We start from the raw sequence: 72,089 nt of genomic DNA, 5'->3' as shown, positions 1-72,089 counted from the left end.
GGACTAGTAGACAGATAAAGAACTGGCTTGATGGCCACACCCAAAGAGTGGCTGTCAAGGGTCCATGTCCCAGTGGAGGCCAATGACAAGTGGAGTCCCACAGGGACCAGTCCTGAGACCAGTCTTGTGTAACATCTTTGTTGGTGACATGGACAGTGGCATTGAGTGCACCTGCAGCAAATTTGCTGACAGAAACACAACAGCCCTCCCAGAAACCTGAGTCCCCAGGAGGGGCTCCCAACCACCCTTACACCTTCTCTCACCCCTCTCAACCTTACTCCAGTCCCAAGGAAGAATGGAGGTTCAGCCAGGGGGTTAGGAAGCAAAGGGGATTAATCAGAGAGATGGCAGAGAGGCTAGAGAGAAGTGCAGCTCAGGCAACATCCCAAGAAGTAGTAGTGCCTGATCTATGTTTGGATTCTTGTTCTTCTACCTCTCAGCAAGCCTATGAGTGAAGTAGACATCATCACTGTTTGTCTTGCACAGCCTGTCATCTAGATCTTCTCACCAAAACATTCTAGCTAGCTTCAAACTAGCACATTCACATCTGGGAAAAGTATGTTAAAATTCCTGTATCAGAATAACAGATTTTTACTAAGATAATGCTCCCCAAAAACATAGCTCTTTTTTTTTATTAGCTAGCAATGTATTCTACTAAATAGATATTTCATTCCTACAAAAATAAGACTAATTTTTTCCATTAAGAAACACAGAAAATATCTATTTTGACATGTCTTTTGCCATTTAAAATTATCTTTTCCTTATGGGATTCAAGCTACTGGCCCTCAGAGCATGCCAGGGGCAAGCGAATGCTAATGCAAGCAGAAGCCAAGTCTGAAAAGACTTCACAAATACCAAAACTCTCTTGAATTTTTAAACTTGTGAAAGCATGAGCCTATAAGTGCAAACATGTATTTTACATTAAACCCTCTGAAATTAAGAAAAAACATCAAAATAATATTTTCTTTTAAGAAAAAAAAAGTCTATCATAAGGAATCATAAAAATCATGGATTTCTCATACTGAGTGAGAACTGCACATGTTCAGGGCTCATACACATGATCTGTAATCCTCAAACTCAGACCCCATAGCAGATCCCAATTTGCCTTTGTGCCAGTTTGAGCCTAGTTAGAATGTTTTGGTGAGAAGAACTAGATTAAAGGCTGTGAAAAGGAAACAAGGGGGATGTCTACTTCACTCATAGGCTTGCTGAGATGCATGAGAACATAAATACAGATAACAGAGTTGCTCTCTGGGCTTTTAGGACTGCACTTTTCTCTCTAACCTAACCTGCCATCTGTGACACTAATCCACCTGCTTCCTAATCCCCCTGACCAACCCTCCATACTACCTTAAACATAAGGCAAGATCTTGAGTAAGGTAGAGGGGTGGAAGGGTGGTTGGGAGCCCCTCCTGGGGACTGTGGTTTCTGGGAGGGCTGTTGTGTTTCTGTATTACTTTAACTTGTATATATCTGTCTATAACTGTATATATTGTAACTACCTGCTTTTATATTGTGCTAAGCTGTAAATATAAAGCTTCATTCCATTTCCAGAGCAACTGAGTCTAGTCTGGGTGATTTTTCAAAGGGGGGGGCAGGTAACATCCAAACCATCACAGCCTTCCATAGAGAGCTCTTCCAAATTTGTAAAACAAATCACAGCCTCTTATTTCCCAAGACTTTCAGTCACCCACAACAGCTTGGAGAACAGAGTCAAGCCAAAGGGTAAGAAGAGTCCATAACATAATGTGAAAAGTAATAGAGCAGCAAGCAAGGTAAGAAAATATTTACAGACAGGATAAACAGCATGAATTGCAAACATTTCCCATACACCAATGCTTACACCCCAGTAATTCTGGGCCCCTCAATTCAAGAAAGATGTTGAGGTGCTGGAACATGTCCAGAGAAGGGCAACGAAGCTGGTGAGGGGCCTGGAGCACAAATCCTATGAGGAGAGGCTGAGGGAGCTGGGCCTGTTTAGCCTGGAGAAGAGGAGGCTCAGGGGTGATCTTATTACTGTCTACAACTACCTGAAGGGGCATTGTAGCCAGGTGGGGGGTGGCCTCTTCTGCCAGACAACCAGCAACAGAACAAGGGGACACAGTCTCAAGTTGTGCCAGGGTAGGTATAGGTTGGATATTAGGAAGAAGTTCTTCCCAGAGAGAGTGATTGGCATTGGAATGGGCTGCTCAGGGAGGTGGTGGAGGCAACATCCCTGGGGGTCTTCAAGCAAAGCCTGGATGAGGCACTTAGTGCCATGGTCTAGTTGACTGGCTAGGGCTGGGTGCTAGGTTGGACTGGATGATCTTGGAGGTCTCTTCCAACCTGGTTGATTCTATGATTCCTGCTAACTGGTTGTGTGCATAATCCTCTATAAATGCTCCTATTCACTGTCTATTTGGCACAGAATTATTTTAACTTTCTCTCAGTTTACACCCCGTTTACAGCCTAGTTTCTGCTCCACTGTACATACTGCAAAAGATTTTTCCTCTCCTCTGAGCTGCAGGAAAGAGAGACTGAAGCTGCTGTGCATGAGCTCTGGATACATTTCAGTTTAGGATATTTCTTTGACAGTAAAAGACAAGATGAGAGCACAGACAATCCACAGTACCCCGATGGATTAACATCAGATGACTTTGCACAGTGGCTGTGACAAGCAATAATTTGAATCCAAACCATGTAGAAGGCCTAATTCTGTTCAGGCATAAATTGGAGCAAGTCCACTGAAGCAAATCCAATTTACCGCAGAGGTAGTACAGGATGCACAGACTGCAGCTCTGGGTGCCGCTGGTCCCAGCAAAGGACTCTGTGAAGGTATGGCACTACATATGGACACACAGGCTCTGTTTGCTGTAGAAAACCTGGAGCCATGTGAGAAAAAAAATCACCAACCTCTTGATCACAGGAATGGCACCATCCATTGTGACAAATCCCAATCTCAACTCACTCATCCACAGCAGCAACTTCTCTCTGCAAGGACTGCGAGTTACAGCTGTAACCAAAAATTGCCCTGACACCTCTCAGAGCTCCTGTTTTACAATCACTTCTCCAGCACAGCAAAAACCTACAGCACTTCTCCAGCTCCTCCATGCTGCTGCAGATGGACGTCCTCCTGCAGCATGTGTCATGCCATGTCAGCCCTTTACCACAACAGCCCTCACTTCTCCATACCCCTCCTCTTCCCTAGCTTTCCCTTTCCTAAGCCAGCTGCATAGCCAAGACTGATGGCAAATATTACTGTTCCTTTTTGCTCCAGTGTGGTGGAGAGTCCCGAGGGTCACAAAATGGGCTTGAGCATGTCCTGTCTTGTCTGGACTTGGTTACCTGCCTGTCTGCATTGCAGCCAGAGGCAGGGAAAAAGGACAAAAGAAACCCAGACAACCCAGTCTGGTTTAGTCTGGTCACATAGTACCATAGTATCATCAGGGTTGGAAGAGACCTCACAGATCATCAAGTCCACATAAGAGGGGTTCCATAAGACCCATGCCCCAGTTGCGTGCAAGGTGTATACGCCCCCCATTTTTGGAGGAGAACAGCCTGTGGGTTCTTCCTTTTTTGGGTCTATTTGGGTGATTGGGTGATAGTGTGGCCAAAGAGACCATTTGCCTCGGCCACTGTCCTATAAAAGGGGGCAAACAGGTGACTAAGTCACTTGTGCACTTGTTCGTTCCTCGCTCGCCACCTCAGCCTGCTGTGCCAGCAGCCAAGCCACACTGCAGCCCACATGGAACTCACCACAGGACTTCTACTGAACATTTTCCTGCATACATTTTAGAACACAGGCATTAAGACTGAGGACTAGTGAGTACTCAGAACTCTTTATTCGAGTTGCTAAAGAGTTTGGTTAGCCTCACAAGAGGTGAGCTAAGCTGCAGGACTCTCTCTCTGTCAAAGACATTTCTAAAACCTTCTCAAAATTCCATTGTTTAGAGACATTCTGCAGAATAGTTCTGCTAACTGCATCCAAGAACTTGTGTGGGTAGTTGTAAATAAGTTTGGGGGGGAATTATCTTTGTATATATTAATAAATTACTTAATAACTTCTGAATCTGCCTCATTGCGTTTCACCCCAAACTCAGATTTCAATAGCCCCTTCATAACATCCAGGTTGCAGCCTCCTGAGAGGCAGAGGTATAGCCTGGATGCATCAGCATCTCCATAAGCAAGACTGAGAGGGGTCCTGTGCCCACAACCCAGAAGCCTGATCAGACAAGGTAGGACAGTTTGTATGTGGATCACAATCCCTAACAGCACTGCCTCTGTCCTGACTTTCTTTAGCATCCTTGCTCGTTCCCCCTGGACTTCAGTGGTTGAAGAGATGTGCATTAACTTAGCAAATGCAACAGGATACATTTACATTTTGGCAAAGACTTGAGAGGGGTTGCATCGTCACCTATGTCTGCTGTGGCTACACAAAAGTAATTGCATGTATAATTTGCATATGCAAATGATTCCCCGGATTTCATTAATCCTGTTCCTAAAAACGCTGCCAAGGAAGTGGGAGGTTTGTTTAGGGATAGATTCTAGAGAACAAATTAATTGTTATTGAATAGAGCAATTCTTACCTATCTATTCAACAGTCTTTCCCCCAGCCACTGGTGCACCATTATCAGATGAAGTAACAAGTAATCAAGCTATCAGATTATTGTATTTTTGTATGAACCAACAAATGCTTAATGGGTTTTATTTTAGAAGCAGAACTATTCCTATCACAGGAGATTAAAGCTGCAAAAAAAAATATCTATATCACTCAGTCTCAGCAATAAGGGGTAGGAATTAATGGATAGATGACCCAGTTACAAGAATGTGAGGGTTTTAAAAAATTCAATGTGATGTATTTTTAAACCTCAAGCTGTTAAGTCTTTCAATATACTTCAACAAAGAATCCTTCTGTTATGCAAAAATGTTGTACATCCTGGCACAGGAACGTGAATTTGATTTTAATTGAAAGAAATCTTGACACCCTCTCACCTAGAAATCAGGCTTGTATCTCATAATGAAGCTAGCACTCAAATTCTTGATGGGCAATATGCTCTGCTGCCCACTTGAGTTTTAGTCCAGGAATAAGCAAAGGCTCTCTGATTATGTCCAAACAGGTGAACTGCTTTTAGCCATCACAGCCAGTTCAGTCTCTGGGCCACGCTGTTGAGCAGCTGGGGCTGTCACCAAAAGGAAGAGCTGAACAGGACTAAAGGGGGTCAGCATTCACCTCCACCAAGGCAGAGCACTCAGGTCACCTCAGTGACAGCATCTTACAAAGAAGTCTTGGGGAAAAGAACAGCATCTGTCTCCAAGCCCTCATTCAGTCTACAACTCTATATGCAACATCTCTAGTTTCTGTATTGTGCATCTAAGCAGCTCTATACCCCTTTTTAAGAGCTGAATAGAGCACAAATTTCATCTTTAGTTTATTCTGAGAACAAAAGTGCCCAAATCACATATCCTCTGATTTTCTTATTCCACAAGTTCTTCTGCTTGTTCACCCAATTATTCCTCCCATCTCTATCCAGTTCCTACTACTCAGTTTCAACACCAATCACTTACTCTCTTCATTTCATCACCAGCTCCAACACTCTTACATAAAACTGTAACTCTTCAGAGCAAGATGACTGTGGTGGCTTGGATGTTAGCTGCCCCCACACACTTTGGAAATCACCCAGGCTAGATTCAGCCAGCTCTGGAAATTGAATGAAGCTTATATTTACAGCTAGCACAATATATAAGCAGATATTTACAGTATAGACAGCTATAGACAGAAATAGACAAGGTAAAGGGAAATACAGAAACACAACAGCCCTCCCAGAAACCTGAGTCCCCAGGAGGGGCTCTCAACCACCCCTTCACCTTCCCCGTGCCCCTCTCAACCTTACCCCAGTCCCAAGGAAGAATGGAGGTTTGGCCAGGGGGTTAGGAAGCAAAGTGGATTAGTAAAACAAACAGAGGGTGAGGTGAGAGAGAGATGCATCTCGAAGCTCCCCAGCAGAAGTAGAGTGCCTTATCTGTGTTTTGATTCTTACTTTCATACATCTCAGCAAGCCTATGAGTGAGGTAGACATCAGCCTTGTTTTCCTTTCACAGCCTGTAATCTAGTTGTTCTCACCAAAACACTCTAGCTAGGCTCAAACTAGCGCAATGATTGAAAATAGAGGCATTTAACTGAAGTTTGGATCTCAGAATATCAAAGGAATGGGCTCCCTAAATGAAGTCTGGAGCATGTCACCTTCATAACTTTTTCATGCTATGTCTCATTCCAGGATGAGAAATTTTTGGGGAAGCTTGAAAGTAGGCTGAGAAAAAGAAAACTGAAGGAACCATTGAAAAAAACCCTTGAAGTTTGTCTTTTGCCATCAACAGTGAGTCAGTAGCTTGTAAATACTGTCCTACTACATCTCTTTGGTTATTATTCAATCAAGCCCTTCTAAAATATTTAAGTAATTGTAGCCTATCTGTATTAAAACAACAGATGGAATTCCCAACCTTCAATTTTATGTCAGGATTCTGCAGCAATTTATTAACAGCTTGAACTCTTGTCTCTTGAGGGTTTAACCTGACGGTTGAACCCAATTACATTACAGTCCTTTGTTCATCAAGGGACATATGTAATATGATATTAAATATGAAACAACTCATGCCTGAATAATGTAGCCTTTGTGATACAAATTAATGGAGTGTGGAAGCCTAAATTTCAAGCACACAAATCGCTCTTAGTTCTGATCCTGCACCACAAAAATTCAGGACTAATCCTACTGCTGTCACCTGACTTATTAATATAAAATTAGCATAAATTAGAGCTGAATCACAGTGTCCTGGGTTAACACAGACTGCTCTCAAAAGCTCCCCTCTCTACATGCAGGCAGAAGGGAGAGTAACAGAGGAAAAAACCCTGGGTTGAGATAGAGAGGGTTTAATGAGAGGATGCAAAGCACAGTCTGTAGAAAAGCACAGTGAAATGCAGAAGCAGCAGCAGAAGCCCTGACCCACAGCCCACCTGGAGGAAAAGCTCAACACCCCAACCCAGAAACTGAAAGCAGCAACTAGAATAGGAAGCCTCTCGTGTTATAAATCTGAACTTCAAGCTACATAATGCCTTGTTCCAGGCAGCATTTCAGTTCTGAAGGTGGAGTGATGACAGCATGATATTGACTATCAGCAGCAGAATCAGCCCAACAGATGACACATGGTTGTATGATCCTCAAACTATTCTGAAGTCCTAGTCAAACAGTTTACAAAGTAAGTTATGACTCCCCCAAATAAGTACACATTTAAGCCAGTAAATGCCTTCTCTGTCCCCTATCACTCATATCAACATAACCTAGGGGAACTCCTCCACACACACAGAAACCAGACTATCATTTCATGCAGCTCAAAAAGAGCCTCAACGTAGCATGGACACCTCCCACACAAGGTGAGAAATCTTTACTGTGACAGTTGTATTTGCCATTGGATCTTAAAACCACTTTGTCAGGTTAACATACTCCTTTTTCCATTAGAAGCCCTCCCTTTCTACTGCTTTTTGCCCCTTTCCTTGCCTCACAATGCCAGCCTCGTTGTGCTTCTCCCACAAATTGCTTCATGAATGGCATGCCATTCCTGAACTCATCCATCTTGCCCTGGCACTCCTGCTTTGCACCTATGCTCCAGACACACTTCCACTGCCAAATCACTGGTACACAAATAAAAATCAATGAGTTAGGCCAATGAACACCTAATAGTGAAGCAACCTTATGTTCAGGAGATGTCAACTGCTAAAGAGATGTTGCTTATTTTGAGATAGTTTTCCTCAACATGAGGACAAACTTCTTTACTCTGAGGGTGGCAGAGTGCTAGAACAGGCTACCTAGAGAGATTGTGAAGTCTCCTTCTCTGGAGACCCAAAAACCACCTGGAAGCATTGCTGTGTGACGTGCCCTAGGTGATACTGCTGGTCTTGGTTCTAGTTTAAATATCCCAGAGACTCAAATATAGTCAATAACAAGAGTTATAGTCAATAACAAGAGTTATAGTCAATAACAAGAGTTATAGTCAATAACAAGAGTTATAGTCAATAACAAGAGTTATAGTCAATAACAATTTTTAGGATGCCTTTCCCTCTTCCCCCTTTTTTTCCAAAGAAAAGGAATTAGATGTAGAGAAGGGGAAAAAAAAGGTAAAGCACACACAAATAAATAGAATCACTTCGACTTGGAAGTTAAAAGAGAACATTTTAACAATAAATAGAAAGGTATTTGAGGTAAGGGAGTTACAAAAGGGATAGGGAAGGGGAAAACAAGATGCAAAATATGTAAACACAACCCTCTTGATGGCAGCAGGTTTGTCCCCTCGTGGACCAGCAGCCACATGGTAAAAGAAAGAGCAGCAGGAATAGGAAGGTGATGCTGGCAAGCAGGGAGGCAGGGCAAATGAGAACAAAAGAGGAAGTTCCTCTGTTTTTATAGGGGGCTATACAGCAAGTGGGAGTGGGCTAACCACTACACCTGGTCACCTGGTGTTCCCAGAGGACCCACCCCCAGGGAGGAGTCAGGAGGACCTGGGGTCAAGGTCAAGAGCACTCCCCCAGGGAGGGTTAACCCTTTACACTGCTTTAGCAGAGGGGTTGCACTCAAAAATTTCTAGAGGTCACTTGAAACCAGCAATGTTCTGTGATTCTATGATTTTACACTTTCATTCTAAGGCTCCAGGTCCAGCTGTAACTTCACTGTCAAACTGTTTCTTAGTAACACAGGGGAGCAAGTGCATTGGGTTTAGGTTAAGCTATAATTACAGTAGCCAAGGAGTGTATTTTGAAGCATCAGGCAGACTTAAATTAGCAAACTGTCAGTACACTCTGCACATAAAAGGAGGGACAAGGTGGGTGGAATTACATCCCCTTGAATGGAAGACCTTGAAAACCCACACCTAAAGGAGGACAGGAAGAGTCTATAGACCATGGAGGAAAAATAAGGACTTCAGAAGCATAAATAATTTAAGTGCAAGAGAGATGTTTTAGAGTTGTACTCGACAAGAACATAGAATCACAGAATCAACCAGGTTGGAAGAGACCTCCAAGATCTGTGACCCTTACAGTAAAGAAGTTCCCCCTTGTGTTGAGGTGGAACCTCTTGTGCTGCAACTTACACCCATTGCTCCTTGTCCTATCACAGGGAGCAAGTGAGCAGAGCCTGCCCCCCCTGCTCCTGACCAGTCCTCAGATGTTTATAAACATTTATTAAATTCCCTCTCAGTCTTCTCTTCTCCAGACTAAAAAGTCCCAGATCCCTCAGCCTCTCCTCATAAGGCAATGCTCCAGTCCCCTAATCATCCTCGTAGCCCTCAACTGGACTCTCTCCAGCAGATCCCTGTCTCTTTTTAACTGGGGATCCCAAAACTAAATGCAGTATTCAAGGTGACGTCTCACCAGGGCAGAGGGGAAAGAGAATCTCCCTTGATCTGCTGGACACATTCTTAACACACTCCAGGATCCCATTGGCCTTCTTGGCCACAAGGGCACATTGCTGTGCCATGGGGAACTTGTTAGCCACCAGGACCCCCAGGTCCCTCTCCACAGGGCTGCTTTCCAGCAGATCACCTCTCAGCCTGTACTGGTGCAGTTTATTATTCCTCCCCTGATGCAGGACTCTGCACTTGTCCTTGTTGAACCTCATCTGGTTCCTCTGTGCCCAGCTCTCAGTCTGCCCAGGTCTCTGGATGGCTACACAGCCTTCAGCTGTATCAGCCAAGCCTCCCAGCTTGGTGTCATCAGCAAACTTGCTGAGCAGACTCTGTCTGTCTGTCTGTCCCCTCATCAATGTCATCGATGAAGATGTTGAACAGGACTGGCCCCAACACTGATCCCTGGGGGTCTCCACCGATTACAGCTCTCCAGCTGGACCTGGCACCATTGATCACCACTCTTTGAACTCTATCTTGTAACCAGCTCCTGACCCACCTCACTGTCTGCTCTTCCATCCCACACTTCCTGAGCTTGCTCACTAAAATGTGATGGGAGGTGGCATCAAAGGCCTTGCTAAGGTCAGGGTAGACTACATCCACTGCTCTCCCTGAATTTCCTGTTAATCTACATGGAAGTATTCTAAGTATCAGGCCTAAATAAATGCTAACATAGTCCTCTAAGTTTTCCTGAAGACAAATAGAACTGAAGAGCAGCCGAATAGAACCTTTCCAGAATTCCTTCCAAAGCTGATTATCATTCATGCAGAGAGGTCCTAATTTCTTGTAACCCTTTATGAGGTACATTTGTGGTTTGTATTGTTTAGATTTTTGAAGGGTGCCATATTTTTCAAGTACCATTTTGGTATGAATTTAAAATCCAGTTGAAAAGCATGAGGAGTGACTTCATTCCAAACCTCAGTGCAGGAGGACTTGAACTGCGTTGTTCCAGGTGCCTCTATGTACTCAACAGTTCCCTTTGCCTGGAAAGAGAAGGGGTTGCTTAGAAAGATTAGTCCCTTCCAGTCAAACAACTGGCATAGAATCATAGAATCATAGAATCAAGCAGGTTGGAAGAGACTTCCAAGAGCATCCAGGCCAACCTAGCACCCAGCCCTATCCAGTCAACTAGACCATGGCACTAAGTGTCTCTTCAGTCTTTGCTTGAAGATCTCCAGGGATGGTGACTCCACCACCTCCCTGGGCAGCCCATTCCAATGCCAATCACTCTCTCTGGGAAGAACTTCCTCCTAACAGCCAGCCTAGACCTCCCCCAGCACAACTTGAGACTGTGTCCTCTTGTTCTATTGCTGGTTGCCTGGCAGAAGAGGCCACCCCCCACCTGGCTACAATGTCCCTTCAGGTAGTTGTAGGCAGTAATAAGATCACCCCTGAGCCTCCTCTTCTCCAGGCAATATGCAAGAAGAAATCAAGTAGCAAGGATATTCCATTTTTCCTGTCTTCATTCACCACCACCACTTACATATCTTACAAGATAATTAACATTTTTCCCTCTTCCACAAAGCATAAGACCAGCAGTGCACTTTTCCTCACAGAAGATATTTCACCTCTGAAAATCAGCCAGGCTTCTTTATTTTTGTCCTCACAACTCCTCGTGCAACCCAAGTCCAACTGAAACTTAGACTGCTACTTGAGTGATTATATTGTGCTACAGATCAAAGGCACAGGTAAAGATCTTTGTAGGGTACATATCAATCTGTCACATCTTAAAGTGATAATTTCATTATTGAATGAAGCATTGGGCCCCCTGCCCCCAGGTGGGGATGTGTAGGTCTCAGCCAATCCTTTTGTGAACACATCACTGTGGCACAACAGAAGCAATTGCATCAAGCCTTCAACCAAATGACTATGAAAAATAGATCTGACAAACATAATAATAGAAGCATATATTGATAAACATAAGAAAACTCAGGGCTCAGATGAAGACAGTTTGTAGGTAAAGCAAAAGCTGTGTCTGTAACCAGAGATAAACAAGGAATCAATGCACTGCTTCCCATCACCAGGTAGGTGCTCAGCCATCTCCACAAAAGTGGGGCTCCATCACGCTTGGAAAGGCAAATACCATCACTTTAAATGTCCCTTCCTCCTTCTTCTGATGGATTTACACATTGAGCATAACATCCAACATATAGTACAGAATATCCTCTTGGACATTTGAGGCCAGTTGTTCCAGCTGTGTCCCCTCTCAACTTTCTGTGCACCTCCAGCCTACTCACTGGTGGGATGGTGTGAGATGCAGAAAAAGCCTTGACGCTGTGCCTTGCTTTTGTGACAAAGCAAATATTGCTTGATGATCTGTGAGGTCTCTTCCAATCCTAATAATACTGTGATACTGTGATACTGTGACTTCTGTAAATTATTTTCTCATCTTACTGCACCAAAGCCTGTCCTCTCCAACTCCCAGGATGATGCTGGGATGATGTGTGGTGGAAGGCTTGATGGGGCAAACATGGGCTTATCCATGCCCAGACATGTCTGCCTGCCCCCCCCCCCCCCCTCCCCCCACTTCTGTGATGGGGAAGCAACCTTGGGAGGGGAGGGTGAAAGCCCTGCCTTTGCCTAATAATGTGAGGCCTGGCAGAGTGCCATTCCCATTGGCTTATTGATGTCCAATGCCCCATTACTCTTGGGCTGGATATTGATAAAAGGGATGAGCAGGTAGCACAGAGCTGCTGCTGCCTCATTTTGCATCCCAAATTTGCCTGGAGAGCTTACCAGGAACAGGCTCCAAATGCCTGCACATGGTCGCCTTGCATAACCCCCAGCGTGACACTGTGCTGAGACTGTGCACACCTCAAGACATCCTGCCTGCCCCTGAAAGTCTTCCTGCTAGGACTACAAGTCCTGAAGATACACAGATCGTCCAGAGGAGCTGGGGGCAAGGTCCACCTCCTTTCAACAGAAGCCTGGGAGATATCAAGTCTCAGTGGCCAATTGGACAGAGTTCCACCTGCTTTGGGTACTCTCTGATTTATACTTTGTGAGTGAATACTTGAAAGCCTTTTCCAGTATAATATTGGTGTTTGCCACTTTAAGAAATCAGTGTTCTAGTTTTGCCTGTGCCCTGCATGTACAAATTTCCAACCTATGCATTGTTTTGAACCTGTGAATAAGTTTTCTGGTGAGTTTTAATGTTAATAAACAGTTTTCATAGTTATTAACAATCATCACATGGACATCAAAATTAATGCAGATTATTAATTTTGTGTAATCCTTCACGTGCGTAGTGTGGTGGTTTGGGTGTTCCCCACCCCCCCACTTTGGAAATCACCCAGACTAGACTCAGCCAGCTCTGGAAATTTGAATGAAGCTTTGTATTTACAGCTTAGCACAATATACAAGCAGATAGTTACAGTATATGCAGTTATAGACAGAAACATACAAGGTAAAAGGTAATACAGAAACACAACAGCCCTCCCAGAAACCTGAGTCCCCAGGAGGGGCTCCCAACCACCCTTCCACCTTCTCCCCCCTTTCTCAACCGTATCTCAGTCCCAAGGAAGAATGGAGGTTCTGCCAGGGGGTTAGGAAGCAAAGTGGATTAATCAGAGAGATGGCAGAGAGGCTAGAGAGAAATGCAGCTCAGAGCTCCCAGACAGAAGAAGCAGCGACTCCCTTACCTATGTTTGGTTTCTTGTTCTTATACCTCTCAGCAAGCCTATGAGTAAATTAGACATCACCATATTTGTTTTCTCTTTCATAGCCTGTAATCTAATCCTTCTCACCAAAACATTCTAGCTAGCTTCAAACTAGCACACGTAGCCTCTGCTTTCCACCTCTGTGGAAAACCTGATGCTCCTTGCTCACCCACGCATATCTCATCCCACCAGGTAACAACTGCAGGTGACCTGCGACTGAGACAGGAGCAAGTGAACCAGTTAAGAACTTCCAGCTCTCAAAATGCTCGTGCCTTTCAAGACTCCAGGGAACTGATTACAGAAAGGTTCTGTTAAGCCTTTGCCCCACCTAAAATGTGAAGTCCATCTTAACTCTGCCATACCTGGCTGTGAGGCTAGAGCCTCACAAGACAGGGGAGGTCAGCAAGCTCCGGTTTTTAGTCTTCTGAGCTGCATGCACATCATTTTAATTTTTTTTTTTTAGCTGGAAATTCTTTTCCCCTGTCATAATGATGTTATTTTTGCAGTTAAAGATTCCTTTGCTCTTTTGTTGTTATGCAGTACTACTGCTATGCAAAACTATGGAGTTTGGGTTTTTCCATATACATGTCGAGAGAGCTCATGACGCATACTCCCCTGGAGCACTACCCCAAGGAAAACAAAATCTGTGTCAGGCTGGCAGCATTCACATAAAATCCATACTCTACTGGCAAATATTGATCCCTTTGAGCAAGGACTAAATGAATTTCACTGATCCAGCCAGGCAGGTGACTTATCATCCTGTGAGCAAGGAGGAAAGGGAGAAAAACTCTCTGGGGACAAGGATCCAGAACATATACTGAAGAGGTTAAAAAAGACATTTGACTAACCAGGCTAAGAGGGATGTAGTTATTTAAAGGTCTATAAAGGTCTGGCCAGACATGGATGGAATTCAAGGAAGAGGCAAATTTCAGATCCTAGACCATCACAAGTTACATACAAGAGCAATCAGGAAAGCATTAACAGCATTGCCATAGAAATAGCAAAAAGAATCTGTATAGATCACAGAGCTCTTCACACCAACAGTGGCTCCAGGTCCCCAAAGACTAAAGCAGACCTCCAAATTTTATATTTCACTTGGAGAAAATTAAAAAAGACCTGTACTTTTCTTTAGTAGACTATTCCCAGGAGCAAGCAATAAAAATCTTAATGAGTTAGTGTTTATACTAATCAGATTAGATCATATGAAGATGATTGTTTACAGTGCTCTGCCAAGTCATAACAAACAAGAACTGAAAGGAAATGGCATTCAATAGCCTGTAGTACACATGCAGGTGTTTGACTGGTGTTTGGCAGTCAAAGGGCATAGAGAACTACAAGAAAGGCCCTAATTCTCTAGTCTCTAAGCTTCAAGAATGACATTCCCCTCTAAAATATGATGCATAAGAAAAACAAACAAACAAAACAAACAGTAACGCCAATTTCATTATCAAATACCTGAAAATGATCTTATGGCAACCATTCTTAGTTGTTCACCCTTTTAAAGAGGAGAAACACTAAATGGGGGCTGGTAGCTGTGTCCTGACAATCTGGCACAAACAGCATGCCATACTTCCTCAGTTTGAGGTGCATCTCAACCCTCAGTATAGATTTGTGTCAACCATAGGCACCAGCAGCTTACACATAAGAACCAGGCTGACTCTGGTTCAGGAGAAAGATACATGTATGGCCCATTTATGCACACTAAGAATGAAACCTTCTTGGCAACTTCTCTAGTATATTCCTGCTGTTCAACTTTGCTAATCTATCTGCATTTGCTCTTGTAGGAAAGTATCACAGTAGCACAGTATCACCAAGGTTGGAAGAGACCTCATAGATCATCAAGTCCAACCCTTTACCACAGAGCTCAAGGCTAGACCATGGCACCAAGTGCCACATCCAACCTTGCCTTGAACAGCTCCAGGGACAGCGACTCTACCACCTCCCCGGGCAGCCCATTCCAGTGTCCAATGACTCTCTCAGTGAAGAACTTTCTCCTCATCTCCAGCCTAAATTTCCCCTGGCACAGCCTGAGGCTGTGTCCTCTCGTTCTGGTGCTGGCCACCTGAGAGAAGTCTTCACCATCTTGCTCATTTAGTGCCTTCATCCAAACAATTGAGAAGTTCTGTCATGTAGCAATGAGAGCCAGCTTGTACCGATCCTCTCTGATAAAATCCACATGTTAGAAAGGTCCCTTTTTACTGTAGCTTCTACCAGCACCATACACCCTTAAAATGTGCTGTCAATAAAAATTTATTTCTCAATGTCCATATGGCAGAAGGGAAGAAAGGTAATAAAACATTCAATCTAGAGGCATGATAGCATACTCCTCCTTCCTGCCTTGCAGGGATGAAAGGAGTCTGTGGACAAACATGTATATGGTCTCTGTAAGCATCAGCAAAGTGACTTCAGCAAACAGATTCTAGATTAATGAATTATGTCTCTAACACATACACCACAAACCACTCCTGATAGAATCCCCTTACATCACACATACAAGTATATTGTTCTTTATTTGCCCATGCATAGCATAAATACTGTCTTATGCTAACTGCTACTGCAGGTATCACAGTATCACAGTATCAGCAAGGTTGGAAGAGACCTCACAGATCATCGAGTCCAACCCTTTACCACAGAGCTCAAGGCTAGACCATGGCACCAAGTGCCACGTCCAATCCTGCCTAGAACAGCTCCAGGGACTACACCACCTCCCCGGGCAGCCCATTCCAGTGTCCAATGACTCTCTCAGTGAAGAACTTTCTCCTTACCTCCAGGATAAAGGGAACAAAAAGCTCAATGCTAATTTGAAATAGACTGAATTAGCTCATTTTTAGCTTAGTTGTTTGGGTTTTTTTAAATCATTATTATTTTAAATTATTAGCTTAATTCATTTTGTTCTAGGAACAACCATGAAACCTGTGGAGTGCTGTATCTTTTCCTTACTGGCCCTAATAATGCAATGGGTACAGGTCTTCTACAAATGCTCCCAAATATTTAATATCTCTTTTCATTTATGATCCTTGCCAAAGGAAAAAGAAAAGTCTTTAAATATTGTTATTATGATCCTTGTTGTTTTTTTTTTCCTGTGAGAGAATATAATCTTCACCCATCTTACAGAGGAAAGAGACCCTCTTCCCAAAATTGCCAAGTCTTTGCAACACTGAAGCCAGTCTTTGCAATGGACTCCCTCCACATGTCCTAGGACAAAGCAATGACTCACTGAGAAAAACACAGGCTGAAGCAAATCAGCCTTCTCATATTAAATACTGCCACACTCACCATTTCAATTAGCTGATGTTGATACTATAAGTTTGTGTGTTGGTGATGGCATGTGCAATACATAACAGCAAATTACTGCAATCACCAACTGTTGAATGTGTGCTTCTGATTCATTAGCTACATTGCCATCTATAAACTGCATTTTCCTATAACACTTAAGTATCACAAGTGTACATTAACTTAAATGACAAGGGAGATAAGCTTACATAAGACAAGAGAAAATAAGGAAAGGGAAAAGGCCTAGCAGTGAGTATGTATTTAATGATCTTCAAGAAAAGACTGGATGAGGCACTTGGTGCCGTGGTCTAGTTGACTGGATAGGGCTGGGTGATAGGTTGGACTGGATGATCTTGGAGGTCTCTTCCAACCTGGTTGATTCTATGATTCTATGTATTTATTTGCAGTCTCTTTGTTATGCTCTTTCCCTTTTTTTGCTTTCTGGCTATACAAATTATGGCAGTCGTTACTGTTAAGGAGAATTTGACACTGCAACAATTCCTCAGACCCCTGAGATCTTCCAAATACTGATGAGCATTTCAGACTGCTCCCCCTTTGCAGTTTCCTTAACCTCAAACCATGTTGTAGGCATTGGACACTATCTTCCAGGAACACATGTGCAGAGCTTTTACACCTGAGGTGATATTCAAGACTTGACACTCCTTTTGCTATGATTGCCTTATATGATGATAAAGCAAAGCATCATTAGCAAGCATCACATTATAGTTACCTAACTGCCTGTTTTTTCTCTGCCTAAGAGTACAGTTGTGATATGAGGAACACCAAAAGAGAAACCAGAGCCAGACAGTAGCAGACATAATCAATCTTAAACAAACCTAAGGTGCACATCAACTGTATGCTCATTGATTACTTTGTTGTTACTGTGCTCAAATGTCTCAACTGCACCACATCAACACAATTTCTTTACCAAAACTATATATACTCTGTTTAACATTATAATCTACTTTTAAAATATATCAGCACATAGAAAGTGAAAGGCTATTTTCCTCTCTGGATTTAAAAGTACTTGTAATTGCTAAGCTTATAGCTGACTATTATCCAGCATAGGCATCTGAGAATGTGAGAAGTTCACTGAAAAATGTTTAATAAAAAAAATGCTTATTCTCTTCAAAGAAAGGTTACTCCATATCAAAAAGCAGTCTATTAAAAGATGCTCAACAAGATACATTGCATATTCTCCAAATGTCTGCCACAGATGGCTGTCTGTGACTAGGATTTGGAAAAATACTGGTTTATGTTCCACAGAACACAGGAAAAAATACAGAAGGAAATTAGTGCCAGCCACTAAAAAGGAACAGGCTCTCCTAAGAAATTGCAAAGATATAGGAGGAGCTCCTATTACATAGGGTTGAAACTCTCCTAATATCCAGAGAAGAGGCCTGAATGATGTGCAACATGTCAACATGTCCTTATTTAGGGACTGCTGGCTTGGAAGGGCTGCCAAGCAAGAGGAAAACAATTGGACCATGAGAAAAGTAGGTAAGAATGTTTAGTGCTATGGCCCAGAAGTCACACATGCAGAAAGCCCATAAACAAGCCCTAACCACAGCATAACAGCGTGCAACTCATGGCTGTATAACCTGTACCATCAGCACAGAGAAATAACAGCATCCTGTGCTGCCAAATGAAAGGATTTACTAACTTTCCCAGGAACACTTACTGCTCCTACAAATGCCACTTTTCTGGGTTGCAAACAGAGATACCAGGTGGTAAAGCATGAAGAACTATTTCCATGACCACTCCTTACAGAGGCTACACAGGGGATACTCTTCTTAACAGCTGACGCTGCCAAAAGGTGCTGTAAAGGTTCTGCAACAGATCTAGAGGAGCTCAACATTTTTCAAGATTTAACTTCACATGATGGCCTGTTCAGTTCTGGGCCCCCCAGTTTAGGAGGGACATTGAGATGCTTGAGCGTGTCCAGAGAAGGGCGACGAGGCTGGGGAGAGGCCTTGAGCACAGCCCTACAAGGAGAGGCTGAGGGAGCTGGGATTGGTTAGCCTGGAGAAGAGGAGGCTCAGGGGTGACCTTATTGCTGTCTAAACTCCCTGAGGGGTGGCTGTGGCCAGGAGGAGGTTGCTCTCTTCTCTCAGGTGGCCAGCACCAGAACGAGAGGACACAGCCTCAGGCTGCGCCAGGGGAGATTTAGGCTGGAGGTGAGGAGAAAGTTCTTCACTGAGAGAGTCATTGGACACTGGAATGGGCTGCCCGGGGAGGTGGTGGAGTCACCGTCCCTGGAGCTGTTCAAGGCAGGATTGGACGTGGCACTTGGTGCCATGGTCTAGCCTTGAGCTCTGTGGTAAAGGGTTGGACTTGATGATCTGTGAGGTCTCTTCCAACCCTGATGTTACTGTGATACTGTGATACTGTGAAAAATCCCCATCACCTTGAAGGACTCAGAAGATCACAAAAGAAGGTTTACCAGCTCCAAGTCCCAGACACATGACAGCTAGCATACAACCTTTTAAGTGCCCTGAACAAAACCTCATCGTGTGCAGCTGCACAAAGCTGATGAAGATACAGCCACATGGCAGTAAATTTCAGCAACACCTTTTCACTGAAATAAAGAGGTCAGATTTTTGTTGTCATGCTCCACCCAGACTTCACTGACTGAGCCTGATTTAAAATTCTTGTCACTGAAGTGCCATGTGATTTTTATGAAGAGCCAGCTAAAGCCTGTAATATAACACTCTGCCTTCACATGTTCAGGGCCTCCTGTTTGTAACAAGCAAATTCAGCGCTGCTCCGTCTGAGCCTGCTCTGTATCTCAAGAACATAGGTACCAGTTATGCTCTGAAAATAAGCATTTTTCTCACACCTACAGCTATTTCTAGCCAAACAGACCAGTTCACACCTTACCTGTCAATTATTTTTTTTTTTACTCTCTCAAAAAGTAGAGGTTTGGAATAAATGGGGGGGAGGAGGAAGGCTCCTCCTTTCTATAAAATGTGCTTTTTTTTCTCGTTGAAAAAATGAGAAATTGTGAAAATACTACTGAAGTTGAATCTCACAAGGGTTATGGAACTGGGACCAACATTTGCAAAAATAAGTGTAGTTTTATTGCATTCAGTTAACTGAAATATGTAACTCACCCACCTGTGAAATAGGCTACTCAACTGGGGAAGCCAACATACCTTCAGTTGTTGACATTTTAGTATATGAAGATTATCTTAAATCATTATTTATTATTTGTTGTTAGGCTGTGTGATCCACCAGGTCAGTCTATAAGGACAAAATAAGTGATTACCATTCAACACCCCATCTGCACTCCCTGTACCAAATGCCTGCTCAATCTTCTCTTCATCACCCACATTCAGCTGCAATGCCTATTATACAACCAACCAGTTTGGAAGAGACCTACAAGATCATCCTATCCAACCTATCACCCAGCCCTGTCCAACCCTGAATGTCTTTTTTTTTTTTTTTCATTTTGTTTTCCCCAGAAAAATTCCCATCATGTGGTATATAAGCTACAGATTTTAAGTTAGCTGAGAGCCCATGTTTCTGTGGCTGTTAAGAACCAGATGTGTATGCTGAAGTTAGGCACGGGTTTTCCAGAGGACTCCTGTGGAGCTGCAGCATTGATAAGCCAGGTCACTTCTGCCAGTGCATCAGGGCTTGCATCAGTGAGGTCAGTGGGTACTTAAAGACAAAATCAATGATAGCACAAGGGAACCTGCACAGCCATTCATAAATGAAGATGTAAATGTCAAGTGAGCTAATACGATATCATTGGTTTAGCTCCTGATTTCCTTGATTATTTTTCTGGAGGTCAGTGATAAGGAAATAATTTTATGGAATGTGACCTCTGGTGCAAGGAGTATTTATATCAATTATGAACTAGACTGATGATGCATACATCAAACAAATAAAGACAGTCCTAGGAAAGAAAATAAGCTTCCAGACTGGGCACAATTTATGCACACATGTTTGGATCCCACCAAAGACCACACAGAACATTTACATGAATTTCTGTATAGAATCAAATGCTTCAAACCTTTTTGATGCAGTTACTCAATCCTAAAGAGAATAATTTAGAGCTATTCAGTGCTGCTGAACAACATGCTTTTCATAAATCTATAGGTGAAGCAAGTATCTTCATATCTCTAGGGCTGCCCTGCATCTCTCTTGTTTTCATGTCCTTAGAACTGTACCATTTTTAGTAAATTAAACTCCTATTTTCCAGGCTTCTCTTTGCTTTAGAGTAAATAATTGTTTTGCAGTATTTTAGCCAGGAAAGATGTAGCCCTTTTTTATATAGGCAGATAAGGCTATGATAAAAATACATTGCTGTGTTCGCATTGATAGTTCCAATGACTTTAATCAACTCTCGTGTCCCTTGGAGCAGCAACAATATTTGCCAGAGAGATCATCTGCTAGGAGCTCTGTTAGGAATGTGGCTTTTGCCAGATTAGTGAAAATGTGTCTTAATTTGGCCAAGTCATAAACTGAAGCAAATCATACTTGCATATTCTGTCACACCTGCTGAATATGGACAGCTACATTCTCTGGCTATTGCGTTTCAGTAGGACATTCATATTAAGAGTAAAGCATGGTTTTTATCTGCAATTTGTCTTTTGGACTGTTTCTGGGGTCTTCCCAGACTGTTTGAACTTGAAACAGCTGACAAGAAACTTTTTCTCTGGTGCTGTCTCCAGTTCCTGCTGGCCTTAGAGCTTGTGGGTGAGGGAAGTGTCTGAAGTACACACAGAACCAGCAAGAGCTGGACTTCAGTGGGAGAGAACAGAGGGAAGACTTCAACTGAGGCATCGAACCGACACTCAGCCTGAAGGAGAAATAAAGGGACATCTGATGAGCAGCTGTGATGAGAGAACTGTTGTGATTGGGAAAGTAAAAAAATAAGGAGTAAAGAGGCTATCACTACCCTGAAGCAGGCAATGGGAGAAGGACTGGAAAGGGAGCTAGGTCACCTTGAGAAAATGGACAAAATCCATGTGAAAAATCTGAGCAAAATTCGGGAGGACAAAGACCTGAGTGAAAGAGTCCAGCAGCAAGGTTTCAGTTCACCAAGGCTCCTGGCCCTACAGCTCTCAGCTCATGCTCTGGGCTTTTAGATATACCTGGTTGTGTGAAATCCATCCAGAGGGGTCAAGACTGAGAAACTCAGGTCAGGGAAACCAGAAATGCTTCATCACAGGCCCTGTTGTTGGGTATGACAGTGTGAGAAGGACATCTGAAAGGTAAGAGTTTCCTGAGAAATGCCATGAGCAATCTAAGAGTGTGATGAAAAGCAGCATTGGACTCACAGAAGAGAGTAAGGAGGTGGGTATAGGGAAAGAGAAACTATGTATAATTTCAAGTGCTACTGAAACACGGAGCTAAAGACACGAATTGTGATTGCATTGATGCTTGTTACTGCGATCCTCTAGCTAGGGGAGTCTTTGCTAGCGGTGGCTCCAGCAGATGTGCGACGTTTGGAATCACGGGGGAGCACAACTGCCTTAGACATTCGCATCCTCAAAAACGCCCGAATATCTAAACACGGGCACTGGCTGCCCACAGAGAAGCTGCAGATGGGTCGGGGCTGCTTCCCGCCGAAGGAGCAGGCGAGACAGCGGCAGCGGCGCGGCCGGGCAGAGCCGGTGGCAGTATAGCCGCCGGGGCAGACGCGGAGCCGGGCAGCATCGCCAGCAGCCCCTTGCCGGCCGCGCTGCCGCGGGAGCCCCGCGCAGCCCCGCGGGCGCATGGTTTGCATTACGGAAGAAATGACCCGATAATCGCCCGGCAGCGGAGTGCAGATGTGATAAGTGACTCCGCACCCGCGGCGCTCCCGCTCCCGCTGCCCCAAGCCCCGGCTCTCGGCATCCCCCTCCCGCAGTGTCATGCACTGACCGCTGGTGCAGGGCTTTGCGTAAAATGTTCTGTAACTAAAATTCGAGGAGATTAGATTTGCAAGGGGAAGATGAAACAGTCGGGGGGAAAGGGAAAAGGACCAAAATGAAAGGCGGTTAAACGTTCCATGCTCTCCCGGGAGGCCGCTGCTGCAGCGCCAGCCCGCTCGTCTCGCAGCCGCCCGCAGTCTGGCCCGGCACCCTTCGCCCTGCTCGACTGCGAGCGAGTCTCACCGGGTCATAACCCGTTACCGTCTCGCCGCACCGAAAGCTCAGACTGGCTTCAGCACTGCGTACCGTGTCCTTGGGAGAACGAGCGGGGAGCAGGAAAGCTACGGCTGAGTTAAAACGGTAGCTGTAGACACGCTGCCTTCACTTCTGTAGCTTCCCCCCGTCTATTTACGTGCTAAGCCTGCGTGAGTAACAGATCCTCATTTCGGTGTAAACGCACCTAATCAGGAAGCACTAAGCAAGCCCTCTGCATTTAGGCACATAGGAGCTGATTGTACCAAACTCTCTTGCAATATGAAACCTCGAAGACCTGAAGACTGTTTGTTTCTGCTTTAAGGCTGGCCAGCAGACCTCTTTGGATCCAGTTACCTGTTATTTAGCGCTCTCTGAAGCTGCCTACTCGCCTACACGACGTGGCTCTGCGCACAGGCAGAAGTATGGAACCTTGCCTTCCGGAATCATCAGTGTGTTGTCCCAATGACTGGGTAAAATCGTATATCCTGGGCTCGTAAGAGTTGGATAGTTGGGAACTTATCTTATGTGGTTTTCCGCGACTTTAAACGAGTCAGGGACGATTTAAGTCCAGCGAATGTCGCTGGTGAATTTTCTGTCAGTTAAAATAAAATATTGTCCCATTTCCCATTAACATTAGCTCTCAGAAACATCAAGAAGAACACTTCAGAGAAGTTAAGTGTCGTTTTGTTGAAGTTCTGTTCACTTCGGCGAGTCCATCAGGTCCTGAAAGAGAACCAGCACTCCAGAAAGGGTGCTAATAATAATAATATAAACACCAAGATGATAGGACCAAGATGGGGTTTGACTCCATCACATCCTGAAAGAGAACCAGCACTCCAGAAAGGGTAATAATAATAATAATAATAATAATAATATAAACACCAAGACGATAGGACCAAGATGGGGTTTGTCTCCATCAGATCCTGAAAGAGAACCAGCACTCCAGAAAGGGTGCTTTAAATAATAATAATAATAATAATAATAATAATAATAATAATAATAATAATAATAATACGATAGGACCAAGATGGGGTTTGTCTCCATCAGATCCTGAAAGAGAACCAGCACTCCAGAAAGGGTGCTTTTAATAATAATAATATTAATAATAATAATAATAATAATAATAATAATAATAATAATAATAATAATATAAACACCAAGATGATAGGACCAAGATGGGGTTTGTCTCCATCAGATCCTGAAAGAGAACCAGCACTCCAGAAAGGGTGCTTTAAATAATAATAATAATAATAATAATAATAATAATAATAATAATAATAATAATAATAATATAAACACCAAGATGATAGGACCAAGATGGGGTTTGTCTCCAAGGCAGCTCTCTTTTTCTGCACTGTGCTTAAAACTTTAGGAATTATGTTTAATGTGTAGGATAGAGAAGTGACGAAAGATGCGGGATTCACTAGAAGAGCGAGTGATTTTCCATGAAGCATCAGGATCTGGTACTCCAGCTAATGAGATGTAACGGTTTGTATTTTGTACGTCCAGGAAACAGGCCTCCCGTGGGAGCAAGCAGCACAGGTTTCGTTGTTCTCAGTGGAGACAAGATCAAGGCCGCAATAACCCTCTAGCCAATCTCTTGTTACTCCTCCGGTTGATGCCTGAATCTTCACTTGATTACATCGTGTGGCATCTATATACCCACAATATTTAACTTACAGATCACACTTTAAAGCGGTGGAAAGCGTAGGTGAAAGCATATGACAGCTCGAGTACTCAGGGATGGGTCTATTTTCAGCTTTTCCTTTTAAAAGTTTCTGTGGCTGTCCGAGACTCGCTTCTTTTGATGAACCTCCCCCTTTGGTACATCTCTAAGGAGACTTGTCAGGAGGCAAGGCTTTGGAGAAATAAAGTTTCAAATTATCAGAACCTATCTGCAGGCACCACTAAGAGACTGGGGTGATTTCGTCCTCCCTCTGCTCCTGGTGCTGTGCTGTACCCTCAGGTGAGCTATTTTTGGAGCTCCGGCATGCTTTTTGGGGTTTTTGTTTGTTTGGTTTTGGGTTTGTTGGGGTTTTTTTTGGTTGGCTTAGGGTTTCTTTTTTCCAGTTACACACAAAGCAACGAAGTTTAAGAACAAAAGATTGTTCTGGACAGTCAAACTGGAATGAGTTGGAAGGATACATTTAGGAAGTAGTTCCTTGGACACTAATTAGGACCAGTTGCTTGGGGTTGCCATTATTTTCCTTTTAGTCTGGACGGCACAATAGATCAAATGATTTATATATCATTAACAATTCTTGTTAGCCAGAAGCAGGGTTGGGCTTTTCCACAGTGATTACTGAGCAAGGCAGTAAAAACTTGGGTTATATCTTCTGCAGTGTCTGTATAAGCAAGTTGGCATGGAAGATCAGTTCAAAAAGATGCACTTTAACTCTTCTTTCTCCCTCTCTTTAAAATTTTTTTTAATGTACCGTGCATTAATGTATCTCATTTTGCAAGACTTGTACCAAACCCAGAGCCCATCAGTTCTTTGTGGCTTTCTCTACTGGAATACTGGCATTTGCTGCACCTGATCCTGGTTCCCACTGAATGAAATTTAACTGTAATAACCCCCAAACTTGTACGTGCGTTTTAGACTCCACACTATTGATCCCCTTCTCCCTTTCTTTCGCACTACAAGTAACGGGTTACAATCCTATGACACAATTAATTTCACTTTAAAAGAAACTAATTGGGCATATATAATCATCAAAATCCCATGGCTTTCTTTAAGGTTGCTTTCGCATGCTCCATGATGTCCAGGAATTTTTAGTGACTGGTACTCCCAGGAGTTTCGTCTGTTGGGAGGGAGAAGGAGGAACGACGTGGTGCTGTGTCGTGTGCTGTCGCGCCGTGTTGTGCTGTTGTGTTGCGGTGGTTCTGTGAGCACTGCTGAAGGCGGGCGTTGCTCCTAGCCGGCAGAGGCTGCTCCTCGGGGCGACCGCAACGCTCCCGCCGCGTTCCCGAGAAAATCCGCCCTCTGGCATGAGCCCATGTCCTCTGGCTGCTCCAGGTGATGCCCCCACGTCTTTGCGCACCGAGCTCAGGGATGCCGAAACACCACTGCGGCACCCGGGCCCTTCCCTTCCCCAGGGAGGCGGAAAAAATCGCCACGGATCTCCGGCCGCGGTTGCTTGCCCTCCTGGCCAGGGAGATGATCCTGCCGCCCTGAGGCAGGGCCCAAGGAGGCTCCCTGACACATTCATTACCGGATTAAATTCCCGGCACCGAGGTGGGGGATGGGAGAAAGAAAGGAACAACAAAATCGCCTGAGTTCCTGAATAATTTAAATTCTTTGTATTTGATTTGAACAGTGGTCTGTTTGGTGGCCAAGTTTGTAACAAGAATTCTATTTGCAAACATAATAGGAAGTGTAAAACACTCGACAGGTATTCCTGAGTATCCAGGAGGCATCGAGCACTCCTGTACGTTAGGGGCAACCTTTCCAAGAGCTCCCTTCGGCTTTGTTTCATTAATACTAAAAGTCCTTCTTTTTTTTTTTCCCTGCTAGAGACATTGATATCCAGGCTGGTGTATTTATTGTCTCGCACGACTTCTCACGCAGATCTTTATTAAGATTGAATGGCATTGAGATAATATGTCCTACCGTGGTGTCGGTGAATCGCTGCGCCCAGAAAATGCTAAACGAAGCCCAGGCCGAGGGAATATTCCTGAGATGCAGCTAATCTCCTCTCCCTGCTCCCCGCAGTGCACTCTGCCGGCGGGCGGGACTTGCAGGCCGTGGCCTTGGGTCCATGCCGATGCTACACAGCAGCTCGGAAATGGACCGTAGGTGGGAGTGTGTGAGGTTATTCGGAGAGGCTGTAGTAAATGGAAAGACATTCATTTTTTTCATATATGTACTTTCGAATGAAGCATCCATTTGCATTTATAAGGGAAACTGTTGTCAGTTGCTTGGTGTCCCGTTTTGATCCTTCCTTAGCTTTGGTTGAAAGACATGTCTTGAAGCCTCCTCCAAAAAGATGCCTATACAGGCTTCCAGATGCCAATATTTAGATCATTTGAACGTCAGCGCAGCCTTCTGGTAACAAAAAACATCCAAATTAATTTCGAGTTTGTATTAATATCCGTCAGATGGGAGAGGAGCACAGTTTAGAGATGGAGTCTGATTTCATTGTTTTAAGCAGCTGAGTCTGTATGAACATCTCTGGCAAGTCAAGAGGTTGAAGCTACATTGAACAAACTGAATCCAGCTATCTGAAGTGACTTGAAATAGCAGAGATAACAAACAGCGGCTTAACGTAGGAGGCTATTACTGCTGTTTAGATAGCTTCGCATGTGCTTGCAAATAGATAAAGAGGGGGGCAATCGCGGGGAGAGACAAGTATAAATGCATCTCAGAGCTGCGGGCTGAATTCAGCCCCACGGCCAGGTATCGCCAGTTCCATGCGCAGGAACCTAACATCTCTACTTCTCTCTGAAGGGCCACCAGCCACGGCTTCCCTCGCCGGCATGGTAGGGTCTTCCTCTCCCAGCTGCCTTACTAGGTGGGGGATTAGTAATGCAGGGTCCAGTTCTGTTGCCGCCGTGGCAGTAATAGTGAAGTGAAACATTAGTTAGGCGCAACGCAGCAGGTGGCTTACTATAAGCCTTATATTCCTCTTACTCCTGCTCCCATTAGAGCGTCTGTAACAAATATTTCAGGCGCTGTAGAGAGCAAGCAGAGGAGCGAGGAAGAGATCGGACCGCTCCCGTGCCCGCTGTGCCCTCCAGCCAGGCCAGGGCCCAGGTCGGCCCAGGCTGAGCTTCTGCCAGCGCCAAGGGCCCCGTCACGCTCTCTCAAAGTCAGAGCAACAGCAGGCGTGGTGATTGTAATAACACTAACAACTCTTTTTATGGTACCTTGGCGCAGACGGCGATTGCTGTCTCAGGAAGATTAAGAAGAGAGCAAGTCCCATGAAGGCACCTCTCTCCCTACATGGTCAGTCACTTCCCAGCTCAGACACAGACTGACGAGTTCAAGCTAATCCTGCCCGATGGCTGCTCCCTTCCTTGCCTAGATTGGAACTAAACTTCCCGGTCGCGAGGGACTTAATCAAAACCGTACTTTGAAAGTCCTCACTACGCAGACCATAGGAACGAGACGGACTTGCATGGTCTTGGAACTGGCAAAGCCCACGCTGAGTGCTCAGAGCTCATGGTCACCTGCCCCAAAACCACACCCGAAGTGAGATAGCTCGGCTTTTAAGTTATCTGCCAGAATTACTGTCCTCCCACCCACCCTCGGCCCTTTCCCGACACCTCTTTGGCTGGTTTCTCCCGGTGAGCTGCTGCTAGGTGGATGCGCTTTGTACTGCACCACCACGTTCACAGTGACTGTGGACCGAAGCCGCTGTCCCGCCACGGCGTCCCGGGCTCGCCTCGCCCTGCCCTGTCCGCGGGAGGGCGGCGCGGAGCTGCCGCGAAATCTCTCCCGCCGGCCAGGACGAAGCCCGGGAAGGTGAGAGCTGCTCCCTGAGCCATCATGTTGTTTATTACTCTGCTGTTGCCGGGCTCCCTCCCCGTCGCCAGCTGTTTGCCGTCAGAGTCGAGGCAGAGCGGGGCCCGGCCGCCCTGCCCCAGGGCGCACGGTCAGACTCCTGCACGCCGCTGCGCTCCTCGTCGGGGAGTAGAGCCCTGCCTCTTCCGCAAGCCTCTGGGTCTCTGCTCCCTGACAGATTTCTAGGAAGATTATTGGCATCCCGTGCTTTTTTTTTTTTTTTTTTTTTTTTTTTTTTTTTTTTTTTTTTTGTAGATTACCAAAACGGCCACAAAGCCCTGCAGGTCACACAGCTCCAGGGAGAAGAACTGAAACTGTCACAAGAGTCAAGAGAAACAGGCAAACAAAGCTAAAGCAAGAAGTTTTCTCATGTTCATGCTCCAGAAACATCTTCCTGGCCACAGGGTCCTCGCAGTAAACCCCTTCCCGGCAGAGCCGCTCCGCAGCAGCCGGCGAGAGGCGCGGCTGCAGTCCCCTCCGGATCCCGGCCGGGGGCTGGCTTCTGCTCGTCAGCCGGCTCGGTGCATTTCCCCCGGGAGGGACTCCCAGTATGAGAAATGTCTCCCGACCCTATATTGTCCTATTGTTTTGAGCCTGTGGATCAATTGTCATCAGTACTGTCACCTAAGAAGCAATGATTCCGATTCATCTTGGCATCTGATTTTATTCTAATGGGTTAAATTGGGTTCACTTTTACAATTATCCCAGGTTTGACTGAGTAGTATTGCATGACAACTCACAGTTTCATCGGGTTTGGCAAAGCGAGGTTGCTCCATGAATCCGTATATCATATCACATCAGATCAGGCTGAAGTTTGCTGTTTAGCGACTCCATTTGAGAGGCTTTTTTATGAAAGTGGGAAGGGTTGATGCAGTCCATGGCGGGTTCAGTGCGATGTGGGGGGGAAAAATGTGGAAAGATGGCAACAACACGGGTCTTGCTGCTCAGCTGTGAATAAGCACAAACCAAAAAAACCCGACATGATGGGGAAATGCTTAGCTCGCTACACTATTTTTAGCAACCTCTCAATCCTCGCTTTTTAAAATTTTCCTCATATGTTCTTTGCTTTATTAGTTTTATTTACAACCACCTCCCCATTAACACCTCACCTGATTACTGAGGAGCTGAGACAGCTAATCGAGAAAATCCAGCAAACCAGCCAAAACTGGGAGGTGGGCTTTATTTTTGCTTTCATTTGTTCTTCTTCTTTATTTATTTTGGTTTGGAAAACATTTCGAAGCAAACAGGGCATAAAAGGCAGGTATAAGTGTATGTTGGTGAGAGGTCAGAGGTGAGAAATTCACGTCAGTTCTGTATTAAAGGCTATGTAGGGGGGGTGTCGAGGGGGATAGAGAGAAGGGGGGGGGGTCAATCTTTCCACCAAGCAGCTTGTTTATTTTAATTAACATAGGGATCCTCTGCTAGGAACAAGGAACAACCTCCATCTACTGGCTAGATTATTGCGTCTCTTCTCCATCCAAAACCCGTCCCTCATCACTCATTAAGGAGGGAACAGTTTTGGAAGAAGCGTCTAAGGTCTCAAGGTAAGCTCGTGCATGAGTCTTTGCTAGCGATGCAGCTATTTAGACCTCACGGATGTCATTTGCGGGGCGTTTCTTTGGTGTGGTGCTTTTTTTAAAGCAAGACGGAATGGTCATTTCCCCAGGTGTATTCCCAGACAACATTTGGTACATCTGTGTTTTAATCTAGAAAAATAGCAGCCTGGGAAGACTGAGCCATTCATCTTATTAATATCAAAACCTCAAACAACAATAACAACAACAACAACAAAAGAGCCTGTGGGGTCGTCCTTCCTTTATTTATTTTCCCTTTTTTTCCCCCTTCCTTTCCTTCCCCCCCTCCCCTTATTTTTTTAATTTTCTTTCTTCCCCCTCCTCCTAATGAAATGGTTGCTTTCACCTGTCTTTGAATCTAGCTTGGAAGGGAATCTAGCCTGCTTCTGAAAAGCAGCGAAATAGGATCATTTCCAATGGCTTAATTACGACCGAAGTGCAAATACGTTTACGATTAATATCAGACAACTAAGGGGCTAACAATGATGAGGTCCTCGGTGGTGAGCAATTTCGTGTGAGATAATAATCTGTCTCTCCTGCTTTCTTTTGGATGTGCGATCTTTCGTTTGTGGTCAGACACAGAGCTTAGCTATGGAGACGTGTCTGGGATTACTATGCAAAGCACCTTTTTTTTTATCAGAAAAAAAACTCTTTAAGCAAATGAATACGTGTCTTAATTTACATGCTTTCAGATTACTGCGAGGTACAAGTACGGTGGAGGTTTGGGTTTTTTAATTCGATGGTGATTACGTTTAAAGATACTCTGCGCTTGTGCTGCTCTCCCCGCCAGCCCCGGCACAGTCGGGCTCTGGAGGGGCTGGGGTTACTCTGGGCTGCCGTGCATCGGCTTTCTCCATTGTAACACCGAAAGTTCGTCTGCGGTGCACTCGAGAGGAATCGAGGCAGGAGAAAGATGCTGATGGCAAAAGACGCAATTTCTGACACCGAAGAGGAATTTTAAACAATCTCGGGCTTTTTTAAAACACGCAGCTCGTTAAAAATGCTAAAAAAACCCAACAGCTATATTGGATGCCACCGCAGAGAGGTGTGATGATATTCAGATTTTTCTTCTTTGAGTCTAGATTGCTTGTACTAGCCGCGGACTTGACAAAGAGATGAGATTGATTATTAATAGCACTGTGCTACATCACAAGCTCGCAGAGGTAACATAGTGTTAAGATTTAAAACCAGACCTGCCTTTAGCACCAGACTCACAAGCAACAGGATCGCAAACCATTGCCGTTATTACTTTGGATTTCTGGGAATTATTAACTGGAAATGTCTTGAAAAGTTCGAGTACCTGCCGGAGACGGTGTGAAGTTTCCGTGCCCTTGAGGGACAGGAGGAGGCTGACCCGGCGCCATGCTCCTGCAGCCGGGGCAAACAGTCCTCATCTAGGATAGACTAAATCCAAACCACTTCTGCTTAAAGAGCTCCCTCTTCTCCCCAACGCCACCCCACCTCCCTCCTGAACACCCCCCTCCCTTTCTTCTAATTGTTGTTTGTCAATTATTAATTTGCATGTAGATCTTGTCCTAAATCCTCAGAACTAAACACAAGATCGTTCACGCTATAATAGGCTTTAAACTGTAGCCGGTGGCCAGGAAGAATAAGGGCTCTATAGCACAGCGGATCCTAGTGACCGCACACTGAAATCTGTTCAGGGCACATGCTAATTAAGGAGGTGGAAACGGCTTCAGCGAGCTCCGGGACAGCTCCGAGCCGGAGCTGCCGTCAAGGCGCGGGCAGCAGACTGGTTGGAGCAGTAGCGACGCTGAGCAGTGTTTTACCTGTGGGCACCTCAATGGCGATGTATTCCCCCCTCAGTCTCCTTAGCCTGAGGAGTCTGGGTATGGCCTTGCAGAGAGTAAAAGCCTGAGAGCGCCTGTCATGTTACTGGATATCGCACATAGATACCCTTCCCAAAATGCGGCGGCGAACGGAGATAAAAGCACACAGCGACGAGGAACTGCATTCAGAGGCGAAGTGTTAATGCAGATGGATTCATAAGGGATAAACTGGTAGATTTGGATTCTAGATTCCCTGTTGTGCTCTTTGTGAGCTTTTCTTTCCCATCCCCAAAGCAAACCAGCAAAAATCTATAAAGACCCTCGCGTTGTAGTGTCAACCTCTCGCTACCAGCCTGCCTCAGAGCAGCGGAGCTCCCATTCGCAGCGAGGAATGAGATCTCAGGAACATTGAAATAGATTTACCTTGATGTCCTACAGGCCTTTTGCAAACGGAGTAGTCACGTTTGATGCTAGCAACAAACTTTCAGTGTCCCTTTAGGTAAGAAGTGGTCTGCCAACATTAGGATGTTAATCAGAAAACGCCTTGGAAACCCCCGGCCTCCTTTACTGCAGCAGCAGGAGCTAGTAGCGTGTCCTTAACCGTACCTGATGGAGCAGAAAGAAAGGACCTTCTAATTAATTAAGTGTGCCCAACCGGAGGAGGTTTAGTCATTTCTGAGTTTTGTTATGAGTCTGCCCAATTAGTTCTAACGACGCCGTCGAGCTAAGGTAGAGATAGGCACTTAACGAGCAATATTTTTGGTGTCTTTGTTTTGGACAGATGCTTTGACACTGCACCTGCAGATAGTGTTTCAGTGGACCCGAGACAGTAAACGGCCAGACAAGCGGGAGGAGAGGGGAGCAGTGCCCACTCCCGGAGCTCCCGAGGCGGGGGGCGCAGCCGTATTGGGGAGGGCGTGATGTATCCTCACTTCAGGCCTCTGGAGGGATCTGGTCCTAGCGCCCCTCGATGGCTCCCCCCAAACCCTTCCTGTCTCTACTTCCCGGGGAAGCAAGGAATTTGAATGTCCTCAGCTTAAGCAGGGAAACAGGGGCGGCGGGGCGGAGGCGGCGGTGCTTCCGAGGGGCTCCACAGGGACGTCCTGGGGAGCGGGCGGGGGGGTTTCGGAGGGTGTCTCTGCCTGGCACACGCCGGGTGTCGTTGGCGACACGGACGGCGTGGGAAATGCAAGCCATTGCCAAGAGAGCAGATGCCACCCGAAACTGAGGCAAGAACTGTTACCCTTGGCAAAATATCTAGATGGGAATAAAGAAACATTTCGTTCAAACAAACAACAAAAAAACCCCACCAAACCCCACACCCCACCCCCAAACACACACACACCCCAAACCCCAAAACCAAACCAAAAAATACAACACCGAAAACCACATAACCAAACCAAAAAATACAACACCGAAACCCACAAAAACATCCCCCCCTTCCCGCAAACAAAACAAACCCAAACCCACCTATAAACAAAACAAACAACCAACCCACCCACCACACACACACACACACACACACACAAAACCAACCAAAAAACCCCAAACTCATCCCAACCAACCAACCAACCAAAGAAACCCTGAACGTGCCGCTAGAGTGGAAAGATTATTTTACAACTATCAGAAACACACTGGTCTTTTTGAGATATTTTTTTCCTCCTCTGGCAAAAGCACCCACCGCCATCACCCCGGAAAGGTCGAGGCAGGCCTATGGAAGCTGGTGTGAGCTGAGAGTGACCCCCACCTCCGGGACGCGGCCGCTCCTGCCTCCCCCAGGCTGCTTCGCAGAGCCCGGCACAGCCCTGTCAGCGGGCTGCGCAGCCCGTGGTGGATTGCAGGCTCCACTCCCCAGACGGGATTTGGGGTGAGAAAGAAGCAACTTCGCCCGTCCCCCGGCGCAGTCGGGGCACCGCGGAGGGCCGTCGGGAAGGAAGGAGTTCCGAGCAAACGGCTCCCGTATCCCGGACTGAATCACTTTGTTTATTCTTTCCTGATGGCTTGTTGTGCTAATTGACTTGTTTTCTCCAAGGAAAGCCTATCTCCCTCCTCCTTCCCCACACAGAGATCTTCCCCCCTTCTCTGCAGCAGAGACTACGGTTTGTAGAGGGACCTTCCGATTTTCAGGAAGATTCCCTTACCTCTTTGAATCTGAATGGGTTTTGTAGTTACTACTCTCTTATTAAAACACACACACACAATACACTGATTTCCATCCAAAAGAGCTAATTACATTACTTACAGTAAATAGCAGCCCTGCTGTCCAGGGTCTAGTGTGCCAACAGTGAAAAAAAAAAATCCGGTTTATTTCACTTGATTGACTTCATCTTTGTGTGAAATTTTGGTTTATGAGCTGTATTCTGGCACTCGGAATAGTGTAGCATCATTCAATCTGCAAATAACATTAATTTTAGCTACTTAGGGGGAAAGAGAAGGGCTGGAACTGGCTGCCTGGATCTTGGGTTACATGGAAGAGGTGACTCGAGGAGCCTCTAAGGATGTCTCTGGGATGCTTTGCAAAGGAAGTGGGGGCTGGGGTACTTCTTTCACGAGTCGCACTCGGGTTTGGTGTGGAGCGTCCCCCAGGGAGCGCAGAACTGCCGCCAGGAAGATCCTTCAGTAGGGATCGAGGTGTCAGGAAACAGCCGGCAGCTGTTCCAGGGAAACGCAAGGAAGAGTGGTGTGAAAAGTAAGTAGGAAAAAGGGAAAAGGCGGGGAGGGGGAAGCAAAGAGAGAGATTAGCCGGGAAGGAATGCATCGCCCCGTTTCCTGCACACAATGATCACATTCGATCCTCACCCGGAGAGCCGGCGAGGGGAGAGAGCCCCTAGGACGTTCCCGGACCGCTCCGCGCCCGCTCGCTCCTCCGGCTTCTAGGGCTAACCCCGCAGGCTGCCCGCGGAGGGTGCTGGAGATCCCGCTGCGGGTACTGGCGGAGTCCCACAGAGTTGATTTTCCCCTGCGGCAGCAGGGTGGGTAGAGCCCCGGTAAGAGCTCGTCCAGGCTGGGAGCTGGACGGGCGATGCCGTGCCCTGAGGCCTCCGAAGCCCACGCCCACCGTCCCTCCTTAACGGCCCCCTCCACGACTGCCCGGGTCCGGCCGCTCTGTCCCGCCTAGGTTGCCCCATAACAGCGCTTCTCCTCCCGCTTCCCTTCTCGCGGTGGAGCCAGCAACAGCGAAGCGGCCTGAGGGGCCGCGGAACGGCGCTTCTCCCGGTGTGAAGCGGCCCGGATAGGAGCTGGTCCCCCGGGCCATTCTGCCCCTCGCCAGGCGCCGTCGCCGCCAACTCCCGGGATTCTGTGTTTGGGGGAGGTAATAAACCCCACCCCACCCACAGCCCCGACTGTAATGTTTGTCACTGCTTGCCCATCACTAGGGGTTGAGAGGAGTATGACAGGTCTTTGTTGTCTGAATAAAAATCAGTGGCAGCTCAAGGGAGAGAACTCCTCCTACTAAATTATCAAAAATGGGCTGGCTTTAGTCTCTTAACAAATTGGACAGAGCTCCGGAAAGCAGCAGTCCCAAATCCAACCTACAGGCACTGGGAACTTTAAAGCAACCAGGGACTGCTGAAAATAGCACTTCTTTTTGCTTTCTTTGTATTCAAACCCATATCCTTTCCCGACCGATTCTACTGTCCCAAGCCCAAGTATTTCCAGTCAGGAGCCCCAGCTCTCCAGAACAGTAACAGATCCTTTAGCTAGCTTTTATTTTTAAAAAAAAATAATTATTATTACATTTTCTCCCCCTTGTTTGTTTTCTGCACATCTTCAGGAAGCCCTCGGTGCTTGTGCAAAGAGAAACTCCTATTGCAACGTCCCTCCCTGCGCTGTGCGCCTCGGTGTAAACATTTTGGATGATCTAAAGACTCTGGGGTCTGTATATGGAAATAGTGGGGTGCAGAGCAGAAGAAAACACTTGTCCTTTCCGTCCCCCAGCCATGCTTTTCCACGGGATCTCCGGAGGCCATATCCAAGGAATCATGGAGGAGATGGAGAGGCGATCCAAGACCGAGTCCCGCCTGGCCAAAGTGGGACAGATGAACGGCCGAGAAACGGTAAGAAAGGAGCTGGCACTTTTTGAAAGGGAATTCCTGAAAGCATGGACCCGCACCAGGACAGACCCTAGCTTTGGGGAAGAGAAAGGCTCTGCTTCCCTTTGCCCTTTCCCTGTCACCCCTTGCTTGTAGAAAACCTTTCGAGATTCCCTGTAAACCTACTTATAACGTTCGGTGCTGTGCTAGTCAGCTTCAGTTATGTATTTGTCTAACTGCTGTCGTTGCGTGTGCTCTCCGGAGTGACTGGTGGGAGCAGTATTTTAAATCCTAACAGGGACGGGGTTTCAGTCCTTAACAGCAAAGCCGCCTTTTGCTCCGGCTCGGCTCTCTGCAGCCGCTCTGTCCCATCCGAGCAGGGCTGCAGCTGAAGTTTCTGAGGTGTACTTTACTTTTGCTTCCCCCCTCAACCCCAGCTCCTGGCACCTCCTAAATTAAACCGCAAGCCACGATCGCTCACTTTTTGTAACCATTTTTGGTCTGAAGTATGGGTTTGATACAAAGAGGCACCACTCTCTCAAAATGATATGCCCGCCGACTACTTAGTTTAGCACTAACATCTCCTCTTTTCTTAGTCAAAGGACCAAAGTCTGCATAAATATGCTAAGAGATGGCGGAGAAATTGAGTGTCACGCTGTGTTCTATGCAAAGCGAGATCTCCTTTCTCCAACTCGTAGGGCTTCCGCCGATCGCACACAAGGCTCTGCACACAAAGTAACGGCCTGGAAAACTGTTCTAAGGCTTTGAGACGAAGGGTCCTTCCTCCCTTCTCTTAAATAAACTCCCGCTTTGTTGTGTGAGGATTTGCAATGTAAATTCAATTCGCCTTTTCAGTTGCTAGGGGAAAAAAAAATAAAGAGGGCGAGGAACACAACTTCAGATTGTAAAGTTAATACGGAGCTGCCACTTTAAAATCGTTGAGACTTTAGAAAAAGACGTTCGGGTTTCTCCTCCTCCCCCACCCCGACCCCGTCCCTCCGTTAGTTATCAGCAAGAGCTGCCCCAAGTTTCACGGCAGAGCTTTTGTCTCCGCAGTCCCTCCGTCTCCCTTTGTCCCGAGCGACACCCCTCGTGGGGAGCAGATTAACGGGAACTCGCGGAAGTTTGCTGATGAAAAGATGCTAGTTTCAGCTGAAACCAGCCTTTCTCACCTTTCTGTCCACACCCCTGGCCGGAGTGGTGAGCATTTGTGCTTACTGCGTTTTACACAATTCACCTGTCCCCTTCCTCTTAGGTCTGCTTTAAGTGGCCTGGTTTTCTTTAGAGAAGAAGCGTGTGGTTTAAGCACGTGTGAAAAAAAAACCCTGCGAAATCGGTGCATGCCTGCACCATCTGCCATAAACTTTTGATGCAGCAAGTGTGTTTTAAATGCACTTTAAAATGCCATTCCGTGGAGGGCTCTAAGATCACAGCTCCAAAGTAAGAGGGAAGCTACAAACTTTAGCTTCGGGACCTCAGAAAAGCACGGGCTCTGCTTTTCTTATTGAGGCCTAATCAATTGCCTTAGCATATTGAAATTACATTAGATCTTAGGAGAGGCTTAATGGGATAAACACGAAGGCTGAGTCGCGGTAATTATTTTCTTAGCGGTGATGGTCCCGGTTAGCCCTCAAACTTCCCTGCGGAAGCAAAGTTTGGTCCTAGAGAGCAGCCTCTTTGTATAAGCCCTGGGCCCCTGTGCAAGGACCCCGTCCCTCAGCCTGCGCTGCCTGCCTGTCTTTCTCTCCCTGTCTCATCCCCTTGTGGTGTGGTTGTTTTGCAGAACATGCCCCCAATGAGCCCCGAGAAGCCTGCTTTGTGTGCTGGTTGTGGAGGGAAGATCTCAGACAGATATTACCTGCTGGCTGTTGACAAACAATGGCACCTCAGGTGTCTTAAATGCTGTGAATGTAAACTGGCTTTGGAGTCAGAACTCACCTGCTTTGCCAAGGACGGCAGTATTTACTGCAAGGAGGATTACTACAGGTACAGCTATCAGTCCCCATGGGTTCGAAAGCATACCCTCTAACAAGGCATCATGAACCGAAACACTCTTTTCTCTACAAGGGCTTTCAGAGGTAGCTTTTAGCAGTCAGCGATTCCTTAACCCCGTAAACATGTCCTCTCCGCAAAGTCTCTCACGTTTAAGAACTGAACGGATCGTCAGGGGACACGCCGACTGAGCATGTGTGGCAGTACGCAACTAGGCAAAGGGGAAGACCGCGGGTCTTTCGCTGCTCTCTGGTTTTCCTCCTTAAGGAGCAGTGTAAGACTTAGCAGAAGATTCTTTCCCTTCGTAGTTTGGCGGGTCGGGAGCTGTCTCCGAGGCTGAGGCGGCTAGCAGCAGTGGGGCCCGCGCCGCACGGAAGCCCACCGCTCGGTGCCCAGCCCCGCGGTTCTCCCGCGTTGGAGGCCGGGCAGCCGGGCGCCGGAACGGGCACTGCCACTCTCTGCGCGTCTCGAGGTTCAGCTCCCCGCAGCCGTTTCGTCTTTACACGGCAGTAGGGCTACTCTCCCCCAGCCAGCCTTCTTTCAGACGCACGGGCAGCGGGAAGGCTTTTGCAAAGGTCCTAAGCGAACAACTCAGCTTGGAACCTCAGCCTCGGTTCCCCGGTAGCGCTTCCGGCAGCCCGAGCATCGATGCCCGGCAGGCTAGGGGCCGCAGCCGGCAGCAAAGGGCGTTCGGGGGTCGGGGAAGGCGCGACCCTAAGGGGATAGCTCCCTGCCGACCTCCCGTGGCCGTGAGGGAAGACGGGCAGCACTGAGGAAAGGCCTGCCTTTCCCTTCTTAGTTGATGCCCACTCTTTTGTTTCTTTCAGAAGGTTCTCCGTGCAGAGATGTGCCCGCTGCCACCTTGGGATCTCAGCCTCTGAAATGGTCATGAGAGCCAGGGAGTCGGTTTATCACCTGAGCTGCTTCACCTGCACCACCTGCAACAAGACTCTGACCACAGGAGATCACTTTGGCATGAAGGACAACCTGGTTTACTGCAGGGCCCACTTTGAATCCCTTTTGCAAGGAGAATATACTCCTCAGCTGAGCTACACTGAGCTGGCTGCCAAGAGCGGAGGGCTGGCTCTGCCTTACTTCAACGGCACTGGCACGGTCCAGAAGGGGAGGCCCAGGAAACGAAAAAGCCCTGCCTTGGGAGTGGACATCGTCAACTACAACTCAGGTGGGAAACGCACACCAAACAACCCCCAGCTCCTCCAAAAAGAACGTTCTTGGGCTTCCTTTCAGCTAGGCAGCGCGTGAGTAACTCAGCCAGGCCAAATCTTGCTTAATCATTGGAAAATCAAACAAACAGCCCTCTGAGGGTTGGAGAGTTTGCAGGAAAGCTAACAGCAGCCCTCCTCAAAGGCTGTCTTCGTCTATTAACATCAAACACCCAAACTTAGCCACTTCCCAGGGTAAAAAAAAAAACCAAAAACAACCCAACAAAAAAAAACCCCACCCCAAACCAACCAACAAACAACAACAAAAGCCCACAAAAACCCAAAATCCCCCAAACACAAGAAGAAAATAAAAAGGAAAAAAACCATCCCAAACTCAAAGTGTTCTTTCTCTACGGGAACACCAGAGATGCTGGTATCATTAATTGTAGTTTATTAGCAAAAAGCATTTAATCTGTTAGATCTCAAAATAGGAATGACAGAACAGATTGGGGGCAAAAAATACAACAGAAGTTATAATATATAGCTCCTACAATGCCAATGCAGTATGCACAGAACTCGATATAGATATTCGATTTATAGTAGTTAATTCTTCAGGCTAAATAACTCTGTTTTACTGGCACATAAACTATTAAACTGTACAGGAGGCCAACGAGTAAACGTTCTTGCCTGTCACCAAGCCCTAACAAATGTAATTAAGGGGAAGAGTTTCTGCAAGTGTTACTTCTAATTAAATTTCTTCCCTAATTCCAGTCACTTCAGTAGCCAAACTGTGCTTAAACGCAGTGTTAAGAGACAGAGGTAAAGGAGTTTCAGGTATGATCAAGCAGTTTAAATGGCATTTCATTAGATGGAAGACCAAAGCAGTAAAGGAACATTTGAATTAACTGGTTATCGACTCCAAAATTTCTCTAGCGAAATTTAAGCTCCCTGTGGACGGTCATGAGAAAAGAGTGCCGGCAGTAAGAGTAGTGCAAGGTGTTTCGTTGTGAAAAAGGGTGGCCGTTCCGTCCGGGGCAGGGAGCAGAGGCTCCGGCCCCAGGGCTGCCGCCTGGGGATGGCGGGAGCTCTGGCCTTGCGGGAGCCGGGAGAGGGGTCACAGCCTGCACTTCTAACAAACGTAGGTCGGTAACAGCGCAGTGTTTTCAGCCTGGAGCACTCCCCTCCACCCAAGTTCAACCCCCCGCCTCTGAGATCCATAAGCAACTCTCCGCCACTTTCCCCTCCGCCCCCCCCCCCCCCCCCCCCAAGCCCCCTCTATCCCTCCCCCGGCACCTCCTTCGGGGATGCTTGTGAAACAGGCTTTAGCTGGGAACTGGGTAGCTGTGCGAGGCTATTTCATCTCCTCTGATGCGTAGACCTTGGAGCCAGGGTAATCACTGTGCTAATTGTTCCTTGTTAATTGAAGATGACATTGGAATCCCTGGCTACGGAGCGGTTTCCAATCAACCCTGAAAGCTGCGAAAGAAAAGGGAACCTGTAGCGCAGCCAGGATTCATTCAGTCCCGGTTTCCAGCAGTGGATTCCCGTATGCCCGCCCCTCTGTCCGTGCTGTCCCTGATCAGTTTATCGTCACCCTAGTCCACTGCATCACTTAATGGAAAAATTTATAGGGACAATTTATTGTTAGAATTAGGACCAGAAATTAGGGAAGGACGAAAAGTTGTGAATATGATAAAACATTCCTTGAGCTTCATGTCAGGACTCAACAGAGACATTATTTGTGAAACTCGTCACAGTCTCTGTGTGCTACTCTTAAAAATCTCTTTCTTTACCGAGATGGTAAAATGTATCACTGAGTCCAAATGAGATTAAAAAGGTCTGTGAAAATACAGCTCATTGCTTTGGGGGACCGCAGAGTTCTCTGGGCAAAGAAGATTAAAAAACCCCTAAACAACAAACGCTCGACTCTCATGTTTCAAGCTGAGGCTAGATGGTGGAAGAATTTAATTTGTTAAGGCATCTATCTATCTATCTATCTATCTATCTATCTATCTATCTATCTATCTATCTATCTATCTATCTATCTATCTATCTATCGTTATCTAGTTGTGTCCAGGGTTGACACGTGGGCTTGAGAAAATGCAGTTTGCAGCCAAACTGTGCATGCGGTGCAAACGACTCCAACCCGTTGACCCACTGAGCTCCAGATTCAGGGGGAATAAAAGACATTTCTGACAGTTAAGGAACTAGTTGCCGTAGATGAAATCAGTCCTCAAAAGGAAAAAACTCCAAACCTCTAAATGATTGGTAGCCACTTTCCTACACTCGTGTTTTCGTTCCCTGCCCTGTCTTTCAGTAACGTCTCCTGTTCATAGCTCTCTACAAAAGGCACTCAGCCCACAGCAGATGCAATGTTCAACCCGCGGGAGCGGCGGGACGCAGGTGGGCTCTGGAGAGCGACCCTGTAACCTGCTCCTCAGCCCGCGCCGGGCCCTTCTCCCTGGCACCGGCTGCGGCTCCGAGCACTGCCTGCGGTCCGTGTTGCCCTTCCTACATGGGCCCAGCGCGGCCCGCCACCGCGGCTTGGACCGCGGGGCTGTTGGCGCGATTCTCCCTCCCCTGTTCTGGTTCCCTGGGGGTCTTCCCGGCTTGCACAGGAGAGCCGAGGGGAAAGGCGCAACCCTGACCTTGCCCGTCGCTCATCTGCGCTAAAGTACACCGGAGCCGGAGGACAGCCTCCGCCTCTGAGCATACAGCTCCTGAGTTACAGCACAAGTTTACTCGTTTTCTCCTGTCACGCAGCGTTTGCTAAGAACGGAGAATTTAACTTTCCCAGTAAACCAAAGCTATATCCCACCGAAAAAGTCATACTCTAGGTATTGACATGGCAAGCCATCAAGGAAAACAAATCTGACCTTTAAAACCAAAACAATGCACTAACTCTGATTAAGCTAAAGACCTCACCAGCTAAGTATAAACCCAGGCATGTTCTTAAGCGACCCAGCAGTACCCGGCTCAGATTGTGCTGTAGGGGAGCTGAGTACAGGGCCAGAATGGAAAATCAGATTCTGTTCTCAGATCTGAAACAGCTTTCTTATTCTGTATTTTGTTTAGTAGTTTAATTTCTGCTTCTCAGCTTCTCGGCTGTAAAGTGGAAACACAACAATAAATAACTCAAAATGTTATGAGCTAAAAGCCATTCGTATTTGCGAGCTGTCTGGAATTAATGTGAAAAATGGAAGAAACTATTCAGAAGTACTTAAAACATTCAAGGCTTTCTCTATATTGCCTCTTATATCATAGAATTAATATGTATTCTGAGTGAAACTATGTTGACTTACAACCCACAGGATGTAGAAATGAGATGGTGAAGAAGATTTCCCTAGGAAAATATTTTAAACAGCTGTTGCTCAAAGAGCTGTTTACACTATTTCATTATATATATGTGTGTGTATGTGTGAAAAGCTATGCAGTTGAAGAATTTTTGGCAATAAAAAGCAAACTGTTCTAGCTTTTTCTAAAGCAAAATTAAATAACCCCTCAATCCTGCTTAAAAAAAAAAAAAGAGCAAGACTCTCTTGCCTTATTTTTGGTTTTATTATTTTTTTGCCTCCTCTTAATCTCCAGGCAATAGCATAAACCCCCACTCTACGAGGTAGCTAAACCACATAAAGTTGTTTCAGTCACATATAATGGAAAGTGAGCTAATCATTGTATAAACTAGGATTGTCTGAGGATGCTTGAAGCCCTCTTCCCATTTTCTCTTGAAAATAAAAGCCAAAATAAAGTAGATTACAGACAAAAAAGTGGACCACATAAATAGAGACAATAAGCAGGACAGAGGAGCCCAAAGAAATTCGTATTTGCTTCTGTAAACCCAAGCAACCCAAGGAAAACAACACAAACAGCTTGAAACTCTCTGAAGTAAAACCTGGGGACCGAATTCTGGTGCTCTGACTTATGTCAGCTTGTAAGATACAGCCCACATAGTTCGACTGAAGACAGCGTGATTGCTTGTGGAAATAAGTAGTAAATACAATCTAAATCTGGTCTGAAATTGTTTTTAAGGCAACTTTCAACTCCTGGTATTTTCAGAAGTGTCAGTTTACTTTGTTTGAAAGTGCAGATATACTTCTCACCAAGACTAGAATCAGGTCTAGCTATAATTAAATATTCACCCGTTTTCTGTCAGAGCGTTGTCTCACCAGCATCTGTTCATGTTGACTTAGAATTCAAAAGAGAGAAAACACCTTCAAGAAGATTTTTATCTTCTCCTGGTTTCAAGTTGCTTTGCCTCTGCTTTTAGCACTGTCAACATCAGTCTGTCTGCATTGTGTGCTTTCCATCTTTCCTCTCTCTCTATTTTTTGTTTTGTTTTGTTTTGTTTTGTTTTGGACTGGGTATCAACTAGATAGGGTAAATAATCCTGTAACTATTGGAAAGCAGTGCAAAAATTCAAATGAGCAATTAATGAAATTTGGTCTGGTTTGCAGACATTCTGGAATGTTTTTAATTAGCTGTTATTTAATTAATATTCCCTGCCATGATGACACCATTAATTTTCTCCTGGGTGATTGAGCTATCTTTATAAAATGTCATCCTGTGTATTGGTAACCCACTTGCCTTTTTTTTCTTTGAATCTAAAAAGAAATATATCGATGTCTTTCTTACTTAATTTTGCTAATAGTGTCATTTCCTCAATAATGACACTACGGGCAAAGATGCTATGGCCCCCAAACAGTTGCAAGTCTTGTGTACAATTCACACCCATGAGAGTGTAATCTGATACAAAGTAATCTGGTGTAAATACTTGGTAAATTTTGAATCCAGGAAACTTTTAAAGTTCAGAGCTGTTAGTTGTTGCTTATAGAAATGCCCTAAATCATCACGAAGTAAGAGCTATTAACTGATTGGGATTGAGATCGAGGGACTGAACCAAGCCTTGATGCAATTGCTTTCTAGAGATGTTTTAAAGACAGAGGTCTTTCAGTAGTTCATATAAAGTCCCAAGCAAAGTCCAAAAGTATTAATTTTATCAGCATAAACATCCAGATTTTATGTGTTCTTGATGAACTGTCTGAACAAACTTTACTGCTGTACATCTCTTTGTACACGTGCTTGTGATTTGGGGGAAAAGCTCACAAACGTTCAAAATGCTTTTTGACTTTTCTTCTTCTCTCAAGCTAAGAGTGTTCGAAGAATGAAATTTCAAAATCTGAATGAGATTTCAAATGACTCTTTGAATGCTCAAAGCAAAACATGGAAGAGGCTTGTTTGAAAACAAACACCAAAGGAGAGAACTTTCTAAGTCTGCACTTAGTAGATACAGGCCCAGGGGACAGCATGTTTTCATAATAGGAAAATTTCATCTTATGGATCTTTCCTGCCTCATTCAGTTACTACATCTGTACTTATCCTTGCACTGTCTTGTTCATTCTTTTCTTCCTTCCTACCTGCCTGCCTTCCTGTCTTCCCTGCCTTCCTTCTCTCCTTCCTAACAGTACATGATTCAAGATTTTGCCTAGATTCATTTATCCATGACACCTGGCCACCAATGCTTTGTTTCAATTTTTGATCAAACAGGTTGTAATGAGAATGAGGCAGATCACCTGGACAGAGACCAGCAGCCTTATCCCCCATCCCAGAAGACAAAGCGTATGCGCACCTCCTTCAAACACCACCAGCTTCGTACTATGAAGTCCTACTTTGCTATCAACCACAACCCAGATGCCAAGGACCTCAAGCAGCTTGCCCAGAAAACAGGCCTGACCAAGAGAGTTCTGCAGGTAAGAAGCCACATTACAGGCTTGACAGAATTTTCCCGTACCCCTGCCAGTCAACAGCATTTCCCTTGTGTGTAATGTTAGCAGTATATGTAGAAGTACTGTTGCTGGGGTTGTCCCTAGTGGGTATGCAGAGGGGTATGCTATTACATGGCAGGAGGACTGAATGTGTGCCTTACCACCCTAAGGCAGCCAAATACTAAACTATGATTTGTAATTAGTTTCATCCTCAACAAGAGGAAACCATCTGCAGAATCTGCCAACCCAGGAGATAGCCTGAGATATATACTCTGTCTGTGGTTACCTTATTAAGAGTAGAGGTAGCAAATCTACTAGTTCTATACAGACTGGGTGAAGCCTTTAGGCTCCCCTGAAATAGTTGATGTGGCCCCCAAGTAAGCATTTTCCCCAATATGTAGGAAGCAAATTTTGACCAATATGACCAGCCAGCTTCCTCTCTTAATACCTGGCATTATCCTCAAGGGCCTATACAGTAAACAGTCACTTCCTTGTGAAGGACAGCCTAGCAAATTACATTTAAAAAAATGCCTGTATAGTGTGTGCTATCTCAGTGAACACAAAGTTAAAGCAAGGTGTGTATGATATGCAAAGTACCAGAAAGTGCAGTGATCAAGGTAGCAGGAAAATCTATTTGCAGCAATTCCTTGTCCATGTTACATGTCAGCTAAAGAATTTTCAGTCAACCTTACAGAACAGAAAGACTAGGTGACCCATATTAACAACTTGTATGACAGGCACAGTGTAATTACCCCTCCTTCCTCTCTTAAAATGATCAAGGCAAATTTTCAGCCTTGGGAAAAAAAATCTGCTCATTCACCCTTTGCCTCAACCTTTATCTTGACCCCAGCCCTGCCCAGCCCAAGAATACACTACATGGCCATCAACAATGTTGCTTTCTTTAAGTGAGTGAGCGAGCAGATTTTTTAAGGCTGCTCTTCGAGGTCTGAACACTGGGCTGCAATGTTCTAGTGAGCTCTTGTAGCACCGGGCCTTGCTCACAGGGTCCCACCTGAGAAAGAGTATCACCAGTAGCAAATGCAGCCATAGAGTGATTTAGGAGATTTACCACACAAAACCAGACATCAGGAAAAAAAAATGACTTAAAAGCAACAACAAAGACAGAGATAAGCAAAGTAAAGCAAACATCGGTAAAGAAATCAATTGGGATTGGTTTGCAGGTTTGGTTTCAAAACGCAAGAGCCAAATTCAGAAGGAACCTTTTGCGGCAGGAGAATGGGGGTGTCGATAAAGCTGATGGCACCTCACTACCGGCACCGCCCTCAGCAGACAGCGGCGCACTCACTCCACCCGGCACTGCGACCACTTTAACAGACCTGACCAATCCCACTATCACTGTAGTGACATCAGTGACCTCTAACTTGGACAGCCACGAATCCGGGAGCCCCTCACAAACTACCTTAACGAACCTTTTCTAACATTTCAGGTTTTTGGTTTTTTTTTTTTTGGGTTTTGGGTTTGTTTTGTTTCGTTTTTTTAATTTCTTACTCTTCTTCTTTATTATTATTATAATTATTATTTTAAAGCTTTTTTTTTTTAAAGAAAAATTAAAAAAAAAAAAAAAGAAAAAAAACCACAACCAACAGCAACCCCACAAAATTATTTGGGAAAATAAACAGCTCAATGTGTAGCATCTGCAGCCACTTGGCAAATGAGTTTGAAGTAATATGTCGCTATAATAAATTAACATTTATAGTTATTAAATTGTACTCCATTTTTTAAGCATTAATCAAATAATTGAAGGGAAGGTTATGATTCATTCTAATAAGTGCCTCTTAAAATTGTATGTTACTTATTTCCACAACTTTGAAAAAAATAACTACTGCCACCAAAAAAAAACCCAAAACCAACAACCCACCCTCTTTCCTTGGAAACTACATAAAAATCAGTTTAATTACAGCAAGCAGAGCACTGCTTCAGGATTGTGTCTTCACTTCACATTTAAATGGCCCACTTTGGAGTTTATTTTAGAACAAAAAAAAGTTTTGTATGATGTATTTTTTAAATGGTGAAAAGTTAGTACAAAATGAAGTTTACTAATCATCACATTAGTCAGACTGGAAGTGCCAGCGATTTTTCCTGATGCACTGGTCACAAACCTGATCCTCCTTGAGAACTGGGGAATCTCCTTGGGATAGCTAAAGACTTTTATGCCAGTTCTTCACCCAGCTGGGACTTTCCTGGCCACCATTGAAAGCTGTACCTGGATGGATGGCTTGGAGAGAGACATCCAGTGAGGAGAGTGCATGTGGGTGAGGACGGCAGGATCAAGCTATTGGTCTCCAGATTTCTGTCTTGTATATTATTAAGGAGGCAAGATACAGAAAAGACCTGCCAGAATGAGCTCAATCCTATAATGATATCGTTAAAATAATAACAATAACTCAAGTGAGGAGTCCTACTGATCTGAGACATCTCATAAGGAGAGGTTTTTTATTTTTGTCTTTTTTTTCTCTTTTCTTTCATTTTTTTTTTGGTTTGTTCCCTACCTCCCCCTCCAAAAGAGAGTGGTTCATTATGTGACCTTGGTGCTGTAGCATTAAAGCAATCAGAAAGTTGCCCAGCTACCTTAGTGAGCACAAAAATAACTTCCAAAAAGTTGTATACATGTGTACTGTGAAAAGAAGTTTTTGACAAATGGTACTTTTTTTTTTCAATGAACATGGAAATAAGCAAAATATAATTTCTTAAGATGTTTAAGGGAAATTATTTCAGTACAATTTACTCATTACTATTTTGAATTTCATTTAGACATTTCCTGTGATTGTATCAGACACTTTAACACGTGGACTTCAACTCTTTAGTTCCTTAATCTCTGTAACACATGCTTTAAAAACTTTGTATAAGAGGGGAAAAAAAATATTAGCAAGAATTCTTACAAAACTGGGAATTGGCAGCGAATCATTTTAAAGCAGATAAACTCAGAAGCCTTGTGGATGCTGATCAATAAGTTTCTTAGTTTACAATAGTGATCTTTAAAAAAAAATATTATTTAAGCTAAAAGTCTGAATGGTCTGGGCAGTGGTGAATGTTCATTTGTATCCTTTTATTGTAGTGAACACCAATTAGATTGTGGAGAGTCTCAGAAACAAAACCCAACAAAACCCAGTCAAGATCTATGTCTTGCTTTTAGTGGATTGTTAAGAATAACTTTGCACATACCCCACTTTTTAGATGCCATCAAATCTCTTTTTTGATGGTCAAAGTGGCTATTTAATATATTTTAAAGGTGTCCTTTTTGGCTGTATAAATGTGTGGTTACATATTGACAGTTCACTGCCCACATTAAAGTGCATTATTGTAATTTTTGCTCAGGGTTTTTAGAAAATTAGCACAGAAAAGTAGCTTATTTTTTAAAAAAAAAAGATGATGGAAGAGATGTTAACACTGTAATAGAAGAAAGGTGTGTTTGCCATTATATATTTAGCAAGTATGGTTATCATCTTCTACGGATATTAAATCTTGACTTTTCCTATTTCTATTACCTTATGGGCATTTACCACTAACCAGACCAAACGACCTTGGTAAGGCTGAGATCTTTATTAATACACTTTTACAGGTAAAAATATTGATACTTATAAATTTTGTTCTTTGACAGAACAATATATGGTACTAGAGATCTACTTTATTAAGTAGACTAATTAAAACTCAGTTCTACTATGTGCCTTATGATATACCTTGGGAGTAAGTTTGTGAAAAATCAGGATATATGTGTTGTTTGTTAAATTAACTGTTTTAAGCCCTTTTGACACCTCACTAGTTTTGTACTGTTTTACCTCTTATTTCTGAAAATCTTTTTATGGTGTATCCTGTTAGAGGGGACAAACATGTCATAGAAAGCAGTTGTGCACTCTTTCAGATATAGTTGATAAATCCAATAATCTTATATATTGAGCTTCGTGTTTATAGTACAGTAAGTGGTCTAGCAAAATTGTCCATGTTTCTTTGTTTATTGATAAATGCATTGTATAGAAACTATTTCCCCTAAATATTTATGGACCAAACAATTGTGATATATCCTATTAAATTTGTGTGAATAAACCATTTCGAATCTAAGGAGTTTTATTTCCCATCCTTTTTTTGGTTTTGTTTGTTTGTTTGGGTTTTTGTTTGTACCTTTTCTTTCATTCCTCTGTTTGTTTGTTTGCTGGTTTGTTTTGATTGTTGGTGTTCTGTTTTTTTTTTTTAACTTCAAAGTCTACACGTACCAGTGCGTCTCTTTGCTTTTTATGGTACCTGTGAACAACTGATACTAAACACAGAAACACGGCCTTTAAAATATTCTAAAATCTGCTTCCTTCCTGGGTTTTCAATTTCTTCATATTCAATGTATATGCTACTGCTAGTGCAATTTAGGCTTTAGCTTTTTAACCTCCTTTTCTTGAACATGCAAAGTAATGCCCCACTGATTTGTTACTGAAACCCTGTCTTAGACTCCTAAAAGAGCCAGAAAACTAGCAGCTGAAGTAATTGCATGACAGATATAATCTAAATAATATGATGAAATGAATCACAATTTAATGCTAGGTATATTGAACACAAAATAGAATTGCAGACCCCGAAAAGCCAGGTTGCTCTGTAGTTTAATAAATTGTCACTATGATTTCTTTCAGGGAGAACAAATCATGGGGCATTACAGCCAAACAACCCGACGTTTGAAAATTCCCTAAAGTATTAAAAGAAGGGGAAAAGTTTGATCGGAAATCCACTGCAGTGAAGACAAAGACAATATTAGGTTATGATAATCATACATTTAAAAATCTATTGAGCCAAAAAAAAAAAAAAAAAGGAAAAAAAAAAAAAAAGAGAAAAATAAAAGACTTGATGTCATTTCCTGAATGTTAAGAAAACATATGTTATATTTTATGGTGTCTAATTAACAGAACTGAAGGTTTCAACAAATTGTGTGGTATTAAAGAAAACAAACAAACAACAACAACAACAACCAAATTTAGAGAAACTATGTATAAAACCAGAGCAACCTGGCAGCAATCTACCCAACCCATATTTGAAGAAAACTTTTTTTCTTTAAACAAAAAATCACATTTGTCAAGCACAAGGACTTGTAAAATAAAACCCGAGTGCATCCGTTCCGCTTGCTTGCTGATGTGTGCTAGTCATATCTGTTAAATGGGTTTTTGTAAATTCAAAGAGAACTTTTCACTCATTTGAGATCATAGGAATCAAAACCCAGTAACTTTAGTCCTATTGTTTCTGAATTAATTTTTTTTTTTCCTCAAATGAGACAAATCTGCATGCACTTTTCCATCTGTCACATATAGTGTACATTTCTGTATGATGAATTTCTCTTTGATGTTTCTTGTATAAGAGCTTTCATTAATAAACACTTTATTTGATGCAAACATAGTTAACTTTATGTAAACATATAGCTAATTGTTCCAACTAATTTAAACCTTTCTTTCGAGAAGAAGCAGTACAGTGCAGTTCTGATGTTATATATACACTCAAAACCAGAAAAGGAAGGAGGTAGCGATACTGTTGCACAGTGTAAAATTCTTTCCTTTCGTGTTGACTTTTTAAGTTTTTTAACTTCTTGTACAAAACCGACATTAAAAAAAAAAAAAAATCCCATCAGCATCAACAATAAAACAGTCCCCAAATTCTTCATCGATATAAGAAAACATAAGCAGTGCAGTATGTAAAACCCTCAACGACTTTCAGAGTACCAGGATATAATTTGTGGATACCTGAGCTGTTTACATGGTCGCTATGCAATGAGCAAGTATGTTACAAAAAGCTGGTCCTAAGATGATCCCCAGGCCAAATCAGAGACGGTTTTTACAAGCCAAGGCGCAAATGTAACGATAACCAATTCTTAGTAATGAGGTTTTGTAACTGTTAAGCAATTATTTGCAGAAAGATTTTTTTAAAAACTATATTCCTATTTAGCTGTATAGCCAAAGCATATGTTAAACAAATTAACATATAAAAGACTTGCCAGAAAATCTTTCATTAAGATGACATTTTTATTATATACTAATGAACCCTATGTAAACAATGTAACTTTTATGAATGATGGACATTAAATATTTCACTTACGTGTATCCTCAGCATTTTGCATGTTTTCTTAAGCTTTTCCAGTCTGAATCCTAGAAAGAAAGGCATACAGTTATTAACAGCCTAACACAAAGTTCCATACAGGTTCCTGCAACAACCTCTGGAAACTGGGAACCAAGAGTTTTCTAACGGCAATAAAAAGGTATCATTTATTGGTGGCAGTTATGGGGAGCATTGTTTAAACAACAGTTTTATAGTTTGTTGTAAAGTTCTACTGAAAAAGGTTAGCACGCTGGACTTAATTCAAATCAGCTTGATCAGCAATTGATGTATGCTGTGAAATCCTTAAACTGAGCCTTATGTGTATTTATTACTGCAGACAGTAAGTAAATGTAGGAAAGCAATTATTTGTTGTCACAAGCCACAATGTTGTTTCCTCCTATTATCCATAGGAAAATATTACAAATGCTTATTATTCAAATTGGTAAAGAGCTTTGTGGTGTTTAAGGCCAAGAAAAAAAACCCTATACAGTGTACCTTAATTTTTCTTTCATAAATCACTGCATCCTTTAATAAGTTAGATTCCTTCACTCACCAATTTAATACTTACAGACATTTCTAACTGAAACTACTGTGTGCTGCTTTTTTCACAGTATCACAGTATCACCAAGGTTGGAAGAGACCTCATAGATCATCAAGTCCAACCCTTAACCACAGAGCTCAAGGCTAGACCGTGGCACCAAGTGCCACGTCCAGTCTTGCCTTTCACTTGATTAAAATAGAAAAACTAATTGATTAAATACTCCTGGTGAAATATTAGCTGCACTGAAGCTAATGGCAACTTTGTCACCAACTGATGTAAACCCAGGACAATTTTATTTCTCCATAGCTGTCTAGAAATGTTAAAATTGACTTTCCCAAACAACACTCTTTATTTGGAGATAGCCCTGTGCACAGTGTTCTGACTGACCTTACTTAGTTGCATTAGCCACTGCAAATTTTTTGGGAGGTAAAGAGCTGTCTCATGCATTAAGACAGTAAACATATTGAAAGGCAGCATTACATGAGAAATACAAAAAGGAAGGTATAGTTTCAGACAAGATTTGAGAGAATACAAGACAAATTTAGATTTTCAGGACTGTCACAAGAGGAAAAAAAAAAGTGCTGAGGCTCTTTGCAGTGGATACATATCCGTGTCTAGATGCAGCACTTTTTAAACGCTCCTGGTCTTCAAAAAGAAGTCAAATTGTGCCGTCCTAGAACAAACAGAACTACTCAGCAGAGAAATGGCTTGCAGGACCAGGTCAAATGACAGAAGGCTCACACCACAGCCCACTGAAACTGGTGAGCATCCTCTCTCTGATTCTGTGGGCTTTGAGCCAGGATCTGAATGAACATAGAGATTAAATTACTCTCTTGTCTCTAAAGAAAGAATAACCTTCAGAATGAGACGGAACATGTAGGACAGCCATGCTGCTCTGTGCTTTGGACTTCATTCTTCAGAGCTGCTAATTCGAGCACCTGGCACATGCATTAAATTGACTTCAAAATATTTCTCCTTGCTTCACCCAAATACAGGACACAAATTATACTCCTGGAATTTGCAGAAGCTACTCTAGTGTTGGAGACTTTATTCAGTTATTCTGCAATGTTGAACAATTTTTCTGCACTTCTCACTTGACACAGACTTATCTCGACACATACCTATACACATATCCTTGTCTTGCCTTCAAATAACCAGTACTTTCATATTTATTTAAGTCATTCAAACCTACAGGAAGCAACTCTGCATGTTCACATGTTCTAGCAAAAGCAGTGGTCATACATTTTTTTTTTTTTTACTCTTCTAAGGTAAAAATATTTTCTCAGGAGTATTTTTTTGGTAAGAATTTCTACTTTTGTCTGTTTCTTCCTTTTCATAACTCTGGACCAAAAAATATAGTGCTTGAAATATTTAAGTGTAATTTGCTGTAATATCCAGAAAAAAACCAAATCTACTGCAGTCATTGAGTTTGTGGCTTGCATGTTTCTGTAAGAATATTCCCCTCTACATAGTATCATAGTATCATAGTATCATCAGGGTTGGAAGAGACCTCACAGATCATCAAGTCCAACCCTTCACCACAGAGCTCAAGGCTCGACCATGGCACCAAGTGCCATGTCCAACCCTGCCTTAAAGTGCCCCAGGGATGGCGACTCCACCACCTCCCCGGGCAGCCCATTCCAGTGTCCAATGACTCTCTCAGTGAAGAACACATTGATTTTATCACATCAAATGATATCAAATATATTAAATTGTAATTTTAACTCATATGATTAATATTGGAAACAATAGCTTTTTAGCTGCAATCTGACTCCAGTGGGCTTCTGGTTTTGGAAATGGGATTGGGTGCTAGCATCCTTTTGAAATTTCTGGTGTTTGCTACTGCAAGGAGCAGAGGGCTAAACTGAAGGCCTCGTGGAGCTTGAGAAAAACTGCAGTTTTACAGCTTGCACTCTTTTCAAAATCAGCTTTAACAAAGGATAAAATTATTTTCAACAATCATTTTACTGTTAGAAAATTGAAGTTAGATGTGCTTCTCTTTCACACTTCAGTTACACAATTCAGTACAGATTGCTGAGATTGAATGGCTGCACAGTGCTTTGAATCTGTGACACTGCTTCACACAGCAGCAAATGGAAAGGGAATGAATAGGCTAAGAAATGCTTATTAGACTGTAAACATAGGCAGCTACTAGAAGAGGTGTGGTAATTTTCTGTTCACCATCCTATGATACCTTATTTCAGTGTTTGGAGGAATTTGAACTTACCTGACTATCAACAATCAAGGAGTTTGCTGTTGCTGTATACCTCTTGATCCCACAACAGAGATGCAATAGGGAATAATCTGCAACAATAATTTTTCATGAATAATTATTTAGCAAAATAACAGAATGTTACCAAATATCCTAAAATCAGTGAAATAAAATGCAATGCCAGGAAAGCTAGGAGCACTGATAGCCATTATATCTTAAGACATAGAATCATAGAATCAAGCAGGTTGGAAAAGACCTCCAAGATCATCCAGCCCAACCTATCACTTAGCCCTATCCAATCAACTAGACCATGGCACTAAGTGCCTCGTCCACTCTTTGCTTGGAAACCTCCAGGGACAGCGACTTCACCATGTCCCTGGTCAGCCTATTCCAATGGCAAATAACTCTCCCTGTGAAGAATTTCTAGCTTGAAACTGTCCCCCCTTATTCTGTTGCTGGTTGCCTGGGAGAAGAGTCTAACCCCAACCTGGCTACAGCCTCCCTTCAGGTAGCTGTAGACAGCAATGAGGTCACCCCTGAGCCCCCTCTTCTACAGGCTGCACACCCCCAGCTCCCTCAGCCTCTCCTCACAGAGCTGTGTTCCAGGCCTCTCACCAGCTTTGTTGCCCTTCTCTGGACACATTCCAGGGTCTCAACATCTCCCTTGAATTGAGGAGCCCAGAACTGGACACAGGACTCAAGGTGTGGCCTGACCAGTGCAGAGTACAGGACAAGAATAACCTCCCTTGTCCTACTGGCCACACCGTTCCTGATGCAGGCCAGGATGCCATTGGCTCTCTTGGCCACCTGGGCACACTGCTGGCTCATCTTCAGCTACTGTCTACCAGTACCCCCAGGTCCCTTTCTGCCTGGATACTCTCCAGCCACTCTGTCCCCAGTCTGTAGCACTGCTTGAGGTTGTTGTGGCCAAAGTGTAGAATCCTGCACTTAGCCTTTTTAAATCTCTGCCCACCCATCCAGCCTGTCCAGGTCCCTCTGCAGAGCTCTCCTACCCTCCAACAGATCAACACCTTCTCCTAGCTTGGTGTCATCTGCAAATTTACTAATGCTAGACTCAATCCCCTTGTCCAGATCATCAGTAAAGATATTGAACAGGATCGAGCCCAGCACTGATCATGTATATAGGATCTCAATTTAATTCATAGAGAATAATGAATTTCACCAAACAAATATTTATCTCCCATCACAGTGAGGAGTCATGCATGTGGTGTCTGTAGAGATAGTAAAGTAAGTTTGAGAAGTAATCAATTTGGCTGTTTAGAGGTGAATATTTCTCATCTGCAAGATACTGGAACAATTACTGCTTAGGCTGCAGCTGTAAATGTTAGGCAATACCTCTCATTGTCTTCCCTAGCTGCCCAGCAGAGTATTTTTTGACTTTATAAGAAAAAGTGGGCTACAGAAAAGAAAGTCAAATGGACACTGTGAAGTATATGAATGAGACTGTGTTTCTGATGTGCCTGCTGGCACATCTAATATAAAATGCTATTGCTTTGAGACTCTGACAGTCAGTCCTAAAGAAACCATCACTTTCTTTCTGCGTTTTCATTTGACAATGCCTTGCTGCTTCTACACAAAATTACACAGGAAACCTGCAACTACATCAGCCAAAGTAATTTTCTTACTCATTTTGTCAAATCTTTTCTTAACAATCAAACCCTTGGACACATGCATTAATTTGGTGAATCTGATGAGTAAATTAAGAAGTCAGAGCTGCTGCCACTCATTATAAACCACTAGAAATAATTTATATGTCCAGGAGTGCTTCTTACATTCAGCAATATTAGAATTGTTCTGAGTGAACCCATTTCTTATGTATTTAACCTGCAACAGAGCACTAATACATAGTAATTAATGCCTCAAAACACAGAGCTGAAGCCAGCGCTGCTGTGGATGGACCCAAATCCTATTTTACCACTAATTCAGTAGCACAGATTAAAACTGGAGAACTCAGAAGTATGATTGTGTATTCACAGCATTTAAATTCAACATATTTCCAGAAGGGACAGTTGAATTGTGGTGAACTATGGAGCTTTTGGTTTAGATTTCCTTGATTTCCTCATTTAGATCTCTCTGAAACAGAAGAATAGACTTTTAATGGGCTATTTGATTTTTGAGCCTTCAGCAAAACTGAATAATGAAACATTGCATAACATCAGTTAAAGTAACAATATTACAGAACCCAGATTCAGTTCAGAACAGTTCTAAAAATGCTCAGAGGTGGTTGGTTTTCTGTTTGTTTGCTTGTTTTGTGTGTGTATCTGTTGGGTTTTGTTTAGAAGAGAAAATAACAGGAGAAACCATATTTTTTTTGGAAGCAGACTCTCTGGTAACTGCTTTCCAAAGGTCTCATCCAGCCTCTGAAGAATTCTGCCATTAAATTAGACAGGATTGCATTACAAAAACCTCACTTGAAGCAAGATGAATCCTTTGGTTTCTTTTAATACTTTTTTTGTTTAATACTTTTTTTTAAATACTTTTTTTTAAAAATACTTTAAACAGTTTTGTTTCCTTTGTACCATTTTTGCCTGTGCAAAACCAATCCCTGCAAACCAATCCTTGCAGGGCTGGTTTTCAACAAGTCCAGTTTCCTAGCAAAACCTAAGTGAACAGACAGTTTGCTTTTAAAACCAGGCTGTGAACTTAAAGCAGATGGAATTAAATGAGATGTGACTGTGAGGGATCCACAGACTTGCACTCAGCAGCAGTCTGCATTTATTTATGACATCCTTCACCAGGTATAAATCCTAGAGGCAAACATACCTTACTCCCAGCTTCTTTCCTCAAATAACTGTTACTCCTTTTGTTACACAGCAAGGGGACACAGTCTCAAGTTGTGCTGAGGTAGGTATAGGCTGGATGTTAGGAGGAAGTTGTTGCCAGAGAGAGTGATTGGCATTGGAATGGGCTGCCCAGGGAGGTGGTGGAGTCACTGTCCCTGGAGGTGTTCAAGAGAGGACTGGATGATGCACTCAGTGCCATGGTCTATTTGACTGTATGGGGCTGGGTGCTAGGTTGGCCTGGATGCTCTTGGAGGTCTCTTCCAACCTGGTTGATTCTATGATTCTGTAATAAGAAAATTGCTGTATAGTACCATGAATATTCCATGCCTTTATCTGGGTAATACAATTTTCATCTAAATCATATTCTTCCAGAATAACTCATCCATCATTTCAATAAAATAATTAAGACAGTGTATCTGTCATCTCCTACAGGATATTTTTGATTGGAAAGGGGGCAAAGGCTCTATTGTTACCATCCACATACCAGCATTTGAAAGAAACCTTTTCTTTTTTTCCTGCAAGGATGAGTTCAGTGAAAAAAAAATCATGAAAAATTAATAGGTGATATGACTTAAGGAAACAGACATTAAGGAACAGTAAAAAGGATATAGAATGCACTACAGTAACTATGATGAGGCACTTAGTGCCATGTTCTAGTTGACTGGATAGGGCTGAGTGCTAGGTTGGACTGGATGATCTTGGAGGTCTCTTCCAACCTGGTTGATTCTATGATTCTATGCCAGTCATTTGACTGGAAGGGACTAATCTTTCTAAGCAACCCCTTCTCTTTCCAGGCAAAGGGAACTGTTGAGTACATAGAGGCACCTGGAACAACGCAGTTCAAGTCCTCCTGCACTGAGGTTTGGAATGAAGTCACTCCTCATGCTTTTCAACTGGATTTTAAATTCATACCAAAATGGTACCTGAAAAATGTGGCACCCTTCAAAAATCTAAACAATACAAACCACAAATGTACCTCATAAAGGGCTACAAGAAATTAGGACCTCTCTGCCTATGTTGTCTACGTGGAACCACTCAGTAGGCCTGCTGGGCTGAGGGCATTAACAGTCCCTGACCAGCCCCACCCAAGCTCTCACTGGCAAGGCCTGGAGCACAGTTCAGGCTTGGCCCTGAGGCTTGTGCCTCAGGTTTGCTCTGCTCCAGCCTTCAGCAGAGTTCTTGCGTGGCCCAGCTTTGTCCCCAGACTGCTGCTGGATTTGTGGGCAGAGAGGACTTCTGGTAAGAGAAGGAATACCTCATAATTCGGTCGATGTTCTTCCCCCCTGCGTGGCTCTGCTTTACAGCTAGGGTTCTGTCCCCCTTCCTTCCAGCACAGGCAGGTCTCTTCCAGCCTGGCTGGTTCTGTGGTTCTATGCCTGTTAAAATTGCTTGGGAAATGGAATCTGAAACAGTATCCTGGCTCTTGAGGTCCTGGTCACTCTTTGTGTGCCTTCCTCTGGCGTGGCACTGGGACAGTCACATCCAGGCTGAGCCTTTACCCTGGTGGGGCCTGTTTGTGTTGGCTGTGCAACAGCTGGTGGCTTCCACGGGGCCTGCAGGCACCTCCCTTCCCTTACAGGCATCCACTCTCCTCTCACAACTTGAAACTGCTTTTTGTGTTAGAATCAGAGAATCAACCAGGTTGGAAGAGACCTCCAAGATCATCCACTCCAACCTAGCACCCAGCCCTAGCCAGTCAACCAGACCATGGCACTAAGTGCCTCATCCAGGCTTTGCTTCAACACCTCCAGGGATGGTGACTCCACCACCTCCCTGGGCAGCCCATTCCAATGCCAATCACTCTCTCTGCCAACAACTTCCTCCTAACATCCAGCCTAGACTTTCCCAGGCACAACTTGAGGCTGTGTCTCCTTGTTCTGTTGCTGGTTGCCTGGCAGAAGAGACCAACCCCCACCTGGCTACAGCCTCCCTTCAGGTAGTTGTAGACAGCAATGAGGTCACCCCTGAGCCTCCTCTTCTGCAGGCTAAACACCCCCAGCTCCCTCAGCCTCTCCTCACAGGGCTGTGCTCCAGGCCTCTCACCAGCTTTGTCACCCTTCTCTGGACACATTCCAGCACCTCAACATCTCTCTTGAATTGAGGGGCCCAGAACTGGACACAGCACTCAAGGTGTGGCCTGACCAGTGCTGAGTACAGGGGCAGAATAACCTCCCTTGTCCTACTGGCCACACTGTTCCTGATCCAGGCCAGGATGCCATTGGCTCTCTTGGCCACCTGGGCACACTGCTGCCTCATCTTCAGCTACTCTCTATCAGTACCCCCAGGTCCCTTTCCTCCTGGCTTCTCTCCAGCCACTCAGTCCCCAGCCTGTAGCGCTGCTTGGGGTTGTTGTGGCCAAGGTGCAGAACCCTGCACTTGGCCTTGTTAAATCTCATCCCATTGGCCTCTGCCCACCCATCCAGCCTGTCCAGGTCCCTCTGCAGGGCTCTCCTTCCCTCCAACAGATCAACACCTGCTCCTAGCTTGGTGTCATCTGCAAACTTACTGATGCTGGACTCAATCCCCTTGTCCAGATCATCAATAAAGTTGAGAGGGTGTAGGCCTGGGATCTTGCCTGGTGGAAGGGATGAAAGCTCTGCCTCAGCAAATGTGGGGCCAGTGTGCTCTGACTGGGGAGCCATTAAGTGAGAAGAAAAATACTTGCATTTATATATGCTGAGCCTGACTTGTGATGGTGTGCTGCAGGAATTCCATGATGTGTCTTTCCTCTCACCATTCCATGCAACACACTATGATGCTAATGAGTGGTGGAAACCTGATAAGGCAAACTAATTTAAGGTCCTCTTTCTAGTTCCAACTTGTGTCCATATGCTGTGATGTTGGTTGTGGTAACGTTTATGCATGTCTTTAACTTCCTTTTCCTGTGTGATACCACTGAAATGTATCTAAATGGAATTATTTGCAGCACTGCATTTAACTGGAGGCATAAACTAATAAAATTAAAATTTAGTGTATAGTTTATACCAATTGAGGGAGGTGATTCTCCCCCTTAACTCTGCTATGGTGAGGCCCCACATGGAGTACTGCATCCAGTTCTGGAGCCCCTGTTACAACAGGGATGTGGACGTGCTGGAGTGTGTCCAGAGAAGGGCCACGAGCACGATCAGAGGGCTGGAGCAGCTCTGCTGTGAGGACAGACTGAAAGAGTTGGGGGTGTGCAGTCTGGAGAAGAGGAGACTTTGAGGTGACCTTCTTGTGGCCTTCCAGTATCTGAAGGGAGCCTACAAAAAAGCTGGGGAGGGACTTTTTTGGCTATGAGGGAGTGACAGGACATGGGGGAATGGAGCAAAGCTGGAGGTGGGGAGATTCAGAGTGGATGTGAGGAGGAAGTTGTTCAGCATGAAAGTGGTGAGAGCCTGGAATGGATTGCCCAGGAAGGTGGTTGAGGCCCCATCCCTGGAGGTGTTTAAGGCCAGGCTGGATGAGGCTGTGACCAGTCTGATCTAGGGTAGTGTGTCCCTGTTCATGGCAGGAGGGTTGGAACTAGATAATCCTTGCTGTCCCTTCCAACCCTGATTGATTCTATGATTCTATGATTTTCAGGTGTGTAGGTCGAGTACTAGTGAAATATCTCTATAGCTGTCAAATTCTGCCTTTTTTGTTGTCAATTGCTTATATTTGTTTAGGAATTAGCATTAAAACAAATGAAAACAGTCAGATCAATGGTCAAGAGCACCAGTGGTCAGAGGGTGAAACCAGAACTTGACTCTTTTGCAAACACATCACTGCCATTCTGCACGTATGTTATTAATTGGCTGACTGGCATGGAATGAAAAGGCCTACTTTGGTTATTTCAGGTTACAGCAGATGTTATTTCTTCTATGCCTCTAAGTTATGATACTTAATATTCAGCATAGCTTTACTGCAGCTCTATGTGAGACAGAGGTAGCAATAAAGCGTGCCCAGATTTTGGGGTTTAATGCCAACGTATAAATACGAAGCACTGGGGGTTTCAGTCTGTCTGAACCATGAAAGGGATTAGCAAGATCCAGGCTGGGTAGCCTTTAGGAAACTGTGGGAAAAAAAATGTGATTTTCAACTCAAGTCAGTATATCTAGGTCGTTTTGTTTTAAAAAATCCTAATTTTCCTGCTCACAAGGGGTTGCAGGCTCCTTTCCTTTAGGCAAAAAGATTCAGGCAGCGCAAAGCCTGAAAGGGAAGCAGAGACCAACAATGCCTTCACAACCATGCTAAAGCGTTTTCAGAACCCAGTGTCACCCTCCACATGCAGTTCCACATGGTCACCTCGGTAGGATAATAGTTTGCTCCTTTCCTTTAGGCAAAAAGATTCAGGCAGCGCAAAGCCTGAAAGGGAAGCAGAGACCAACAATGCCTTCACAACCATGCCAAAGCGTTTTCAGAACCCAGTGTCACCCTCCACATGCAGTTCCACATGGTCACCTCGGTAGGATAATAGTTTGCCCAGAGCATAAATCCCCTTGTGTGGTGACTGTCAATTGACTCCAACTGTAACATGCAGCAAGAGCAAACGCAGCGGTGGGAACACATGCTGGTATCCGCATCGCTGCTCTCATGCGCAGCGCCGATGCTGACATGTGTCAGAATGGAGGCTGCCATTTCTTCTCTAGCTAATAGGGGAGTATGTCCTAAGGTGGTTCTTCACCTGTAGTGCTAATGGCACTCCTGTTCAGAGAGGTTTCTTTTTCAGATCTTCTAGAAAGCTGTTATTCTCCCTCCTGAGTAACGCTCTTTGGATAACCGACCAGTTATTCATGTCAGAAGGCAGAATACTGGTATGGGCATACACCATACCATTTTGTAATGTTCTGTTTGCCCTGTGCCATGTACAGATGGAATTCAGAATGTGGTCTGAATACTCTGTGGACTTAGTCTGACCCTAATATTCAGTAAGTTTTGATCCTTTGCTATTTTAATGGAGAACAGTAACAGGAGAGTGAGGAGGTAAATGTCTGTCTTCCCCAGAGGGAGGTGCTGTATGCCGTACATTTAAAGTGAAACAATGATATGTAATGAACTGAAGAGTTCAAAGGCTCAGATCCTTGGAAGATAGTGTTGTCCAGTGTGCAAATCCATTTGCAGTGAATGTCAGCTGACTGTGACCCTACACATAGCAGTGTCTTTAATCAAGTTAGGCAATGATTACATTCAAGCAACTTTTAAGACAAGCAGACCTATAAACTTCAAACTGCAGTCTCTGTAATCCTCATTTGTGTGCCCAAATTTTGCAGTATGTCTTGTTTGAAAAGGAAATAGGATCATAGGTGAGTGTTCGCCATTACACATAGGGAGTAAATAGTTGGAATGAATCAATGTTATTTGCAGCAACCTTCAAGGTCTGCAGCCTGTCAAAGGGAGTGCAACAGGCATTAACCAGGTGTCGATATTGCTCTTAAGAGCAACGAGTGATGGCAGTACTCCCTGTGATGCTGAGGAACTGTTCCATACACATAGGTAATTCTGTGCTGCTGCTGCAGTACATCATCCTGCAGCATTATCATTAATGTGGCTTTGCTGAAAACGAAATTCAGTATACAGCACTGGGAACAGGAATCCACAAATTCTTAAAATTGGCTAGTATGATGACAAATGTAACATACACAATATTGTTATTAGACTATTACACTTGTGCACTGATACTGCACTGTTATTTTCTAATGGACTTATTTACTTGACTGGGATGCTCACTATGTAGACTCTGCAGTGAATAAGAGTGGTAGGCTGGTACAGAGGCACAGCATATATATACTCTAGCCATCTATGTAATAACATCTCCTTTCTTCAGAGATGTTGTGCTGTAGCTCTGAATCTTGAAATGTTTTTTCTTAATTTACCTTTCCTGCAACTGTATCACTTGTGCCATGGTCTAGTTGATTGGATAGGCTGGGTGATAGGTTGGACTGGATGATCTTGGAGGTCTCTTCCAACCTGGTTGATTCTATGATTCTATGATTCAGTGAAGTTTGCTCAAACTCACACTTTGCAATTGTGAACAGGATCAAAGTCTGTGGTGTAATTGAACCCACCTCACTCACAAGAATTCGATCCCTTTATTGAAAGCTACTTCATATATATAGAAATAAATATATATATATATATATATATTTAACGAGTTTCTTTGTATGTGCTAATGTCATCTGTTTCCCATTATCTATGCTTTGATACCTACATATGAGGGAACATTAAGTAAAGCATTTTTATTAGGCACCTTTAAACTGCATAAGAAAACTGAGAAAGTATCCAACAAGCAGGGCAGCAGGTTAAATGAACTAGCTGTACTCAAGGCAGCATTTGCACCCCAGATCATGCAGCATGGCAGTGAGACTGCCTGATTTCAGGTTTGCTCAGCAATGCCTGTATCCAGCTGTGTGCTAATAGGTTACACTTTGACTTCATGGCCAAAGAAGACAGATTCAATCTGGAGCATAAACCTTGGGCCCTGTAACTATCAGCTATACTCTCTGAAGATTTGCTTTCTGCAAAAGTATTTCTGAAGAAACTGTTGATCACTGCCCACAAAATAGCTGTGCAAATTATGGAAGTGCTACTGCCTGACTGGCATTAAAAAATGTTGGCATCATATGCTGCATGGACTGCTCAGCCCATTTTTCATTTTAATTCTACAGTATGGCCTTTCTGGATTTAGTAGAACTTCATGCTGCTCACATTCCTATGTGGGTGCTCAATGATGTGGGTGTTTGCAGCAACCATTAATGCTTTGTGCCTCTTAAAGATGCTTCACAGTGCTATAAATGTAGTCAGATATAAGTTTTAATGTGTTCCACTAGGAGGGTTTCTCCCTTCAAGTGCCAGTAAGATTTCTGGGTCTAGCAAAATTATTGTAGCTTTCTGTACTCTAGTTTTCAGAAATATTTATGTTGTATTGGCATGGAAAGAAAGTCCAATTGTCCAAAGCCTGGCCAAATGGCAAGAAAATGATGCATCACAGCAAGGAATACAGGCAATAGAATGACACACCCTAACCTATGCTTATTATTAATTGACTAAAAGCCCAAAGATTCATGTGACGTGGTATCTGATTGACTGAAAGCCCAAGGCTTCATGTGACACAGTATCTGATTATCAGAAACAACATATTCAGAAGTAAGAATGATGACTTCTAAAACCTCTGTAAGATTAGTGAAACAAATTACCAAATGTGTGAACACTGGCAAGTAAACTGCTGCTCCCTGTGGTTTTGTACATGACACATCCTTCTCTGAAATATGGACTCTTAACAGAGTCAGGTATGTTTGGAACTGATTTCTGGATGATTTGTATCTCAACTTCTCCATTTAGTCAGTGGCGACCTATGACTTTCTTTGCTTTCTTATTTTCTTTTGTTCTGTTTTGGTCCAGCTGTACATACCAAATAGTGCAAGCCCATGACCAACTGAAGTGATTCAGAGTTGAACTCACTCTGTTTTCAATTATCTAATCCTGCAAAAGAACAGATAAATGTTGATGGGAACTGATGCTACTTTCTCTCTCCAAAAGCAGAATAGGAAATGTATTAAATTGTCATTCTAGCCAGGATTCTATATATTTTCATTAAAAAAATGCTTTATGGTTTTAAGTTTTACTTGGGGAATCAAAATAGTGTCTGTTTTCTGTTTTGAATTGAAAATTTAATAGGGAATTTGAATTTAGAGGGAAAAGGAGCTTCCATCTCTGTTAGTCTTCAGGCAGTAGCATAATATCACTACTAATTGTGGTGGCTTAGGAAGACTTTAGTAGCAGTCATTTCTCATAACTGAGGGAGTACCTCTGAGCACGGATTGCCCTTCATTAGCACCTTTTTAATCATTTCAATGCCTGCAGGTCAGCACATTTTGCATTGCTCCATTAAAAGTGATGGACACACATTGGAGACAATGGTCTGCAGGGTTATAAAAAAATCAAACGACTTCAGTTCTTTACCAGATTGCTGTAAATAGGCAAAACAGCACAGCTGACTAGAAGAAAGAAAAATCATCCCGTTTTTTCCTCCCTGAGAACTAAGGCTTCTCTGCCACTAGAGGGTGAGACAACTACAAACCAAATACTTAAGTCTTAGTCGTTCCTGTGGAGAGTATAAATGCAAGTTAAGAAGCAGAACGGAGTTTGATTCTTCCTATTTGGGGGAGAAAGAGCAGTATGCATACTGTGGGCACAGCAAGCACTCAAACACTTCAAGTCAGAGCTGCAAAGAACAGTCTGTGGGTATATATATATATATATCTCCACATATATATATGCACACACATATATATGGGAACAATCTGTGATAATTAACAACAGCAGAAAAAACCTCACTATCTAGCCAACAGAAGCTTTTTGGGTCTTGGGAGGCAGAGATAACAAAGTAAGTTCTGAACTTGAATTGAGTACTGAATCAAACTATTCTGCTTCAAGAAAGAACCACTTCTGGCTTTAAAAGTCTCTCCTTTAGTAAAAAAATCTGAAAACATTTCTACCTTCCTGCTTGCCTTTGATCTACACTATCTATAGTGAAGGTTTTCTTATTTGCTTTCTTGCACTTGACTTTTTTAGTATTTCTTTCCTTTTACTACTAGATGGTCTGATGTAGTTGCCCAAGTGTATATTTGTAATTGCTTTGTGCAGCATTTAGCACTGGTGAGGCCATACCTCAAATATTATGTCCACTTCTGAGCTCCTTACCGTAAGAGAGGAGAGTGATTTCCCATTGGAATGGGCTGCCCAGGGAGGTGGTGGAGGCACTGTCCCTGGAGGTGTTCAAGCAAAGCCTGGATGAGGCACTTAGTGCCATGGTCTAGTTGACTGGCTAGGGCTGGGTGCTAGGTTGGACTGGATGATCTTGGAGGTCTCTTCCAACCTGCTTGATTATATGATTCTATGATTCTATAAGAAGGACATAGAAGTGTTGGAGTGTGTCCAGACAAATGCAATGAGGCTTGTGAAAGGCCTAGAGCACATGGCCTCTGAGGAGGTGCTGAGTGGGCTGAGCTCATTCACTCTGGAGAAAAGGAGGCTCTCTACAACTACCTGAAGGAAGGTTAGAGCGAGGAGGGGCCCAGCCTTGTCTCCCTGGTGACAAGAGACCAAGTGGCAAGCTGCTCCAGGAGTGGTTTGGACTGGATGTTAGGAAATATTTCTTCACAGAAAGGCTTCTCAAACATTGGAATGGTTTGCCCAGATGTGATGGTTTGGGTATTACCTGCCCCCTCACTCTTATGAAATCACACAGATGAGACTCAACCAGCTGGAAATTAAGAAATGAAGCTTTATATTTACAGCTTAGCACAATATACAAGCAGGTATACACAAATATATGCAGTTATATACAGAAATATACAAGGTAAAGGTAATGGCAATACAGAAACACAACAGCTCTCCTGGAAATCTGAGTCCCCAGGAGGGGCTCCCAACCACCCTTCCACCTCTCTACTTTGTCCCAGAATTTGCCTTGCATTCAAGATGAGTTTGGGGGATCAGCCAGGGGGGTTGGAAAGCAGAGGGATTAGTTACACAGCAGGTTAGGGAGAAAAGTGCAGGCAGCCAGAGCCAGAGAACAACTCTCTTACCTATGTTTATGTTTTTGTTTTTATACATCTCAGCAAGCCTATGAGTGAAGTAGACGTGACCACTGTTTCCTTTTCACAGCCTGTAATCTCACTTCTCTCATTAAAATATCCCAGCTAGCTTTGAACCAGCACACCAGAGCAGTGGTGGAGTGCCAGCCCTGTAGGATTGGATTGGATGATCTTGAAGGTCCCTTCCAACCAAAAATATTCCATGGTTCTGTTTAGTATGGCTATGCATCTTGTCCTGGCAGAAAGTACTAATTGCTACTAAAATGTCCAACATTTCTTGACTAAACATTTCACACATCAGTCAGGTTTTGATGCTTGCAGAGTCCCTTAGAAGATCCTTTTCTCTGAAGATTTCCCTAACTAGGGATGAAAATACATCATTTACATTCCAATTTATGAAAGCTACTCTGATATCAGAGATTTAACAAATCAATATGCTCTTTCTTCAGGAACAATATTTCCTAATTTCAAACAAAAATGAAGTCCCAAAGGCTACTGTAACATCAAGTAATCTTTCCTTTGTTCTTGCAAAGATCTCTGAAGTATTCTGTCTTTAAATACGTTTTGACAGTGCCCATTGCCTCGTTACTCTGTTGTTGGTTCAGCAATCTGAAAGTCCAAATTCAAGTTATGGCTTTTTTTATTTTTTCCTGGAGAAATACTTTGATATTGATTTTGTACAAAATACTATGAAGGGCACGTGTGGGGTCAGGAGGAAAAAAAACTCTGTGTCACTACATGGTAGTGAAAGATGAAGCAAAATAAAAGAAAATATTAAGTATCCTAGGCAGCTCTGAACTACTGCCTGGGAGATTTTAGTAATTAATTCCATTTATCTTAAACCAAAGACAGTTGTGGCAAGAATTAGAGGGAATGTTTGAGAATCTAGTCTAGTCTGAAAAGGGCAGCATTGATCTTTGTTTGGGGGATTACAATTGGATGCTACAGAGTGAGTAGAATTCTGTAGGAAGCTTTTTGTGCTTATCAACAGCATTTAAATGTTAGGGAAATTTAACTGTTGTGTTTGAAGCTACGTAGAGGGTTTCACCTTTCCTGAACTGAAAACATTTCATGCCTAGGTTTAGCTGCATGCCTAGATATTTTTGGCTGTGTATTTGAAGCGTAAAACCAGTCCTTGCTGAAATAAATGGTGTTTAAGTACATGCTAAGCTAATGCTAAATAGAAACTCACTCTGCTGTTTCCATTGGTTTACTTATGGTTCTTATATAATATTTGCTTAACTTCAGAGAAGCTCTAGAATGATATTCTCTTCCAAAAAGATAATATGTTATTAGAGCAATGAGTGCTTGCTGTTCTTTACTTTTAAAGGATTTTATCTGAAAGGAAACAAATGATGACATTCCCTTGTGATGACATTAAAAATCCCTGGCCCCTTTCTATGGGCTCTTTTCTTTTAGTGCCCTAAATACCATAGAAGTAATAGAGCGTTTACAGTTGGAGGCAATGATTGCTTTCTTCAGTTCAGAAGAAGAGATTTTGAACTCTATCAAATATCTTTAACCCTCAAACCTATCCAAAAGCTTTACTGGGAGGTGCAAACAAAGTCACCCAGAACAATCAGTCAGAACATTGTTTTGCTCTTCTGAATGTCACATGGAAATTAAGAAGTGCTAAAAGCAAATTTCTATTATTACAACACTAAGATATTTAGCACAGCTCCTTATTCTACATCACCTTTAGCGTCTCTTTACTTAGTAATTTGCAGCTATCCAAACACTGCAAGAATACATCCCTAGAATTTTTTTTCCCCTGGACAACAGAACATAGCTGTTATGGTTGGAAAAAAAATAGAGGTCTCTCCAGCTTCTATTTCTTTCTGTTACAGCAACAATACTGTTACTGCTTACTCATTTCTACAGTTCAGAGGCATACCCAATGCCAAATGAAAAAACTCAATTACCATTAAATCAATCACACTGCCTATCTGTCTCAAACTACTTTGCAGAAAAGCCCTTTCAGTTGATATGAAGAGTCATCATCTGATTTTAAGGAAAAGCTTGAGGTAAAAGGCCTGATTCTTGTTTCACTTTAAGTTCCTGGTAAAGCTGGCAGCTTGTGGCTTGGACAGATTCACTCTGAAATAGGTCAAGAGCTGGCTGAAGGGCTGGGCCTAGAGAGTGGTGGTGAATGGTGCCACATCCAGTTGGCAGCTGTCACTAGTGGTGCCCCCCAAGGATCAGTGCTGGGCCCAGTCCTGTTCAATATCTTTCTTGATGATCTGGACAAGGGGATTGAGTCCAGCATCAGTAAGTTTGCAGATGACACCAAGCTAGAAGCAGATGTGGATCTCTCGGAGGATAGGACAGCCCTGCAGAGGGACCTTGACAGGCTGCATAAGTGGGCAGAGGCCAATGGGATGAGATTTAACAAGGCTAAGTTCAGGGTTCTACACTTTGGCCACAACAATCTGAAGCTTGAGTTTCTTTGGTACCACTCTGGGATTTGTGAAACTTTCCTCTCTCCCTCTCTGAGGTTCTCTTGTATGGCTTGCCTTCCAGCTTTAGCTGATCTGACATTCTTTGCCACAGAAGCATGAATGGGAATGGCAGGTAGCAGCACAGTGGTTGTCTGTTGGTTATTTCAAATGTGGCTGTCAGATAAAAGCTGAAAATGCTGTTTTGCAAACAACAGCTCCAGACAGGATACACAGGGCTGAGAAAAGAACCACACACCCCATACCATCCATTTTCTGAAAACTTGAAAATAAAGGTGGCATTGCTAGAAGAGGACAGTCTCAAGTTGTGCCAGGGGAGGTCTAGGCTGGGTGTTAGGAGGAAGTTGTTGGCAGAGAGAGTGATTGGTATTGGAATGGGCTGCCCAGGGAGGTGGTGGAATCTCTGTCTCTGAAGGTGTTCAAGCAAAGACTGTATGAAGCACTTAGTGCCATGGTCTGGTTGATTGGCTAGGGCTGGGTGCTAGGTTGGACTGGATGATCCTGGAGGTCTCTTCCAACCTGGTTGATTCTATGATTCTTTTAATGTCTCACTGGATGAGAAGGCACTTCCTTTTGTTATTGCCCAGTGAAAGCAGGTTTCAGCATTAACTTTCTCATCAGTTAAAAGGAAATAAACAAATCAAACCAAACAAAGCAAGCAAGCATGTACCTAGCTTATGCAGCTTGGTATTTCTCCAAACCATCAAAGTTTTCAACTTTCAAAGTAAATTATTTGTTTCAAAGGTTGAACATATCACATGGTTATAGCTTCTAGCCATCATCTACAAAATGTCTAAGGAATCAGAGGAGACAGAGAAATCTCAGTAAGCAAAGATAGTGACTGGGAGAGTAGAGCAGAAGTAGAAGACAAGACAGACTGGAAACTCCAAAACCTCACTTTTTCTTGATTATATGTTTTTGGATCATGTTAAAACGTCATAAAGATCATGCTAGCCCTATAAACCCAGCCTGAAAATTGTACTCAGGCTTTGAGTTATGTGCCAGAATAAGACAATGGGTGAAATTCTGGCCATGGTTTTACGAGATAGACTGGTAACTGGAAGTTTAAATTCTCTTTTTACTCATTTGGTTATTTTTGTGGTGTGACACTAAAGTGCAACACTTTTCCCCACATTTTTTTTTCCTGATTTTTTTTCTTCCTTTTCTTTTTTTTTCTTCTCCTTTTTCTAGCCAGCTCCATCCAGAAGAAAGGTTTAGATAACATGACTTAGTAAGGTGAAAGCTTCTAGAGAAAAGCCTTCCTACTGTGAACTCAACACATTTATCTACTATCTATGAGTGGAAAAGTTGTTATTATTTAATTAAAAGAAGAACAAACTATTGACTGAATCTTCCATTAAAACAAACCCACTCAATGCTCAAAATGCATCCTTTTTATATTGGCTTAGTAAATGGTTTTAAATACTCACATGCATGTAAGGAGCTGGTTTTGTGTTGCCCAGTATCTTTGAGAATCATTCTCAGCAGAGTCAACTCAAACTTGGTAAATGTTGCCATTGTAGACTCTCAAGATCTGTTTCCACTTTTTGCTTGCCTTGAGGAAAATAAACCCCACTAAAATTCTTCATTATATCATTAGACATTGCAGCATAAGTAGAAAGAATATTTCTACAGTACAAACTAAAAGAATAAATCATCCTGGCTTTGGCATGTGATGTATGTTTAATCATAGAATCACAGAATCATAGAATCAAGCAGGTTGGAAGAGACCTCCAAGATCATACAGGCCAACCTAGCACCCAGCCCTAGCCAGTCAACTAGACCATGGCACTAACTGCCTCATCCAGGTTTTGCTTGAACACCTCCAGGGACAGTGACTCCACCACCTCCCCAGGCAGCCCATTCCAATGCCAATCACTCTCTCTGGGAAGAACTTCCTCCTAACATCCAGCCTATCCTTTTCCAGGCACAACTTGAGACTGTGTCCCCTTGTTCTATTGCTGGTTGCTTGGTAGAAGAGACCAACCCCCTCCTGGCTACAGCCTCCATTCAGGTAGTTGTAGACAGCAATGAGGTCACCCCTGAGCCTCCTCTTCTCCAGGCTAAACACCCACAGCTCCCTCAGCCTCTCCTCATAGGGTTTATGTTCCAGGCCCCTCACCAGTTTTGTCATCCTTCTCTGGACACATTCCAGCACCTCAACATCTCTCTTGAATTGAGGGGCCCAGAAATGGACACAGGACTCAAGGTGTGGCCTGACCAGTGCTGAGTACAGGGGCAGAATAACCTCCCTTGTCCTACTGGCCACACTGTTTCTGATACAGGCCAGGATGCCATTGGCTCTCTTGGCCACCTGGGCACACTGCTGGCTCATCTTCAGCCTACTATCTACCAGTACCCCCAGGTCCCTTTCCTCTTGGCTGAGATCCACTGTTACAGAATATAAGGAATACATTAGGGTATCTGTGCCAAGCTGACTGAAGTTCCTAATAGCATGCAACATCACAATGTTAATACAAGTAGTTGTATTGTCGATTAAATATAGTATGCCTTATTATTTTTAATTGAATGGGCTATATAAAGAATAACTGCACTATTTGAGTGCTTCTGAGTTTTTACTGGAAACAAACTAGACCTAATTAGGTCATTGTGGGTGAAATGTTATTGTTTACTAGTGATATAATGATAGTGCATTTGGATTAGTCTTGTACTCTCATTGCATATGAATGAATGTAAGATATAAAACATTTAGGAATATGAATAAACAGGCTGTAAGTATCAGATACACAGGAATGGTAGACACACTGGGGATGCACAGAGGTTAGGAAGAACCCCGCCTGCAAGTGAAGCAGTACTGATTAACTTGAAAACTATTTCTAGGCATAGATTCAATCATAGAATCATAGAATCAGTCAGGGTTGGAAGGGACCACAAGGATCATCTAGCTGCAACCCCCCTGCCATGGACAGGGACACCCTACCCTAGGTCAGGCTGCCCAGAGCCCCATCCAGCCTGGCCTTAAACACCTCCAGGGATGAGGCTTCAACCACCTCCCTGGGCAACCCATTTCAGGGTCTCACCACTTTCATGGTGAAGAACTTCCTCCTCCTATTGAGATGATTCTGTGAAACTTCCCATATATACACTATCTATAGATGAAATTAGGCTCAGCTCTTGCAACAAAAAATGAATTCTACTGCCAACCATTAATTCTGGCTATTTACCTATAAATACCTTCATATGAAGCTGAATTTCGCTTGCTAGTAAATAGGAAAACCCTAAATCCAATAGCCAGAGGTGATGCTGGGGCTTGCAAATGCAGCAATCAATCCAAAGATGCTTACTGAAACTTGCTACTGGGAGCTGAATCTTCCCATTTAGACATTCAGTGCATATTTCTTGCTTATGCATTCAACTATACATATTTTAATGTTAATTCTGGCAGAAACCTAAAGAACTATAAAATGCTAGTATTTCTTGCTCTGCATGACTTTTACTACATCAGTTAAAAAAAAAGAAATAAGATCTAAAAGTAATGCAGCACTTCCATAATCCAACCTCTCTAAAGGCACTCATTAACAGCTTGAGCTTGCAATTCATTTAACAAGGAGCAGAACTAACAAATCCTGTTTTCTTTTCAATGTGTCTGGTGACATGCAGTGAAGTACAAATACTCTTCCACACTTCTGGAACATTTTTTTTCCCCTCCATGTGTGGATTGTACTGATCTCTAACTACAGCTGATGTGTTGTGGGTGTCTTTCCTACCAAAGGGGCATTTACTCATCGACTTCTTCTTATGATGCTTATGTGCTATTAGAAGGATTAAAGACTGTAGTCCTCTACTGGGTAACTGGTACAAGGAGGGAGCAGGCAGATGACATAAATCTTGCTTTTTGGAAGAACTTGATACAAACATTAGCATTCCATTAAGTCTTTGTGATTCCTATTGGATGTGGTAACAATACAATATGGCAGATTACTTATTTGCAAGGGTGGTTTCTATCACCCTCAGGGAAGAAAAAGTGCTAGACTATTGTTTTGGTTGTTAATTAATACTATTTAGTAAGCACTCCAAGCACTGCAGGGAAGTCAAGAAACACAGTCTCAGCCCCAAGGACTTTCCCCACATAGCTATTGAACTTTGATATTCAGTGTTTGGTAGCAGATGGATGTAAAGAACAGC

At 43.7% G+C, this 72,089-nt stretch overlaps 1 protein-coding gene and 1 long non-coding RNA gene across 2 annotated transcripts; one reads left to right on the top strand and one right to left on the bottom strand.

Moving 5' to 3' along the window:
• The first annotated feature begins 33,811 nt into the window (after positions 1-33,811).
• Positions 33,812-45,734, top strand: LHX9 (LIM homeobox 9). Its single transcript, XM_064147136.1, is given in 7 exon segments — positions 33,812-33,926; positions 33,929-34,033; positions 35,284-35,402; positions 37,162-37,364; positions 38,198-38,553; positions 44,078-44,280; positions 45,477-45,734. Coding segments are annotated over 7 exon segments (1,359 nt in total).
• LOC135177325 (uncharacterized) lies at positions 35,673-37,180 on the bottom strand. The gene is made up of 2 exons (XR_010303036.1): positions 36,551-37,180; positions 35,673-36,236 (listed from the first exon to the last, which is right to left on the bottom strand). It is a non-coding gene; the product is annotated as an uncharacterized LOC135177325 (long non-coding RNA).
• Positions 45,735-72,089: the final 26,355 nt, after the last annotated feature.

This window comes from Pogoniulus pusillus, chromosome 8 (assembly GCF_015220805.1).
Source record: "Pogoniulus pusillus isolate bPogPus1 chromosome 8, bPogPus1.pri, whole genome shotgun sequence".
Taxonomy (NCBI): Eukaryota; Metazoa; Chordata; class Aves; order Piciformes; family Lybiidae; genus Pogoniulus; species Pogoniulus pusillus.
Note: the sequence above shows the minus strand (reverse complement) of the source record. Positions and strands in the feature narration are given on the sequence as shown.